The 72,089-nt window shown below is 44.0% G+C and overlaps 1 protein-coding gene across 1 annotated transcript; it reads right to left on the bottom strand.

The window, feature by feature from the left end:
* Positions 1–50,488: 50,488 nt before the first annotated feature.
* Positions 50,489–50,905, bottom strand: LOC132816148 (peptidyl-prolyl cis-trans isomerase FKBP1B-like). The gene has a single exon (XM_060825620.1). The coding sequence runs from the start codon at positions 50,818–50,820 to the stop codon at positions 50,590–50,592; it is 231 nt and encodes a 76-aa protein (XP_060681603.1). The 5' UTR covers positions 50,821–50,905; the 3' UTR covers positions 50,489–50,589.
* Between the last annotated feature and the right edge of the window lie 21,184 nt (positions 50,906–72,089).

The raw sequence follows: 72,089 nt of genomic DNA, 5'->3' as shown, positions 1-72,089 counted from the left end.
GGCGACTGACTGTGTGGAGTTTGCACATTCTCCCCGTGTCTGCGTGGGTTTCTTCCGGGTGCTCCGGTTTCCTCCCACAATCCAAAGATGTGCGGGTTAGGTGAATTGGCCATGCTAAATTGCCCGTAGTGTTAGGTAAGGGGTAAATGTAGGGGTATGGGTGGGTTGCGCTTCGGCGGGTTGGTGTGGACTTGTTGGGCCGAAGGGCCTGTTTTCACACTGTAATTAATCTAATCTAGTTTTGAGGAGACTTGTAGCTCAGGTTGATGCTCTGGATGTAGGCTTGCTCGCTGAGCTGGCAAGTTTGTTTTCAGATGTTTTGTCACCATACTAGGTAATATCATCAGTGAGCCTCTGAATGAAGCACTGGTGGTGTAACCCACTTTCTATTTATATGTTTGGGTTGGGGATGTCATTTCCTGTGTGACATTATTTCCTATGGTGACGTTATTTCCAGTTCTTTTTCCCTAAAACCACCCCTGAGAATAAAACAGGAAATTACATCACCGTAGGCAATTATGTCACCACAGGAAATGACATCACCAACCCAAACATAGAAAGTGGGCTACACCACCATTCTTCATCTGGAGACTCTCTGAGGATGTTACCTAGTATGGTGACGAAATGTCTGAAAACGAACTTTCCAGCTCATAGAGCAAACCTACATCCAGATTTATGGTGAAGGTTGCAGTGCATCTTGTAGATGGTACACACAGCTACTACTGAGCATCAGTGGTGGCTGGAGGTGACATTTCTAGATATGGTGTCAATCAAGTGGGATGTTTTGTCCTGGATGGTGTTGAGCCTCTTGAGTGTTGTTGGAGCAGCACTATTCCAGGCAAGTGGGGAATATTCCATCACAATCCTGACTTGTGCTTTGTAGAAGGTGAATAGGTATGTGGTATTCGAGAGATCAGTTATTCCCTGCAGAATTCTTAGCCTCTGACCTATGTTGTGGCATACTTATTTGGCAAGTTCAGATAAGTTTCTGATCAAAGGTAGTCCTTAGAATGTTGAAAATAAGAGATTCAACAATGGTAATTCCATCAAATGTCTTGTGTTAGTCATGTTTTAGTTTGTTGGAGATGGATATTGTCAGGCATTTGGGTAGCACAAATGTTACTTGCCAGTTGTTAGCACAAACTTAGATATCACCCAGGTCTTTCTGCTTTTAAAAATGGACTGCTTCAGTCTCTGAGGAGTTGTGAATGGTGCTAAACATTGTACAATCATCAGTGAACATGACCATTTCTGACCTTATGATGGAGGAAAGATCATTGATGAAGCAGGTGAAGATAGTTGGACACAGAACACTGCTCTGAGGATTTCCTGCAGAGATATTCTGGAGCTGTGATGACTGACATCCAACAATGTTTTTCCTATATGTCAGGTTTGAGTCTAACCAGTAGAGAGCTTACCCTCTGATTCCCATTGATCCCAGTTTGGAGAAGTCTCCTTGATTTTGCACAAAGCCAAAGGTGGCCTTGATGTCAAGGACAGTCACTTTGTCTCTGGAAAGTTCCTTAAGAGTTACCATGTTGGGGTACCTACCCTTTGAATGGCTATAACCAAGGCAAAAGCTTTTTAGAATTCACACCATGTACTATCTGTGGACTTACTCATTACCTGAGTCCAGAATCCATATCTCTCAGCTTAAAGTTTCACAAAAAAAGCTGTTCAGAAGCTAATTCATCATAAGTAAGTGTGAATAACACTTCCAGTATCCTTGCAATGTACTAAGGGATGTTCAAATCAATATGGTGGATAAGAAACATATGTATTGTGGAATTATCTAATCAAAAATGTCTTTAGATAACATTTGTCTTGTTAAAATGGAGCAACTTAGTCAGTCTGTGAATAGCAGCTGCAGAGTCAACAAAGACAGGATGGAAGACTGGAGACTGCAATATTTCTCAAGGTCTCCCAGATTTCACTGTTCAACTTCACCAGCACAGAATGTTCACCTCATAATAGTAAAAACGTAGACCATAAGAAGTTAGAGTAAAAGTAAGCCATTCAGCCTATCGAGTCTACTCTGCTGTTCAATGAGATCATGGCTGCTCTGATAATCCTCAACTTCACTTCCTGCCTTTTCCTTACAACCCTTGATTCCCTTCCTGATTAGACATCTGTCCATTGCAGCCTTTATACATAATCATCCAACCCCAACAGCCCTGTATGGTAAAGAATTCCAAGGATTCACAACCTTCTGAGGGAAGAAATTCCTCCTTGTCTCTGACTTAAATATGTGCCCCTTATTCTGAGATAAACCCCCCGATCATAGACTCTCCACAAGAGGAAACAATCTTTTGCATCTATTCTGTCGAATTCCTCTAAGAATTTTGTATGTTCCACTGATGTTTCCTCTTGTTCTTCTAAAGTCCAAAGAATACAGACTCAATCTGTTCAACCTCTCCTCATAAGACAGTCTCCTGCCCCCCATACCTGGTATAAGCCTTCTTGGGACTGCCTTCTTGCCAGGATAGCTTTCTTTAGGTAAAGGGGCCCAAAACTGTTCACAAAACTCCAGCTGTGGTCTGGCCAATGCCTTGAATGGCTTTAACAAAACCTTCCTACTTTAATACATCAAGCAACCCACATCCTGTGAATGAATAATAACAATAATGACAACTAACCTGCTGGAAATCAAACTCTTCAAGTCAACCCTGCAGTAGGGTGGCACGGTGGTTCAGTGGTTAGCACTGCTGCCTCACAGCACCAGGGCCCTGGGTTTGATTCCAGCCTTGTGGAGTTTGCACATTCTCCCCGTGTCTGCGTGGGTTTCCTCCCACAGTCCAAAGATGTACACGTCAGGTGAATTGCTATGATAAATTGCCCATAGTGTTAGGTGCATTAGTCAGAGGGAAATGGGTCTGGATGGGTTACTCCTTGGAGGATTGGTGTGGACTTGTTGGGCCGAAGGGCCTGTTTCCACACTGTAGGACTCTAAAAAAAATCTAATCTAATCCTGATAAATGCCTCCGGCTATTGAATCCAAATCTGTGAGGAGTGAAAACACTTCCTTTTTTCAGCCCTACAGTGTACACCTTTCCATAAGACAGGCCCAACATGTGATATATGAACTATGCACACCAGTTGTAAGCTCTTACAATGTCTTCAGTCAGTCAGAAGATACAAAACCTTAAAAATACAGATGAACAGGTATAAGAACAGTCTCTTCCCTGCTCTTATTCACCTTCTGGATGGTCCTCTCAAATTTGAAATCTAATGTTGATCTTGCTTTACGTACACCTTCTTTGCAGCTGTAACATTGTATTCCTGGCTCTGTGAAATGATCTTTATGTTTTTATACGTTATAATCTGCTTGTACTGTACACAAAAGAAAACATTTCACTGTACTTAGATGTGACAGCAATCTATCAAATCAAATCAAATCCAATATCTTTTTGTTTATGACTTACAAAGGTGGGTTATTCCCTTCAGCTGTGTTTTTATAAAAAGGTAAACGGTGAATGATGTGGCATTAGAGTTTTGGAGTGGATGTGTGAGTAAATATTCATCTTTATTTAAACTCACAAAAGCTTACTGCTGCTTTATCATATTGAACTCATGCTTGGAGATTAAGGAGTATGTACTTTTCCCCTTTTCAGAGACACACCGATTGGGACAATAATGGTAAGGAATTGAGAGCTTTGGTTATCTCTCATTCCTTTTCATAACAACCAAATGACACACATTTAGTGGCTTATTCCCATTGCCCAAATAATTCTTCCATGTGAATTTATAAGGAAAGTGTCTTTAGCATAAAACAATTAGCAAAATGTGTCAATGTAGTTTGGCAGAGAGGTAAGATTGTAATATAAAAGGTGAATTCATTGACAGGATCTGGTTGAGCTAGCGTTTATTACCCAGAGGGCAGTTAAGAGTCAGCCATATTGTTGTGGATTGGGAATCTCATGTCGACAAGAAGATGTCCTTCCCTAAAGGATGTTGTTGTATCGCCATAGCCTTACCAGACTATAGGGGCTGCTTTGTCATGAGAGAGAAGTGACTCGTGGTGATTTAATCTGAGGGTCACTAGACCTCAGACGAGGGAAGAGGTTGAGAAGGAGAACCTTCATGGTAATCTCAAACTGTGCTGTTCACTGCTTTGTAAACCAAGAATTCAGCCAACTGAGCTAAACCGATCCCCCCCAAAGCATATTAATGAATCAGGTGAGTGTTCTCCCCCACAACAGCAGCAGTTTCATAGTAATCTTTTATAAATGAATTATGAAGCCCACCATCTACCCTGGCAGGATTTGTACCTGTCATGCCAGAATTTAACCTGGATCTTGGGATTAATTGTTCACTGATAATATCATTAGGCTGTCAGCTCCTTGATGGTGCTTGTTAATATTTATGCTCAACAATATTCATTGCTGGTGAAAACATTAATAGTTAAGGTAGAAGTCAATCATTGCAGCAGGTCCTGGATTTGCTGTAACCATTTTTCTTTCTTACGAACAAAAAAGCAATGTTTGAATTGATTTAAAACAAGCCAGAAAGATTTAACTTAAACTGTACAGCACTTGGGAACATTGATGCCTGCAATTTCCCCTTCAAATCACGCACAATCATGATTTGAAAGTATTTTATCATTCCTTCATTGTGACCTGTTCCCCTAATGCAGTGCAGGTAACCGTACCACACAGAATGTGGTGGTTCAAGAAGGCAACTCACTGTCACCTCCTCATGAATAAAAAGCATCAGTGTGAGCTGTAAACCATTGGAAGAGAATGCTCTGGAGAAACTTTAGATTAATTTACACCCAGTCTCTACCCTGCAATTTAAATTGATACTCTTCCAAGCTACATTTTATTTTTCTTGAAAAGCAAGTTGTGCCTTTTACAGTGGCTTAAACCCCAGTCAAAATAAATTCACACTGGTATTTTTAACATAAAATGTAAAGCATCTTTTGTTTTGTTCCAGGCTTGGATCTTAAAAAGCATGTGACATTAATTTGAACTTTGTGCCATTAAGTCTTCTGTTAAAAATTCACAAAGTCAGGAACGGCCCTGACTGGGAGTAGCTGGTGTCTGTCCTCTGAGTGTCGGCGACTTACGGAGTTTCTTCCTTAATTAGCTGCAGAGTCGCGTCAGTGATGAGTTCACCCAATTGTGGTCCATCTATCTCTCAGCAGATGGAAAACTTGCTGAGGTGGAGGCTGTTGAAGAGTGAGATAGGTTGCCAGTTCATTCTCTGAAGGCTCAGTGGCTTTCTCCTCAGAGCTGGAGCTGAGGGACTCAGGCGCTGGCCTACTCCTTGTGGAAGTTTGATGGGTGTCGCTCGCAGCACAAGAGAGAGACCTAGTGACCAAAGAGGGATTAAAGGTTGTGCAGGTTGAGAATCAGCGAATAACAGCATTAAAGAGAGAGCACAGCAACAGCACAACAACACTTACTGGGTTCCATGGACTTGACATCTCCCTATTCCCACGTGAATTCTGACACTTTTCTTCAGCAGGATTGAGGATTGTGATGGGTCCCCCCCCCCTCCTCTCTTCAGTTGGTCTTGGAGTTCTCAGCCAGAGTGCTGACCAATGTCCCCCGCAGTGAGACAAGGGGTGGCTGGAAGAGTAGTTGGTAGTGATGCATGGGCAGGAGAGCTGCTGAAGTGCTTCCATTGGGTGAGTCGGAAGCACAAACGATGGCAAGGGAAAGTAGTCAGGGAGGATGGAAGGCATGGTGCTTGCAATACTAATGTGATAGTGTATGAGCTTGGATGAGAGGTGTATGCCTTGGCAGGGTTAGAGCGAATGGAGGGCATGTGATGGCAGAGGGAAGATAACGGCACTCACATTTGCAGATCATTAGCCTTCAGCTGACACAGATCGGTGTTCCTTTTAACCCAGGACATGGCACTGAACTCAGGTTGGCTTTGTGTGATGCTGAACAAAGGAAGGATTATAGCTTTCTCTAGAATCACTAAATCTTTCTTTTAGCCCTGCTGCGGTCAACAATCTGAACTTATAATTGGTTTTAATCCCATTTTCATTTTATTTTTTGGAATACCTGCTCCTCACTTGCTCTTATTTTCTCTTAACTGAGTGGAGTTGATTGGAACCGCCAGCAACGACATTATGTTCTGCTGCGAATTGTTAGTGTTTCATTTTACTGGTCTCCTCTGACAGTTAGCATGAAATAGGACTGGCCTCCCCATCAGGGAGAAAGTCAGGACTGCAGACGCTGGAGATCAGAGCTGAAAATGTGTTGCTGGAAAAGCGCAACCAAAGAAGGGCTCATGCCCGAAGCGTCGATTCTCCTGCTTCTTGGATGCTGCCTGACCTGCTGCGCTTTTCCAGCAACACATTTTCAGCTCTGACCTCCCCATCAGCCAGGACCTCAGGGTCCCTGCCGGTGAAGCAGGGAACAATTTTCTGGGGTTTTGTTTATTCATTCATGGGGTGTGGACATCTCTGACTAGGCCAACATTTATTACTCATCCCTAATTGCCCAGAGAGTAGTTAAAACTCAACCACGTTGCTGTGGGTCTGGAGTCACATGTAGTCCAGACCAGGTGAGGATGGCAGTTTCCTTCCCTAAAAAACTTTAGTGAACCAGATTAGCTTTTACCACTGTTGACAACGGTCAAAACTAGATTCTTAATTCCAGATTTGTTTCTATTGAATTCAAATTCTACCTTCTGCTATGGTGGGATTCAAACCCAGGTCCCCACAACATTACCTGGGCCTCTGAGTTAACAGCTCAGTGATAATACCACTAGGCCATTGGCTCCCCATGACATCAGCCTGAATGATTGGTCACAACAATGTGTGGAGACTGGCTCGGGCAGGAACAATGTCTGAAGCGGTGATCAGCTGGGTTTTAAATATGATGCCTGTAGTGTGAAGGCTGGAAGATTCTGTTGGTGAATCATACACCTGCCTTTGTGACCCACGCTCACGTGAACTGGGCACCAAACAGTGTGGTGGATAACTAATGAGGTGAAGAGCAGAAGATTGTAGGGGAAAGGATGCAAGTTCAGCCCTGTGAAACTCAATGGGCTTTGGCTGAGTTCAAACTTTATTAATCTCTAATGTTTAGAGACAGAGAAAAAGAAACATTGATTAGGATCCTCAAAGCACTCCCAACATTCAAGGCAAGAATACAGATGGTTAATTTGCTTTTGATTTTGTCAAATGTGAGGCTGACAGCAAAATTCATTGTCACGTTTTAAGGAGACACTTTTAAAGGCAGGGGATGTTGCAGCTTGTTAAACAGGGGAAGGCTAACACATTTACAACATTGTAAAAGGCATCGTTTGAAAAGGAAGGGTGTAGAGAGATATGAGCCAAGTGCTGGCAAATGGGAATAGATTCATTTAGGATATCTGGTCGGCATGGATGAGTTGGAATGAAGGATCTGTTTCCGTGCTGTACATCTCTATAACTCTATCTGCTTTAATACAAAGTGAACTGCTACACGAAATTTCAGCAGCTTCTTCCTTTTGAAACTTAAATAAAACAGAAATCTCTAGAATCATGAGCAGTTCAGGCAGTGCTCCTATTGCCTATTTCCCTTCACACATGGATTTAAATTCTTGCTGTGGGCTGTTTCTTTCACTAACCCTTTTGTTCGCCTTCAAGCGTCCAATGCAGAGGTTTAGTGTCTCCTGCACAAGATGTTTGGTGCTGAACAAAGGAAGGATTATAACCTCCTGATAGAAACGTCAAATCTCTTCTTATTTAAGCTCCTGCTGCGGTTAATAATTTGAACTTTAAATTGGAGTTAAATCCTATTTTCTTTCTTTTTCTTTAATCTGCTTCTAGTTTCTCATTATTTTCCCTCGACCAAGGACAATTGATGTAACAGCAAGCAAGCATATCGCATTCTGCTGCGAATCTATCTTGTAAATCTGTTACCTCAGAACCCACTCTACGGGTGCTAAATTGCATTAAATTGCAAGCGGATTTCTCCTTTACTATTTCGTTTGCGTAGTCCCAGCTCCTCTGCACTCAGAAGGGAGCCATGCATTTCGAAAATTGTTTCACTGGTTTCAACCTGTTTAAAGCACAATCAATTTATGTGTGTTTCCATCGTCCCATTTGCTTATTTTTTCTCTTTATCCTTTCATGGGATGTGGATCAGCAAGATCAGTGTTTATCAGCTGTCCCTATTTGTTCTTCTGTGATTGACTTGCTTAGCATTTCAAAGGGCAGTTACCGGTCAGCGACATTGCTGAAGGTTCAGAGTCATGTGTGGTGTAGACAACTTTTCCTTTTCCCTTGGAGAATTTATACTGTAGTATTAGAAACAGGGAAGGAATGTTACCTCTTTTCCACTTTGCATAAAGGTTGTAACCCTTGGATGACGTTCTGTCTTTAACATTCTAGTCTGGATTATGGAGAGGGTCAGTTGTTTAGGTAGATGGTTTGTAAAGCAAAATGATACCGACAGCAAAGGTCAATTCCTGGACCATAAGATATAGGAGCCGAGTTAGGCCATCGCGTCTGCTCCACCATCCAATCGTGTCTGATATGTTTCTCAACCGCATCTGGCAGCCTTCCCCCTATAATCCATGATCCATTTACTGATCAAGAACCTATCTATCTCTGTCTAAAATATACTAAATGACCTGGCCTCCACAGTCTTCTGCAGCAATGAGGTCCACAGAGTCACCACCTTCTGGCTGAAGAAATCCCTCCTCATCACAGTTCTAAAGGGTCATTCCTTCACACTGAGCCTGTGCCCTCAGGTCTTTGTCTCTCACACCAATGGAAGCATCTTCATAATGTCCACTGTTTCCAGGCCTCTCAGCCTTCTATACGTCTCAATGAGATCCCCCTTCATGCTTATAAACTCCATTGACTACAATACTCCTCATATTACAAACCCTTCACCCCAGGATCATTTTCGTAAACCCTTTTGGGACCCCTTCCTCGGCCAGCACATTCTTCCTTAGACAATGGGCCCAAAGCTGCCTATAATATCCAAAAAGTGCTCTGTTATGGACCAGACCAGACCACCTCAAGATATTTTAAAAGGTAGCCTAGACCCTAACTTTTCTTAATGTTACAGGTAGATGTGAAAATCTATGTTCCAGATATGATGCGACAGGCCAAACTACTCAACATTAAGTAAATTACAATTTATTTATTTAAACACTAATTTAAATAAAAACAAAAGAAAGAAGAATTTAGAATAACTGAACTATTGGAAAAACTTAGCCAAATAATAGATACAATACCTATTACTAATTAACTGTTCCAATATAGTATCATTCTATAAACACATCCTTTGGCAAAAAGGCAAATTCAGACTCGGATTCTCACATGCAGTTCTCCCATCCAGGAGGAAGAAACACCTGCTCGCACCAAACTACAGTCAGCTGTTTTCTCCTGAAATGAGAGAATGGGAAGGATTGGGTGAGATGAGACTAAGTGGCATGGCTGTTAGTACGGTTATAAATGAGGGAAATGAGTTGCCCTGAGTGAGAAAGTAGACAGTAGAGAGCTGATATGCAGTTAGTTCTGCGGGGGTGATTGGGTAGGTGAGCATGCTTATTGCACATGTTAATGAGATGGGTGGAACATGAGCTTTGGTGGGAGGTCTCTCTAGTGGCAGAGTTAGGTTGAGTGTGAGGGAGCAGTAAGGTGGCACTTGCCCTGGTTGAGTTGTGAAAGCCATTGGCCATCTTCCTGCATTGCAGCATGGAAACTGCAAAGAGCCAGATGACAAACTGAGACCAGGGACTGGTGTCATCATCTCCTCTGCCAGCCCTGGGGAAAGTGGACAGCACTCTACTGTATCACCCTATCCACCTGGACATCCAGATCCCTGCTGGCAATTGACTGACAGCACTTGAGCTGATACACAACTCCATTTTAAAAATGGCAGTGGTGCTGGAAATTCTGGGAGGTCCTAGCAGCAGCTAGTAGATCTACCTGTGATAAGTTGTCCTTCATTCACAAGATGAGGGCATCACTGGCATTTATTACACATTTCTAATTGCCCAGACAGCAGTTAAAAGTCAACCACAATGCTGTGGGTCTGGAGTCACATAAGGGCCAGACCATAACGATGGCAGATTTCCTTCCTGAAAAGTCATTAGTGAACCAGATGGGTTGTTTTTCCCAACAATCTATTAGACTCTTGCCTCCAAGTTGTTATTGAATGCAAATTCACCTTCTGCCATGTTGGGATTTAAACCCAGGTCCCCAGAACATTGTCTGGGTCTCTGGATTTACAGTCCGGTAATAATACCATGAGACTACCAACTCCTCCTAAAGTGGAAGAGAGAATACAATGAGCAGGGAAGCAAATAGGTTTGGGTAGATGCCCAAGCAACCACAGTGGGCAGCACAGAAAGAAACCCTTCATCAGCCTCACCAAAATTGATATTTAACTGATTCAAAGAACAAAGAACAAAGAAAATTACAGCACAGGAACAGGCCCTTTGGCCTTCCAAGCCTGTGCCAATCTAAATCCTGTATCTAACCCAGTCAGCTAATTTCTCAGGATCAGTTTCTCACAAACATGATTGAGCTTTTTGAAGAGTAACAAAAAGGATTGATGAGGGCAGAGTGGTGGATGTGATCTATGTGGAGTCAAGAGCGTGGTGCTGGAAAAGCACAGCAGGTCAGGCAGCATCTGAGGAGCAAGCGAATCAATGTTTCAGGCAAGAGCCCTTTATCAGGAAATCTATATCAGTGATCTATATGTAAGGGGTTCAACAATGTTCCCCATGGGAGACTGGTTAGCAAGGTTAGATCTCATGGAATACGGGGAGAACTAGCCATTTGGATACAGAACTGCCTCAAAGATAAAAGTCAGAGGGTGGTGGTGGAGGGTTGCTTTCCAGACTGGAGGCCTCTGACCAGTGGTGTGCCACAAGGATTGGTGCTGGATCCACTACTTTTCGTCATTTATATCAATGATTTGGATATGACATAGAAGGTATATTTTGTAAGTTTGCAGATGACACTAAAATTGGAGATGTAGTGGACAGCAAAGAAGGTTACCTCAGATTACAAAGGGATCGTGATCAAATGGGTCAATGGGCTGAGGAGCGGCAGATGGAGTTTAATTTAGATAAATGTGAGGTGCTGCATTTTGGGAAAGCAAATCTTAGCAGGATTTATACACTTAATGGTAGGGTCCTAGGGAGTGTTGGTGAACAAAGAGACCCTGGAGTACAGTTTCATAGTTCTTTGAAAGTAGAGTCGCAGGTAGATAGGATAGTGAAGAAATTGTTTGGTATGCTTTGTCGGTCAGAGCATTGAGTACAGGAGTTAGGAGGTCATGTTGCAGCTGTACAGGACATTGTTTAGGCCACTTTTGGAATATTGTGTTCAATTCTGGTCTCATTCCTACAGAAAGGATGTTGTGAAACTTGAAAGGGTTCTGAAAGATTTACAAGGATGTTGCCAGGGCTGGAGGTTTTGAGCTGTAGGGAGAGGGCGAATAGGCTGGGGTTGTTTTCCCTGGAGGGTCGGAGGCTGAGGGGTGACTTTATAGAGGTTTACAAAACCATGAGGGCATGGATAGGGTAAATAGACAAAGTCTCTTCCTTGTGGTGGGGAGTCCAGAACTAGAGGGCATAGGTTTAGGGTGAGAGGGAAAAAAAATATAAAAGGGACCTAAGGGGCAACTTTTTCACGCAGCGGGTGGTGCATGTCTTGAATGAGCTGCCAGAGGAAGTGGTGGAAGCTGATACAATTACGATATTTAAAAAGCATCTGGATGGGTATATGAATAGGAAGGGTTTGGAGGGATATGGGCTAGGTACTGGCAGGTGGGACTAGATTGGGTTGGGATATCTGGTCGGCATGGACAGGTTGGACTGAAGGGTGGGTTTTCATGCTGTACATCTCTATGACTATGACTCTGCTCCCTGACCATTTATATATCTGTCTAGATACATCTTAAATAATGCTATTGTGCCCAACTCTACCAACGCGTTGGCAACACTTTCCAGGCACTCACCACCCTCTGTGTAAAGAACTTTCTATACATACCTCCCTTAAACTTTTCCACTCTCACCTTGAACTCATGACCCCTAGTAATTGAGTCCCAAAAGCTTCTTGCTATCCACCCTGTCGAAACCTGTCATGATTTTGTTGACCTCAATCATGTCCCCCCTCAAGCCCCATGATTCTAATGAAAATATCTTAATCTAATCAACCTCTCTTCATATCTAGCATCCTCTATACCAGGCAACATCCTGGTGAACCTCCTCTGCACCCTCTCCAAAGCATCCACATCTTTTTGGTAACGTGGCCACCACTGTGTGCAATATTCCAAATGTGGCCAAACCAAAGTCGAATACAACTGCAACATGACCTGCCAACTCTTGTCCTCAATACCCCGTCCGATGAAGGAAAGCATGCCGTATGCCTTGTTGACCACTCTATCGACCTGCATTGCCACCTTCAGGGTATAATGGACCTGAACACCTAGACCTCTCAGTACATCAATTATAGGGCGGCACGGTGGCACAGTGGTTAGCACTGCTGCCTCACAGCGCCAGGGACCTGGGTTCAATTCCCGCCTCAGGTGACTGACTGTGTGGAGTTTGCACGTTCTCCCCGTGTCTGCGTGGGTTTCCTCCGGGTGCTCCGGTTTCCTCCCACAGTCCAAAGATGTGCGGGTCAGGTGAATTGGCCATGCTAAATTGCCCGTAATGTTAGGTTAGGGGTATGGGTGGGTTGCGCTTCGGTGTGGACTTGTTGGGCTGAAGGGCCTGTTTCCACACTGTAAGTAATCTAATTTCCCCAGGATGTTTCCATTTACCGCATAGTTTGCTCTGGAATTGGATCTTCCAAAATGCATCACCTCACATTTGCCCGCATTGAACTGCATCTGCCATTTCTCCTCCCAACTCTCCAATCTATATTCTGCTGTATTCTCTGACACTATCTGCTATTCCAGCAATCTTAGTGTCATCTGCAAACTGACCACCTATACCTTCCTCCAAATCATTTATGTATATCAGAAACAACAGTGGTCCCAGCATGGATCCCTGTGGAACACCACTGGTCACAGTTCTCCATTTTGAGAAACTGCCTTCCGCTACTACTCTCTGTCTCCTGTTACCCAGTGAGTTCTTTATCCATCTAGTTCATTTACCCTGGACCCCATGCGACTTCACTTTCTTCATCAGCCTACTATGGGGAACTTAATCAAATGCTTTACTGAAATCCATATATATGACATTTGCAAACCTTCCCACAACAATCAACTTTTTCACTTGCTCAAAGATTCCCAGTAGAAACATGGCAAACGGTATTTATTTGTCATCCCTTGAGAAAGTGGCACAAGTCTTTTTCTGCAAATGCTACACACTGTGTGCTACAGCGACTCCCTCGATGCTATTGTTTCAACATGGGCTAAACCCTTCTGTTAATTTAAACCTGAATCACAGAGAAGCTCACCTCGTGCTATAATCGGTTAAATTTCGAAAGTCAAAGAACCATCCTAGATCTCACTATATAAAGTAAAATTTAGCAATTTTATTCTGTAAGTCCAAATGAGAACATTAAAACAACAACGCTTTGCAACTCCTTTCTCTTAACACTATCTTTTACCTTTCACTCCACAATGCCGGTTTGATCAATTCCCTCTTAAATTTACAGCAAATCACTTTCAAACCCAGTTGTCATCTTCGGATGTTGAACTTTCTCTGTAGATTTCTCTGGGTTGGCTTTGGTGCTCTGCTGCATAAATTTCTTCTGGATAGTTGCCTTTCAGACAGCTATTCAGCTGACAGTCTACACTTGTTGGTTTTCTTGGCAGTTCTCCCCCTAACTGTTCAAAATGTCTAGTTTTATACCCTTAAACATCAGATCACTTCATTGGTTTGACGTCATCAAAACACTAAATTCAAATTCCATTGAAGTTTGGTTTCTGGGGCATAATTTAATCTGATTGGCCAAATTTGAATTTATTTTTGTACCATGGCAACACATCACCAGTTATTTGTGTCAACCAAATGTTACACTTTTAAATTGTTCAGCACACTGTGCTTTCAATCCTTGCCAATGTCCTCTCTCTCTTAAAGATACAATACACAACTACACCTTCATAACACCTCCCCCACTTAAGAAAAAAATGAATTATCATAATGAAAAGATGGCTTCATTTCTTTTCTCTATTTCTGAACCGCAATATTATGACATACATATGATATTAATCTAAGTTCATATGAACTTCTTCCCGCATATATATAACATTGAATAGATACCAATCTCATCTATACTTTTATCAGTTAATTCCGCCATTATGCACCTGTGATTACATTCTTATGACCCGCAGCATGTACGATTTGTAAATTAAAAGTCTGTAACATAAGACTCCAATGGAATAGTCTCATATTCACGTCTTTAAGGTGTTCCAATACTGTAAGAGGATTGTGATCCGTGTACACAACCGTCTCTGATACATTGTTCGTGACATACACATTAAAGTGTTGTAAGGCCAGTACCAAACTCAATCATTTTTTTTATCGTGGCGTATTTCCTCTGGTGGATGTTGAGTTTTTTCGAAAAGTAACCAACTGGCAGTTCAATCCCATCATCATCTTCCTGTGGCAGTAGAGTGCCAACCCCTATGTCACTAGAATGGATGACAACTTTAAAGTGTTTCGAAAAGTTTGGTGTAGTTAAATATTTTTGCGGTGGTTAATATTGCTTTTAAATTGTTGAATGTCCCCTTACATTGTTCTGTCCACTGACTTTGTCAGCAAATTGGTTAATTGTGCCAATGCACTGCTAAAGTTTGGAACAAACTTCCAATAGTACCTACTTAGTCCCAAGAATCAAAACACATCTTGTTCAAGAAGGGGAGTAGGGATAACCCTAGTAACTATAGGCCAGTGAGTTTCACTTCTGTTGTGGGCAAAGTCTTAGAGAGAATTGTAAGGGATAGGATTTATGAACATTTGGATAGGAATAATGTGATCAAGGACAGTCAGCATGGTTTTGTGAAGGGCAGGTCGTGCCTCACAAACCTTATTGAATTATTTGAGAAGGTGAGTAAGGAGGTGGACAAGGGTAATGTGGTGTATTTGAATTTTAGTAAGGCGTTTGATAAGGTTCCCCATGCAGAAAATATGGAGATATGGCATTGAGGGTGCGTTAGAGGTTTAGATTAGGACTTGTCTGGCTGGAAGAAGACAGAAGGTAGTAGTTGATGGTAAAGGTTCATCTTGGAGTGCAGTTATTAGCGGTGTTCTGCAAGGAGCTGTTTTGGGGCCATTGCTGTTAGTCATTTTTATAAATGACCTGGAGGAGGGGCTAGATGATTGGGTGAGCAAGTTTGCGGATGATACGAAAGTCGGTGGAGTTGTTGACAGTGAGGAAGGATGTGGCAGGTTACATGGGATATAGATAAGTTACAGAGCTGGGCAGAAAGGTGGCAAACGGAGTTCAATGTAGTTAAGTGTGAAGTGATTCACTTTGGTAAGAGTAACAAGAAGGTGGAGTACTGGGCTAAGGGTCGGATACTTGGTAGTGTGGATGAGCAGAGGGATCTTGGTGTCCATGTCCACAGATCTCTGAAAGTTGTCACCCAGGTAAATAGTGCTGGGAAGAAGGCATATGGCGTACTGGCTTTTATTGGTAGAGGAATTGAGTTCTAGAGTCCTGAGGTCATGTTGCAGTTGTATAAGACTCTGGTGCTGCCGCATCTGGAGTATTGTGTGCAGTTTTGGTCGCCATACTATAGGAAGGATGTGGAGGCACTGGAACGGGTGCAGAGGAGGTTTACCAGGATGTTGCCTGGTATGGTAGGAAGATCATATGAGGAAAGGCTGAGGCACTTGGGGCTGTTTTCATTGGAGAAAAGAAGGTTTAGGGGTGACTTCTTAGAGGTGTACAAGATGATTAGGGGTTTAGATAGGGTTGACAATGAGAGTCTGCTATTAAGAGGGGGCATAGCTTTAAATTAAGGGGTAGTAGGTATAGGACAGATGTTAAGAGTAGATTCTCTACTCAGCGAGTCGTGAGTTCATGGAATGCCCTGCCAGTAGCAGTGGTGGACTTTCCCTCTTTATGGGCATTTAAATGGGCACTGGATAGGCATTTGGAGGAAAGTGGGCTAGTGTAGGTTAGGTGGGCTTGGATCGGTGCAACATCGAGGGCCAAAGGGCCTGTACTGCGCTGCATTTTTCTATGTTCTATCTTTCTTTGAGGTTGGTTGTGGATGGCCTTCATCTTTGCGTTTCGTTTTTTTTTGGAACAGTATTCTCTACGTCTACTTCATGTACAATAGCCTTAATCCTCCCCATCTGATTCCTACATATGTCCTTATACTGCAGTAACAAACCTTTAACTGTTATGACATAGGGTAAACGTCTCTGCTAATTTAAACCTTACACACAGAGAAGCTCACCTCACACCATAATCTGTTTAATTTCGAAAGGAAAAGAATGATCCCTGATCTCACTATTTAAATAAAAATTAGCAATTTTATTCTTTAAGTCCAAAAAAGAACATTAAAAGAAAAACTCTTCACAACTCTTAATGCTATCTTTTACCTCCCACTCTACAGTACTGGTCTCATAAATTCCCTCTTAAATTTGCAGCAAATCACTTGCAAACCCTTCCGATGTCAAACTTTCTCTGTAGATTTCTCTAGGGTGTTCTGCTGACAAATTTGTTATGGACAGGTACCTTTCAGGGGGCTTGGTTTTCTTGGCAGTTCTCCCCCTAACTGTTCAAAATGTCCAGTTTTATATTCCAAAATATCAAATCGTTTCATTGGTTTGATGTCATCAAAGCATTAAATTCAAATTTGACTGGAATTTGGTCTCTGGGGCATAATTTAAACTGATTGGCCGAATTTGAATTTGATTTTGTGCCCTGGCAACACAGCACCAACTATTTATGTCAATGAAGTGTTACATTTTTAAATTATTCAGCACACCCTGTGCTTTCAGTCCTTGCCAGCTCCCTCTCTCTCTTAAAAGTACCGTATACCACTATACCTTCATAACACCATTCACTAGAGAGATTGACAGGCCTGCTATGTTAGCCCTTATTCTGAATGGCTCTTTTTTCTGCATTGTTCCTCTGTCCTTAAACTTGCCCATCATCACCACACCTCGCAAAATACTACTCTTAACCCCATCATCTTTGAAAATATCTACTCCATCATGATCCTTCCTTTCCTCTCCAAGGATGTATTGTTGCTTTCCAAATACAATCTTATCTTTCCCAGAATTCTGTGTTGGAATCTCGCCCATCAGCACCCATTCTTATCAAAGCCACAAGGACTTCTGATCTGATCTGAGCTGATCTGGCAAAGATAGTCTTTCCCTATTTATCATTCTTGACCTGTTTCCATCCTTTGACATTGGAGGACCAGAGGTGCTGCATTTTGGGAAAACAAATCTTAGCAGGACTTATACACTTAATGGAAAGGTCCTAGGGAGTGCTGATGAACAAAGAGACCTTGGAGTGCAGGTTCATAGCTCCTTGAAAGTGGAGTCACAGGTAAATAGGATATTGAAGAAGGTGTTTGGTATTCCTTCATTTATTGGTCAGAGTATTAAGTACAGGAGTTGGGAGGTCATGTTGCGGCTGTAAAGGACATTGGTCAGGCCACTGTTGAAATATTGCATGGAATTCTGGTCTCCTTCCTATCGGAAAGATGTTGTGAAACCTGAAAGGGTTCAGAAAAGATTTACAAGGATGGAAGATTTAAGCTATAAGGAGAGGCTGAACAGGCTGGGGCTGTTTTCCCTGGAGCGTCGGAGGATGAGGGGTGACCTTATAGAGGTTTACAAAATATGAGGGGCATGGATAGGATAAATAGGTAAAGTCTTTTCCCTGGGGTCGGGGGGAGTCCAGAACTAGAGGGCATAGGTTCAGGGTGAGAGGGGAAAGATTTAAAAGAGACCTAAGGGGCAACTTTTTCACGCAGAGGGTGGTATGTGTATGGAATGAGCTGCCAGAGGAAGTGGTGGAGGCTGGTACAATTGCAACATTTAAGTGGCGTTTGGATGGGTATATGAATAGGAAGGGTTTGGAGGGATATGGGCCGGGTGCTGGCAGGTGGGACTTGATTGGGTTGGGATATCTGGACGGCATGGACTGGTTGGACCGAAGGGTCTGTTTCTGTGCTGTACATCTCTATGACTCTATGACTCTAAGTCTCCCCTCAGGATCCAGAGAAAACAACACAAGTATTTTTTAGCTTCTCCTTGTAGCTCATACCCTCTAATCCAGGCAGCATCTTAGTAAATCTCACCTACACCCTTTCCAATGCTTCCACATCCTTCCTGTAATGTGGCAAAGAGAATTGAACACAGTACTCTAAGTGTGGCCTCATGCAAGTCTTATAAAGTTGCAACTTGGCATACTGTCTCTTCTACTCAACATCCCAACCAACAAAGGCCAGCATGCTATATGCCTTCTTCACCACTGTACCTACTTATATGGCCATTTTCAGAGAGCTATGGACTTGAATCCCAAGATTCCTCTGTACATCAATACTGTTTAGGTCCTGCCATTAACTGTATACTTCTCCTTAATCTCCCTAAGTGCAGCACCTCACACTTACCTGGATTAAACTCTGTCATTTCTCACCCACATCTGCAACTGATCTACATCTGGTTGTAAAGTAGTGGAGGAGGCTCTAGTATAGTTTAACAGTTCTGAAGGAATTAGTTTTGATCTTGCATTGACTCTATCCGTTCTCTAACATCACACACTGTTGTTGGGTGGAGTCAAGGATTTCTACTGTAGATTTCAGGAGGAGCAGATTTATCTATACGAGATCTCCAAGGTGCTAGTAATTATGCCCGTTCATATGTAGTTTCACTTATCGCTAGCATGTAAAGGTAGGTCACATGGAATTCAGGGTGAGCTTACTAATTGGATAATGGCAAGAGACAGAGAGTGGTGATGGAGGGCTGCTTTTCGGACTGGAGGCCTGTCATCAGGGGTGGTCCACAAGGATCAATTCTGGATCCTCTTTTGTTTGTCATTTATGTAAATGATTTGGATGAGAAGATAGAAGGCATGGTCAGTAAGTTAGTGGACAACACCAAAGTTGGTAGTGTAGTGGAGTGAAGAACGTTTTCTCACATTACATAGGGATCTTGATCAAATGGGTCAATGGGCTGAAAAATTGATCTGGATAAATGTGAGGTATGGCATTTTGGTACAACAGACAAGGGTCAGATTTATATAATCATTGGTAGGGTCTTGGGTAGTGTTCAAGAGTGAAAGAACCGAGGGGCAGAATTCTTTGAAGTTTGCATCACATATGGGCAGGGTGGTTAAAATTTAGCACACTTGCCTTCATTGCTCAGGCCTTTGAATATAGGAGTCGGGAAGTCATGTTGAGGTTGCACTGGACGTTGGTGAGGCCTCTTCTGGAATACTGCGTGCAGTGCTGGTCACCCAGTTACAGGGAGGATATTATTAAGCTTGAGAGGGCTCAGAAGAGATTTACCAGGATATTGCCGGATATGGAGAGTTTGAATTATAAAGAAAGGCTGGATAATCTGGGAGTTTTCTCACTGGAGTGTAGGAGGTCAAGAGATGACCTTCTAGAAGTGTATATAATCATGAGGGGTATTGTTAAGGTTAATGACAGTTGTCTTTCCCTTAAGATGGGGGATTTCAAGATTGAGGGTACATTTTTAAGGTGAAAGGACAAAGATTCCAAAAGGGTATGAGGGGCATTTTTTTTATGCAAAGGGTTGCTCACATGTGAAATGAACTTTTCGAGGAAATGGTAGGTGAGAATGTAATTACAGTGTTTAAAAGACATTTGGATAAGCACATGACGAGGAAAGGTGTTTGGATGGATACTGGCCTGGAGCTGGCATTTGAGACTAGTTTAGTTTAAGATTATCTTCAGCATGGACTGGTTGGACTGAACAGTCTGTTTCTGTGCTGTATGACTCTATGACTATGCAGTAAACCTTCTTATAACCTAGAACAGTGTCTTTTCTGTAGATACTCCACATTAGGGAATCCTTTACCACTAATCACACGATAAGACAAAACAAAGAAATAGGAAAATCGGTGGCTGTGAACTATTTCAAACAATACTTACCCAGTCTCATGAACTAGTGAAGTTAGTAAATACACAGGGGTCACCCCATAAAATACCAAAGAATCTCATGGGACTAGTTTAGTTTGGGATTACGTTCAGCCCAACGGGTCTGCTTCCGTGCTGTATGACTTTATGACTCAATGACTCTCTGAGGTTTCTCCTCTTCCAGCTCCAATGCTTCTGTGATAGTACTCATAACGACAAGATCTTTCTGAAGTTGACACTATGTCACTACTGTGTGGGGAGGTGATGACCTGGTGGTATTATCATTAGATGATTAATCCAGACATCGAAAGTGTGGTGCTGGAAAAGCACACCAGGTCTGGCAGCATCCGAGGAGCAGGTGAATTGACATTTCGGGCCTAAGCCCTTCATTAGAAATCCAGATTAATCCAGACACCCCGGTAATGTTTTGGGGATCCAGGTGTGAATCCTGCCATGGCAGATGGTGGAATTTGAAGTCAGTAAATATCTGGGAATTAAGAATCTAACGATGATTATACCATTTCTGATTGTCAGAAATCTTGTTCATTAACGCTCTTCAGGGAAGGAAATTTCCATCCTTCCTGGTCTGACCTACATGTGACTCCAGACCCAAGGCAATGTGGTTGATTCTGAACTGTCCTCTGGGCAGTTAGTGCTGGCCCAGCCTGTAATGCCCTCAGCCTGTGAATGAATAAAATAATTTTTACAAAGAAGGCTTTTTACATCTTTAATGCCACTACTGTACACTCATTTCAACTTTTCGCATTGCTATTGCTGGCAAACATAAGAATTTTGGCAATATTGAGTTTTACAGAAATGGCAAGGTTGCCAAAGAATATAAAGATGATCGAGGCTGGATATTGTTCTGATATTTCCCTGCATCCATCAAAACACACTTTCCATTTGCGTTTTAACAAAGTCTTCTTTGGAAATCCTTCTGTAAGAAAAGTGGGGAGAGGAATTTGAGCTGGTTTTGTGTTCAAACCATGATATTTACTGGAATGTCTAAACTAAACAAGATTTAAAACAATTCTGACATATTAATTGGAACACTCAATTTCTCATACAAAGTGGAGGTGAACTGCCAGTTACATGACCCAGCTTTAATTCTTGACACTTTATGGGTGTTGAGTGTTCCTGGATACAGAGACCAACTCTCACTGCTGTGAAGTCAAGAAGTGTGCCTTCCTTATCCCAGTCCACAGGCACATTGGACTGTGCTCTGGAATGGCATAGAGCAACAGAAGTATTGAATGTTGGTTATAATGTGTCTCACAGAGCAAATGAAAAATATGTTAGAAGTGAGACCAGATGAAACATCCTTCAAGCCTGCTCTTCCATATAATAAGATCATGAAATACTCACCTTGACAGACCTCTTTTGCCTGATTTACATATCCCTCAATATCCTCAGAGACTGAAATTCTCAGGATTGAGCTGTGAATATAACCAATAACTGAATGTTCATAACCTCTGAGTGAAAATGTCTCTCCCTCCATCATTATTAGCTGGCTCTTTATCCTGTGTTCTATATTCCCCAGCCAAGGAATCTATGCACAAGAGAACATGTATTCACTGTCTTCTCTTTGGTTAACTCGAGCTTCCCAGGTACCAGTCCAGTGAACTTTGCTGGAATTTTTTTTAAGACAATTCTATCCTTTCTTAGGAATTTCTAGGTCTTCATAGACTGAACCTGTAATCAATACTCCAAATAAAATCTCAACAAAGTCTTTCAGCAAATCTTCTGTTCTGTTACACTCCAACCCTCTTGCAACAAAATGTCAACATTTGATTCATATTGTTTGATGTTAACTCTGTCCTTATAAAAGGATTTCCAAGTTTCTATGAATACCAATGTATATGAATTTCTCATATTTTAGTTAATTCTCTGTTTCCCTAACTGCCATACAAAAATGAAGACTTCATATTTCACAAAGTCATTGTCAAATTGGACATCCTCCCTATTTCATCAATCTGCTATCTTTTTGTCTAAATCCCTCTGCAGTTTCTTTGTGACTGCCTCACGCGTATTTCCTGAACTAGCTTTGCCCTATACCGAACTGGACATTTTATACTTACTCCCTTTTTGGAAGGTATGAATATAAGTTGTAAAATAGCTGCTACCTGGACATGTATCAATGCAGCACCCCACTAATAGCAGCTTGTCAACTTGAAAATGACTCATTTTTACCTATTCCATGAACCCTGCTGCAACAACCTTTTGTGTGGCACCTTACTGAATGCCTTTTCAAAATGCAAATAAACCCCACTTACCTTTTTATGTATTCTATTTGTTACCTCATCAAAAAGCTCGTTGACCTTTGTCAAACATAACTACCCTTCCACAAAACCATCTTGACTCCACCTGCTAATTAGATTAGATTCCCTACCGTGTGGAAACAGGCCCTTCGGCCCAACCAGTCCACACCGGCCCTCCGACGTGCAATTCAACCAAACTCTCTGACTGATGCACCTAACACTATGGACAATTCAGCATGAACAATTCGCCTAACCTGTACATCTTTGGGCTGTGGGAGGAAACCCACGTAGACATGGGAAGAGTGTGCAAACTCCACACAGACAGTTGACCAATGCTGGAATCGAACCTGATGTTGTGAGGCAGCAGTGCTAACCACTGAGCCACCGTGGCTCAATATTATTGACCTTTGCTTAATAAGGAATTATAACATTTTTCCTGACCTTCAATCATGGTGATCATGGGGTCCCTGTGTTCTCTTTCCTACTTCTCTTGAATAGTTTTACTTCATCATGGGATGCGAGCATCATTGATCATTTATTGCCTTGCCTTACTTGCCTGGACAAGATTGTGGTGAACTGCATTCTTGAACTGCAGCAGTCCTTGAGAGGGAGGTACACACACAAATGCTGTTAGGAAGTGAGTTCCAGGACTTTTACATAGTAAAGGTGGACAAACATAGGTATAGTTCCAAGTCAGGATGGTGCACAATTTGAAGAAGAACTTGCAGGTTGTAGTGCTCTTATGCGCTTTCTGCCCTTGCCCTTCCAGGTTTTAGATGTTTGGAAGTTTTTTACATCTTAAACTTGCCTCGATCCTGCTTTATTCTGGAATTTAATGTCCCGAGTTCGATGCTGCCCAGATTTGCTCAGGCTCTCAGAACTTACTTCTCCATCATTGGCAGTTGGTTTGAATATGACTGCCTGAAATGATCATTTCTGACTAAAATAAAGCTGGAAATAATGGAGGAGTTTGGGATGTTATGGAACAGCTGTCTCCTGGACATGCCTTAATTTTCAGTCCCGAAAAATGAGAAAACAGGGCGGCACGGTGGCTCAGTGGTTAGCACTGCTGCCTCACAGTACCAGGGACCTGAGTTCAATTCCACCGTCAGGTAGCTGTCTGTGTGGCAGCTACATGCACATGTTCCTGGTGTCTGCATGGGTTTCCTCTGGGTCCTCCAGTTTCCTCCGACAGTCCGACGATGTGCAGGTTTGGCGGATGAGCTATGGGAATTGCAGGGTTATGGCGATAGGATAGAGGGGTGGGATACTGCTTGGAGGGTTGGTGCAGACCCAATAGGCCGAATGGCCTGCTTCTGCACTGAAGGGATTCTGGGCAACTGTAGAGAAATCCAGCATCACATTGCCCATGTTTGGTTGACCTTGTCTTTGTGTCTTTTCTGTGATCAAAGCAGCTTTTAGAAAGCTTGATATTCAGCAAACTTAGAGAGTTGCCACAATCAATATATCTGAATGCGCTAGCAGCCATACTGGAATGAGTGATCCGAGGGTGTTAACATCTCTCAATGAAATGTGAGAGTGAAATCCCACCTGCCTTCTTGGGTGGACACTACAGACTTATTATGGAGGAGAGCAGAAGGCCTCTTGATAGGCATCCTGAGCAACAATAATTGCTGAGCCAACATCATTAATGACAATTAGCTGACTGCTCTCTCACCGATATTTCTGACACGGCACAAATTGGCTGTTGTGTTTTATACATCACAACAGTGATTATACTTCCAAGTTACTTACTGTAATTGGCTCTGAATCAATCGGGGAGGTCCTGAGGTCATGAATTGTGATGTAGAAGTCAGAGATCTTACTTTCCGTTGTATGGCAAAGATAATGTTAGGCAGTCATTGGGTTGAAGGTCTCGCTGTGGGTACTCACACAGTCCTGCAGGCACACTGGGATGGACTAACTCTACAAAGGAAAGCTGGATATAGGTGAATGAATTCCAGTGACTCAGGCTTTGGTCTGTTGAAACCTTGCCCAGTCCTTCCATTTTCTAAAGGACACCATTGCTCCTCAGGCAAAGGCATAGTCTTCAAATTCCAAAGGAGAATGGATCAATCAGGATTAATGTTTAAAACATGTTTCATTCTTGATTTTAGCTGTTTTAGATTCTTTGTTGGTGTACTGCCTGATCGAACCCACTTGCTGCTCAGATCTGAGCAATCTATACTCCGGCATTGATTTCCAAGGGGGAAGAGGGCCTCTGATGTTTCAATTTGCATATTTATTTCAGCTTTCAGCAGAATGATTTATGGACCTGCCTTGAATTATGCATGATCGATTTGTGAGCGGGCTGTGTTCAGCCACGGAAATGGTCACTGTATCGCGTTTGCAATTTTAGGTGAATCGGAATGATCCGGCATGTGACTCCAACAGCAGCGGTGCAGGTCCCATTGTTCTGTCATGACGTGAAATGGGAGTGAACAGGTTCACCCAAACTCACTGGCCACCGTCCACCGGTGATAGGACTGGGAATGCTGGAGAGTCGGAGTTGAAAAGTTTGCCGCCTGGAAAAGCACAGCAAGTCAGGCAGCATCTGAGGAGCAGGAGAGTCGATGTTTCAGGCATTAGTCCTTCATCAGGAATGTGGAGGTGGCCCACGGGGGCTGCAAGATAAATGGGATAGGAGTGGGGCTGGGGGGTAAGGTAACTGGGTATGGGATAGATAGATGCAGATGGGGGTGATGGTGAGAGGTAAGAAGGAAGGGTGGAATGGATAGGTGTGAAGGAAGATGGACAGGTAGGATAGTTCAGGAGGGCAGTGCCAACTTGGAGGGCTGGATCTGGGACCAGGCAGGGGAAGGGGAAATGAGGAAACTGGTGAAATTGACGTTGATGCTGTATGGTTGGAGTGTCCCAAGGTGGAAGATAAGGCATTCTTCCTCCACTCGTTGGGTGGCCAGGATTTGGTGGTGTAGAAGGCCCAGGACTTTCATATATTTGGTGGAGTGGGATGGGGGGATTGAAGCGGTCAGCCACAGGGCAATGGGGTTGTTTAGTGCGTGTGTCCCAGAAATACTCTCTGAAATGTTCATCAAGTTGGCGTCCTGTCTCCCCAGTGTGGAAGAGACCACATTGAGAGCAAAGGACACAGTAGATGGTGTGTTTGGAGGTGCAGGAAAATCTCTGCTGGATGTGGAAGGATCCTTTGGGGCCTTGGATGGAGGTGAGAAGGGAAGTGTGGGCGCAGGTTTTACACATCTTGCAGTGGCAAGGGGAGGTACCAGGAGTGGTGGGTGGGTTGGTAGGGGGAGCATGGTCTTAACATGGGAATGGTGGAGGGAATGGTCTCTGTGGAATGCTGATAGGAGTGGCGAGGGAAATATATCTCTGGTGGTGGGGTCTGACTGTAGGTGGTGAAAATGGCAGAGGATGATGCACTGTATTCGGAGATTGGTAGGATGGAAAGTGAGGACTGGGGTGGTGGGGTGGTGGTAGTGGCGGTGGAGAGGGGTTTCTATCCTTGTTGTGGTTGGCACATTCAACACATCCGGCAGATATTTTCCTACACATCCAAAAACCTTATCTACTGTGTCCATTGCTCTCAATGTAGTCTCCTCAACATTGGTGAGACAGAATGCCAACTTGTGGAACATTTCAAAGAACATCTCTGGGACACACGTACCAAACAACTCCACCGCCCTGTGGTCGACCACTTCAATTCCTCCTCTTACTCTGCCAAGGACCAGGGACATGCAAACCTGGGCCACCTCCACTGCCAAATCCTAGCCACAACATCTGGAGGAAGAACGTGTCCACTTCTGCCTGGGACCCTCCAATCACATGGCATCAATGCCAATTTCACCAGTTTCCTCATCTCCCCTCTCCCCACCTTATCCCAGATCCGACCTTCCAACTTGGCACCGCCTCTTGAACTGTCCGACCTGTCTGTCTTCCTTCCCACCTACCCGCTCCACCCTCCACTCCGACCTATCACCATCACCCCCCACTCATCACCTTCCCAGCTACCTTCCCCCTCGAGCCCCACCCCTCCTACTATCTCTCAGCCCCCTTGGGCCCCTCCCACATTCCAAATGAAGGACTGAAGCCTGAAGTGTCAACTCTCCTGCTCCTCAGATGCTGCCTGAGCTGCTGCGCTTTTCCAGCGCCACAGTTTTTGACTTCTCAGGAACTTGACAAGGGAAATACTGAGAGGATTGGGATAGTCTAAGACCATAGTCAATGGTCTCAGAATAAAGGTGTAGCAATTTAATACTGAGAAAAGGAGGAATTTCTTCCCTTGGAGGGTTGTGTGTCTTTGGAACTCCTCGCAACAGAGAACTGTGGGAACGGAGATCTTGTATATATTTACGGTTCCGATAGATGGATTCTTTATTAGTAGGAGAATGAAGGAAAATGCAGGAAAGTGGATATAAGGAATGTTGGATCATCCATTATCTTATTGAATGGTGGATCAGGCCTTGGGGTCAAATGGTCTACTCCTGTTTCTATTACTTATGTTGTTGTGGGATGTAATGATATGTTTGGGCAGAGTCAACAAGGATTTAGGACTGAAATGAGCAAGAATTTCTTCACTCAAAGGAACCGTTGGAATTCTCCACCCCAGGGAGTTGTGGAAGCTCAGTCTTGGAGTAAGTTTAAGATGGAGATTGATAGATACCTAGATACTAATGGCATCAAAGATGAAGGGGACAGCGCAGGGAAATAATGGAAGGGTAAATGATCAGCCATGATCTAGATTATCAGAACCAAGTTCCAAGATCACTCCTATTCCTATGTTCCTCTAGCTCTTACAATAATATTTTTAATAGCTGGGGTAATGGGTTGAGTAAACAAGCTGCCTTGCATTGTTGGGACAAACAAACAGCAGCATAATTAAGGAACTGGTAGAGGCTGAGATCTTTTCGCCTGCAGGAACTAAATGAAATTACATTGATTTGAAAAAGCCCTCTGTCCCGATGGCATAAACCTTTAGCAATCAGCTTTCCATCATTGAATTACCCATCATGTTCAACGGAGTGTGATTTGGAATGATGAGAGGAAGTCACATGATAAGGAAGTCATGTGATAGTCGTCACAAAAGGAAGCCAACAGGTTTGACAAAGATAGAATGATTTGTGGAAACGAGTGCTTAGTCTGTTTGCAGAGGTTGGCTCACTTGTTCAAATATGAATATGATGAAGATTCCAGGCATAACCTGAGCTGGTTGTGTATTCCAGCCTTAAGAAGCCAGGCAGTACGAGCTGCTATATGTAACCTGTGAGTTCTTTTCCAGCATTGCTTGTTGGTTAAATGGAACTGGATTGTTTCTCCCTCCCGATCGGTTCACCAAACGTATTTGCTTCCATGTCTGAGAATGGACACCTTCCTGCAATTTGGTTATCCCACTGGCATTTAATTCACTTGCCGCTGTTGGGCACTTTGAACAGTTAATGTATTAAAAACACTTTTCCCAAATGTTTTTGTCAATGAGGTGGACAATGGCACAGAAAATTCAATTTGTGGTTCAACTGGATTTTATTAACAAAGTATTCCTTATTAAAAACACAGTGAGAGCATTTCACAAATTCCCATAATATTTACTCATTATCTAGCTCTATCAATGTGAGAAAGGATATTAGTGATCCATGTGTTTGAGCTGGGCCATTGCACTCTCCATCCTCTCTGACGTAGGGCTGGCTCTCTACTATAAAGGTGGCTCTTGGAGGTCATGGTGGATCTTCTCCTGGGTTTTCTTGGGTGGGCCCATGGCTGTAATTCTTCACTAAGGGAGTGACTTCCAGGTGTATGCTTTCATCCCCCTCATCCCAGAACTTCCCAAATATTTTGTGGCCTTTGGCCAATGGGATCATGAGAGGGGTTCTCAGTATCGGTGGGGAGGGGGGGGGGGGTGGTGGTGGTGGTGGTGGTGGTAGCACAACACCGTCCACTGTTGCCTTGCCAGGGAGATGCAATTTGCATGTCCTCAGACATTAGCTGGAAGTTAAGGTACTAGAAACTCTGATCTATACTTCTCCAACACACAACCTTCAGGCTTATTATAATGGGTTCTCCCGAACCTTTTTAACAGCTTTAGCCTTGGTTTCCACTGTTGTTTGTAGCTGATAGATGTGGGTTATTTTCTTTAGAGCAGAGAAGACTGAGGGGGAATTTGATTGAGGTGAGCAAGGTGGGCAAAGTGAACAGGAAGAAGCTGTTCCCTTTAGGTGAAAGGTCAATAATGAGGAGGACATAAGATAAGATGAAAGCAAGAGGCTTTGAGGGAATTTGAGGGTGACAGGTATCTGGAAAGCACTACCTGGAAGGAGAGCAGAGGCAGGAACCTCACAACCTTTCTTCAAATGCGTGGATGAGCAATTAAGTGTCATAACATTGAAGGCTGTGGGCCTAGTGCTGGAAAGTGGGAGCAGTATAGATAATTAGCCCAGCCTTGATTGGCCGAAGCATCTCTCTTGTGCTATTTGACACTATGACTCGATGATATGATGACTTTCTAAGATCAGTACCTCTGCTGTCCGAAACTATTTATCAACAACTCTCATCCATGTACGTCACATGGAAAGAAAAACAAAAGTGAGCTGATGTTGAATTGAAATGATATTCAGTTATGGATTACACAGAATTACATAACAGAGAAACAGGCCATTCGGTCCGACTTGTTCCTGATGCTGTTTATGTTGGACAGGAACATTCAACATATCCTTTATTTCCTTCCCCCTTATCTTGTTACCTAGCTCTGGCTATGCTGGTAGACTATGCCTCATCTAACTTTGTAAATTTTGGCTTAGGATTTCACTCCAAGTCTTGAGCATAAAAATCCATCCCTTCCCCCTAACCAACCTCCCGTTTGGTATTCACATTCCCTCCTTAACCTTCTGCTCTCTGATGCTGAGCATTCTGTATTCAGCAAAGATCTCAGAGTTATCCCTCTGCGCCCCCACCTTACTGAATGTTGGACATGACATCATGTCACCTCTTCTTCCATTGTCTTCGCCTGTGTGCCCATTTCTTTGGACAAGAGTCCTCTCCATGTCCCACAGAGCCCTTTGCCCAGCTCTAACACTCTCCCTCCACCTGGACCCCTCCCTCGAGCCTTTTCCCTGCACTCAATCTGTTCATTGAGAACAGTTGGCGTGACATTGGTTGCTTCAATTTCTCTGCACCCCTCACTCAATCCAAGCTGTCTCCCTCTGAACTAACTGCACTCTGTTTGCTTAGATCCAAGCCCAACTTTGTTATTGAGCCTACCGTAAGGGTGGTGCAGTTGTAGTCTGGCGGACTGACCTCTACATTGCAGAAGCTTGGCACTAGCTCTCAGATACTTCCTCCTATCTTCCCCTGAACCATGATACCACCATGGTACATCAGGCCCTTGAAACAACTATAGTAACTGACCTCATTTCATCTGACAATCTCTACCCTCACTGATAATCCCTCAGCCCCGCACAACCCGCTTCTACCTCCTTCTGAAAATCCACAAACAGGACTGACTGAGCAGACCCATTGTTTCAGCCTGCTCCTGCCTCACAGAACTCATTTCTTTCTACCTTGACTCAGTCTTTTCTCCCCGAGTCCAGTCCCTGCCCACATACATCTATTTACGTCTATTTACACCAGTTTCCAAATTTCCAGTTTGCAGGCTCCAGCCGCCTCCTCTTTACCGTGGACATACAATCCTTGTACACATCCATCTCCCACCAGGATGGTCTCAGGGCTCTCTGCTTCCTGGAGCAAAGGCCTGACCTGTTCCCACCCACCATCACCCTCCTCCACTTGGCCAAGCTCGTCCTTACCCTCAACAAGTTCTCTTTTAACTCATCTCATTGTCTTCAGGTCAGAGGGACGGCCATGGCTACTCACATGGGACCCAAGTTATGCCTCTTCATGAGGCACGTAGAACATTCCTGGTTCCAGTTCTATTTTGGCCCCCAACCACAACTCTTTCTCTGATATATCGATAATGTCATCAGTGCTACTTCCCCTTCTCATCTGGAATTGGAAAAGTTCAGCAATTTCGCTTCCAATTTCCACACCACCTTCACTTTCACCTGGTCTATCTCTTCTCTTCCTCAATATCTCTGTTTCCAATTCTGGGGATAGAGTGGCCACTAATATCCACTATAAACTCACCGACTCCCACAGCTACCTGGACTATACATCCTCGCAACCCTTTTCCTGTAAAGACTCCACTCTATTCTCCCAGTCTCCATTGCAAATGTTCCGATGCGGTCAACTTCGAAAAGGGAGCATCTGAAGTGTCCACCTTCTTTCTGAACCACGGATTTCCCCAGCACTGTTGTCAACAGAACCCTCAACTGGGTTTGACCCATCTCTGGCATTTCTGCTTTCACTCCCTTTCTTCCCTCCTGCAACAACGATAGGGTTCCCCTTGACCTTACCTACTATCCCACATCCAGAAAATCATCAGCTGCTATTTCTGCCACCTCCAGATACATATTTTTCTCCCCTCCCTTGTCCACCTTCCACAGGGACTGTCCCTCTTCACTCCCAAAACCCCCCCGCGGCTCCACGGCACCTTACCCTGCAACAGCCAAAGGTGTAACACCTGCCCATTTACTTCCTCCCTCCTCAGTATCCAAGGGCCAAAACACACCTTCCAGGTGAAGCAGCACTTTACCTGTACTTCTGACAATCTAATCTACTGCATTCACTGCTCACAATGTGGTCTCCTCTACTTTGGAGAAACAAAGGATAGACTGGGTGACCGCTCCCAAAACATCTCTATTTGGCTGCAAAAAAGACCCTGAACTTCCAGATGCCTGTCACTTTAACATACCACCCCCCTGTTCCCTGGCCAACATCTCTGTCTCAGGCTTGCTGCAGTGCTCCAGCAAGGCTCAGTACAAGCTGGGAGAACCAATATTGCATTTTCTGCTTGGCAACTCTACAGCTTTCTGGATTCACTTTCCCATGTTCTCGCGCCCTACCCCACACACCAGGCCTTGTCATCACATTGTCTGCCAATACACGCTACCTATTGTTAGTCACTAACAGTCCCCATTAAAAGCTATTCACCCTCCTAGACAGATAGCTATTCACTTCTTTGCCTGTCCATGTGTCTGAGTCTATGTTGAGATCAAGAGTTGGAGTCCACGCTGAGGTTGGGAGTTGGAATTCACGTTGAGGCTGGGAGTTCTGGACATTGCTGAGAAGAAAGAAAGAAAAAAAAGAGAAGAGGAAAGAGGAAAAGAAAAGAAATGGCCGAGTGCTCGGGTATCCACTGGGAAATCTTCTCTGCCGCCATCTTGGTTCTAAATAATTCCCGACTATATTTATTGTTGGGAAAACCCATCTGGTTCACTATTGTCCTTTAGGGAAGGAAACTGCCATCCTTATCTGGTCTGGCCTATATGTGGCCTCAGACCCACAGCAATGTGGTTGACTCTTTATTGCCCTCTGGGTAATTAGGAATGGGCAATAAATGCTGGCCCAACCATTGATGTCCATGTTGTGCAAGTGAATTGGGCCAGATCAATGTGTGGTAAGAATGATCACATGATGCTTCAGTACTAGGAAGACCTGGGTGTCACTGGGAAGTGAGGAGGGTGTAGGTTAACAGCCAAAGAACATGGTAAGACTGTGGATGGAGATGTTCCGCTGTTCAGTTTGTCATGACGCCATGAGAATCCTCTTGGCCTGTTACACAGCCTGCAGTGACCCACTGTGGCTGCCTGTTGGATAGTACTGTCTGGTTGGAGGCTGCAGCCAGGGGCAGTCCTCAGCAATATGGTGAGGAGAGGATTAGTGATCAGGGCTGGCTGTATGCAGGAAGCAGCGCTCAATAATGGGATACTCACAGCAACGATTCTCTACATCGGGGAGACCAAATGTAAATTCAGGCCACGTTTCGCCGAGCACCTCAGCCAGGCCTGCAGGGGGCGACCTGACCTCCCAGTTACTGCTGGTTTTAATTCCCCTTTCCCTGACTTGACCATCCTTGGCCTCCTCCATTGCCACAGCGAATCAGATCACAAATTGGAGGAACAACACCTCATTGTCCACCTGGGCAGCCTACAGCCCGGAGGACTCAACATTGAGTTCTCCAATTTCAAATAACCTCCCATGCCATCCCCCGGCTGCCTTCCCAGCCCCTCCCCCTCCCTTCGACTGCTCCCTGCCACCAACCGATTCATTCCTCCCATTGGCCAACCAGGTCATATCCTCTACTTGTCTTCATCTATCCCCACCTCACCACCCTGACCCTGCCTCCCCGCTTTATCTGCAGCTCCCTCTCCACCCAACCCCAGTCCTAAAGAAGGGTTACACCCAAAACATTGATTTCTCCACCTCCTGATGCCGTCTGGCTTGTTGAGTTCTTCCAGCCTCCTGCTTGTCTACCATGGAAATTACTCAGCCCGTGTGTAATGGGGAGGGGGGGTAGTTGATACTTGGGGGCAATTGAGTTTGGACGATAATATGAAACTGATGCACCCTTTTCCATCCTGCATGCCAGCAAGAACCTTTCTGCAGTCTATCGCAAACGCTCCATTCCCTCCAGTTTCCTTGTAGTCTGTCACTCCACCGGCCAGAGACCCATGATCTGGCCTGAAACCATTGAGGGACTGTTGGAGACACTGTCTATTGGATGATACCTGAAACCAAGGTTAAAGTGAAGGATCATTTGACATTATCGATAAAGGCTGTGGGGAATTCTCACTGGTGGCACACTTACCTCAACTCTCAACAAAAGGAAAAATAAAGATTATCTGAGCACGCGCCTCAGTTGTTTGTGGGATCTTGCTGTGTAATAACTGGTCTCTTCAGCTGACAGCGGTGTCTTTATTATCACAGTAATTTATTGATGGTGAAGTTATTTGGGATGTTCTGGAAGGTGTTTTGTAAATCCTATTTCCTCCTTGTCTTCAGTCAGTGAATAATTCGGAGCTGAAAATGTCCGTCTCTTCTGCTGACTATCGTGCCACGCCCAGATTAAAGGGAAACCAAAAATACTCTCAGCCCTCATCCAGCTCATGGAGACTTGGACAACATTGCTGTGTTCCAATGAGCTGCTGCTGTTGTCTGCATATCAGCAGCTATTTCACTTCAGAATACATTAATATGAATTTGAAGAGAGAAATAATAAGGTGATTTATTTTTTCACTTTCGAGGTCTCTCCCTGCCTTATTAACCTTTCCATATGCTGTTCCAGCACAGAAACTCCGGTAACTCTTATTGTGGTACAACTTGACAACCACTGACAGACTCAGATACAGACAGCAATTGCTTTTTTAATGTATATTTGGAGATCCAACCTTAAGCAATCTAAGGCTAAAATCTGGAAAAACCATACATTCACATCTATTATGTCACACCTTAGGTCACATGCTCAATATTTCATCTGGTCAATTTACAATTGTAGGTTAAATTATATCCCTCATGTTATGATCCCTGCCAATGTTATTAGTAGACACCTCTTATTCCAGGAGGTAGTTGGCTTGATAGATCATATTTTTATTTGTTTTGATTTTATCAAAGTGATCTCTCATCGAAACATAAGCATACAACTCTTCCATTGTTGTTTGAACAATAAAACTGAAGTTTATTGCAAAAGAAATGAAGATAAAATAGTATAAAGTGAGGTCTGCAGATGCTGGAGATCAGAGCTGAAAATGTGTTGCTGGTTAAAGCACAGCAGGTCAGGCAGCATCCAAGGAACAGGAAATTCGACGTTTCGGGCCAGAGCCTGATGAAGGGCTCTGCCCGAAACGTCGAATTTCCTGTTCCTTGGATGCTGCCTGACCTGCTGTGCTTTAACCAGCAACACATTTTCAGCTCAGATAAAATAGTATAATCCAAACTGTCCACCAGTAATACAAATTCAAAAATTTTTATCATCCTATTAATTCCAAAACACACTTTTATTAATTGAAAAGAAACAAAAAAAACTTTTATACAGTCCCAAAACACACTCTTGGTGCATCATTTGGATAATATCATTTGTGGTCAACAAGGTTTTGGAAAGAATTCTGAGGGATAGGATTTATGGCTACTTGGCAAAGTATAGTGTGATTAAAGGCAGTCAGCATGGCTTTGTGAGGGGCAGGTCATGCCTCACAAACCTTATTGAATTCTTTGAGGAAGTGTCAAGACAGGTCAACGTAGGTCGAGCAGTGGATGTGGTGTATTTGGACTTCAGCAAGACTGTACATAAGTTTTTTTGTTCCTTCTCAATTAATAAAAGTGTGTTTTGGAATTAATAGGATGATAAACATTTTTGAATTTGTATTACTGGTGGATAGTTTGGATTATACTATTTTATCTTCATTTCTTTTGCAATAAACTTCAGTTTATTGCAAAAGAATGGTAGGTTCATTCATAAAGTCAGGAAGTATGGCATACAGGGAGATTTGGCTACCTGGATTCAGGATTGGTTCGCTGACAGAAGGCAGAGAATGGTTGTAGATGGAAAGTATTCTGCCTGGAGGTCAATGTTGAGTGGGGTCCCACAAGGTTCTGTTCTTGAGCCTCTGCACTTTGTAGTTTTTATAAATGATTTGGATGAGGAGGTTGAGGGGTGGGTTAGTAAATTTGCAGATGACACAAAGGTTGGAGGTGTTGTCGATAGTATAGAGGGCTACTGCAGGCTGCAGCGTGACATAGACAGGATGCAGAGCTGGGCTGAGAAATAGATAAATGCGAAGTGATGCATTTTGGAAGGTTGAACTCGAATGCTGAAAAAAGGATTAAAGACAGGATTCTTGGCAATTTGGAGGAACAGAGGGATCTGGGTGTGCAAGTACATAGATCCCTCAAAGTTGCCACCCAAGTGGATATGGTTGTTAAGAAAGCATGTGGTGTTTTGCTGCAGCCCTACAAGTCCCTGGTGAGACTACACTTCGAATACTGTGTCCAGTTCTGGTCACCCGACTATAGGAAATATACAGAGGCTTTGGAGAGGGTGCAAGGAAGGTTTACCAGGATGCTGCCTGGACTGGAGGGCTTGCCTTATGAAGAAAGTTTGACTGAGCTCGGACTTTTCTCTCTGGACAGAAGGAAGAAGAGAGGAGGACATGATCGAGGTATACAAGATAATGAGAGACTTGGAGAGAGTCAATAGCCAGAAACCTTTCCCCAGGGCAGGATTGATGGGTACGAGGGGTCATAGTTTGAAGATATTAGCAGAAAGGTATAGAGGAGACGTCAGAGGTAGGTTCTTTATGCAGAGAATTGTGAATGCATGGAATGTGTTGCCAGCAGTGGTGGTGGAAACAGAGCCATTGGGGACATTTATGCAACTGCTGGACATGGATAGCAGTGAGTTGAGGGGTGTGTAGGTTAAGTTATTTTGTTTTAAATTAGGATTAACCCTTGGCACAACATCGTGGGTCAAAGGGCCTGCTCTGTGCTGTACTTTTCTACATTCAATGTTCTATGTAATATACAGCAATGTCTGTATCTAACACCTTGGTAGGTTCAATTCACTTATGAGCTGCAAATGTGTTGCTGGTCAAAGCACAGCAGGTTAGGCAGCATCTCAGGAATAGAGAATTCGACGTTTCGAGCATAAGCCCTTCATCAGGAATGGCTTATGCTCGAAACGTCGAATTCTCTATTCCTGAGATGCTGCCTAACCTGCTGTGCTTTGACCAGCAACACATTTGCAGCTGTGATCTCCAGCATCTGCAGACCTCATTTTTTACTCAATTCACTTATGACTTGAACATTGACAATGAAAGTGCAGGTAGCTTCTTCCTGGAGCTATCATACACCTGAGTTTTAACATACTCAGCTTCAAATAACACACTCAGTGTTTTAACCAACACTTCTGGTCTGGAACTACTGCTAACTCTTCGTCCTAACTTAATTCACTGTCTGTCCTTTCCTTGTCAGGAGCACGTTCCCACACCGCTATGTATTCCAAGAACTTCCCAGACTGGCCTGCTCAAGGTCAAATGTGAAATACAGTGCCTTTCTCTCTCAGGCATGGGTATTTCCCTTCAGTTTCAGGAACAGTTCTCAAACTCAGTAACAATCCAAGAGATCTCATTATTTAACATGCTGGACTGTCAAGCAATCTAAATAAACAAAAATCCATTAATACTGCACGAAATCATACATTTCCCATATTTGTAATTACTTGTGAAGTGCTATAAATCATTTGTAAAGAATATGATGGTTTCCTCTGACTTGTGACTGCACTGATTAGATTTGGCCCAGTCACAAATGGGGTTTCATTATCAAATTGATAGAGGTGTTGAGGCTTTTAATTATATTTTTGCACATTGTGATTTTTCTGCTATGCCTTGTCTGATAAGAACAGTGTGAGCACTGTCACGGGTTCTATACAACAATTCATTGAACCTGGTTTTGGTCTGGATTTAATTGAGGCCTGAAGCAGTATAGTCCCTGCTGAGCTATTGGCACCATTATACCCAAGATGCAGCCTGGCTCACTCATTCTCTAGAAAGCTTGGTAAAAACAATGTTTTGTTTCCCAGTTTCGGCATACTTGCCCTGGGGGCTATGACAACTCAAATGCTACTTTGGTCCCTTGCGCTTTATTAGCTTTCTATCTTCCTGTTCAGCACATCCCATCTATGGCACACTGACACCTGTCTGCTTTTGGGTCAACAGGAAATTATGACCCACTGAGTCTGATTGTATTTTTCTTGTTGGTTTCCCATTCCCCGCTGTGAGTTTTCTTGTTTCACTTTTTCAGCTTTAGTGTGAGTTTCTCTGGCCACTGTCTGGTACTTGGGTAGTGCTTGACATCTATTGCTAGCACTTCATTTCACCTCAGTATCCCTAGCATTATTAATCCGGGCATAGAGTATCAAGGCAAGGAGGTTATGTGGAACTCATAAAAGGTGTTGGCTTCTGTCTCATGGTGTTTAGTTCTGACCACCACATTTTAGTACAAAAGTGGTGGCATTAGGGAGAAGGTGGAGGTATTAGGGAGGAAGTTAAGGTATTAGGGAGGATGTCAAGGTATTATGGAGGAGGTGGAGGTGTTATGGAGGAGGTGGAAGCATTAGGGAGGAGGTGGACGTATTTGGGATAAGATGGAGGTATTAGGATGGAGGTGGAGGTATTAGAGTGGAGGTGGATGTATTAGGGATAAGATGGCGGTATTAGGCGGGAGGTGGAGCTATTAGGGAGGAGATGGAGGTATTATAGAGGGGGTGGAGATATTAGGGAAGAGGTGGAGGTATTAGGGAAAAGATGGAGGTATTATGGAGGAGGTGGAGTTATTAGGGAGAAGGTGGAAGTATTATGAAGGATGTGGAGGTATTAGGGAGGAGGTGGAGGTATTAGGGAGGAGGTGGAGGTATTACAGATAAGATGGAGGAATTAGGGTGGAGGTGGAAGTATTAGGGAGAAGGTGGAGGCATTAGGGAGGAGGTGGAGGTATTAGGGAGAAGATGGAGGTATTCAACAGGAGGTGAAGGTATTAGGGAGGAAGTGGAGATATTAAGGAGAAGGTGGAGGTATTAGGGAGGAGGGGGAGGTATTAGGGCAGAGGTGGAGGCATTAGGGAGGAGGGGGAGGTATTAGGCAGGAGGTGGAGGTGTTATGGAGGAGTTGGAGGTATTATGGAGGAGGTGGAGGTATTAGGGAGAAGGTGGAGGTATTATGCAGGAGGGGTGTATTAGCGTGGAGGTGGAGGTGTTATGGAGGAGGTGGAGGTATAATGGAGGAGATGGAGGTATTAGGCAGGAGTTGGAGGTGTTATGGGGAGGTGGAGGTATTATGGAGGAGGTGGAAGCATTAGGGAGAAGGTGGAGGCATTAGGGAGGAGGTGGAGGTATTAGGGAGGTGAAGGAATTAGGGAGAAGGTAGAGGAATTAGGGAGAAGGTGGAGCTATTAGGGAGGAGGTGGAGGTATTAGGGATAAGATTAAGGTATTAGGGAGGAGGTGGAGGTACTATGGAGGAGGCGGAGGTATTACGGAGAAGGTGGAGGTATTACATAGAAGGTGGAGGTGTTAGGGAGCAGGTAGAGGTGTTAGGGAGGGGTTGGAGGTATTAGGGAAGAGGTGGAGTAATTAGGGAAGAGGTGAAAGTATTAGGGAGGATGTGGAGGTATTTGGAATAAGATGGAGGTATTAGGCAGGAGGTGGAAGAATTAGGGAGTAGATGGAGGTATTATGGAGGGGGTGGAGGTATTAGGGAAGAGGTGGAGGCATTAGGGAGAAGGTGGAGGTATTGTGGAGGAGGTGGAGGTAATAGGGAGCAGGTGGAGGTATTATGGAGGAAGTTTAGGTATTGGGGAGAAGGTGGAGGCATTATGGAGGAGGCGGAGGCATTCGGGAGGAGGTATTAGGAAGGAGGTGGAGGTATTATGGTGGAAGTTAAGGTATTAGGGAAGATGTCGAGGTATTATGGAGGAGGTGGAGGTGTTATAGAGGAGGTGGAAGTATTAGGGTGGAGGTGGAGGTATTAGGGATAAGATGGTGGTATTAGGCAGGAGGTGGAGCTATTAGGGAGGAGATGGAGGTATTATAGAGGGGGTGGAGATATTAGGGAAGAGGTGGAGGTATTAGGGAGAAGGTGGAGGTAGTATGGAGGAGGTGGAGGAATTAGGGAGGAGATGGAGGTATTAGGGAGAAGGTGGAGGTATTAGGGTGGAGGTGGATGTATTAGGGATAAGATGGCAGTATTAGGCAGGAGGTGGAGCTATTAGGGAGGAGATGGAGGTATTATGGAGGGGATGGAGGTATTAGTGAAGGAGTGGAGGTATTAGGGAGAAGGTGGAGGTATTATGGAGGAGGTTGAGTTATTAGGGAGGTGGAGGTATTATGAAGGATGTGGAGGTATTAGGGAGGAGGTGGAGGTATTATGAGGAGGTGGAGATATTAGGGTGGAGGTGGAGGTATTATGGTGGAAGTGGAGGTATTAGGGAGGAGGTGGAGGTATTAGGGACAGGTTGGCCGTATTGGGGAGGAGGTGGATGTATTAGTGAGGAGGCGGTGGTATTAGGGAGGAGGTGGAGGTTTTAGGGAGGAGGCGGTGGTGTTGGGGAGGAGGTGGAGGTATTGGGGAGGAGGTGGAGGTATTAGGGAGAAGATGGAGGTATTAGACATGAAGTGGAGGTGTTATGAGGAGGTCGAGGTATTTCGGAGGAGGTGGAGGTATTTCAGAGGTATTACGGAGGAGGTGGAGGTATTGGGGCGGAGGTGGAGGTATTAGGGATAAGGTGGTGGTATTAGGCAGGAAGTGGAGGTATTAGGGAGGAGATGGAGGGATTATGGAGGGGTTGGAGGTGTTAGGGTAGAGGTGGAGGTATTAGGGAGAAGATGGAGGTATTATGTGGAGATGGAGATATTAGGCTGGAGGTGGAGGTATTATGGTGGAAGTTAAGGTATTAGAGAGAAGGTGGAGGTATTAGGGAGGAGGTAGAGGTATTATGGAGGAGGTGGAGGTTATAGGGAGGAGGTGGAGGTTATAGGGAGGAGGTGGAGGTATTAGGGATAAGATGGTGGTATTAGGCAGGAGGTGGAGGTATTAGGGAGGAGATGGAGGTATTATGGAGGGAGTGGAGGTATTAGGGAAGACATGGAGGTATTAGGGAGAAGGTGGAGGTATTATGGAGGAGGTGGAGGTATTAGGGAGGAGGTGGAGGTATTTTGGAGGAGGTGGACGTATTAGGGAGGAGCTGAGGTATTAGGGTGAAGGTGGAGGTATTAGAGAGAAGTTGAAGTTATTATGGAGGAGGTGGAGGTATTAGGGAGGAGATGGAGTTATTTGGGAGAAGTTGGAGGTATTATGGAGGAAATGGAGTTGAAAGGGAGGAGGTGGAGGTATTAGGGAGGTGGTGGAGGTATTATGGAGGTTGTGGAGGTATTATGGAGGGGATGGAGGCTTTAGAGAGAAGGTGAAGTTATTATGGAGGAGGTGGAAGTATTATGGAGGAGGTGCAGGTTATAGGGAGGAGGTGGAGATTATAGGGAGGAGGTGGAGGTATTAGGGATAAGATGGTGGTATTAGGCAGGAGGTGGAGGTATTAGGGAGGAGATGGAGGTATTATGGAGGGTGTGGAGGTATTAGGGAAGAGATGGAGGTATTTGGGTGGAGGTGGAGGTAATGGGGAGAAAGTGGAGGTATTAGGGTAGAGGTGGAGGTGTTATGGAGAGGCTGGCCGTATTAGGGAGGAGGTAGAGGTATTAGTGAGAAGGTGGAGGTATTACGGAGGAGGTGGAGGTATTAGGGTGCTGGTGGAGGTATTAGGGAGGAGGCGGAGGTATTTTGTAGGAAGTGGAGGTATTAGGGAGGGTGTGGAGGTATTATGGAGGGGATGGAGGTTTTAGGGAGAAGGTAGAGGTATTATGGAGGAGGTGAGGTATTAGGGAGGTAGTTAAGGTATTAGGGTAAAAGTAGAGGTATTATGGAGGAGGTGAAGGTATTATGGAGGGGGTGGAGGTATTAAGGAAGAGGTGGAGGTATTAGGGAGAAGGTGGAGGTATTATGGAGAGGTTGGACGTATTAGGGAGGAGGTGGAGGTATTAGTGAGAAGGTGGAGATATTAGGGAGGAGGCTGTGGTGTTAGGGTATTGGGGAGAAGGTAGAGGTATCGGGGAGAAGGTGGAAGTATTAGGGAGGAAGTGGAGGTATTCTGGAGGAGGTGGAGGTATTCTGGAGGAGGTGGAGGTATTCGGGAGGAGGTGGAAGTATTCTGGAGGAAGTGGAGGTATTCTGGAGGAGGTGGAGGTATTCGGGAGGAGGTGGAGGTATTCGGGAGGAGGTGGAGGTATTCGGGAGGAGGTGGAGGTATTAGGGAGGAAGTGCAGAAAAAAAGATTCAGGAAGAATGGTCCAGGGATGAAAAATTTCAGTTACTTAGAATGATTGGAGAAGTTGGGATATTTTTCTTGGGGAAAAGAAAGTGGAAAGGAGATTTGATCCAGATTATATAATATCATCCAGGGTTGTGGACAGCTGAAAAGGAGAAAATGTTTCCATTGGTGGTTGGATTGAGAATCAGAGGGAACAGATTCAAGATAATTGACAAATGAAGCAATGGAGATACGAGGATGAACCTTTTCACCCAGAAAGTGGTCAGGATCTGGGATGCACTAACACTTTTAAAATGGAAAGACACCATTATCTCAAAAGGAAGAATTCACAGGGCTATGGAGAAAAGGCTGGAGGAGTGTCTCTGTGTAAATTGCTATCATAGACAGTCATCACAAATAAGATTGGCTGAATGGGCTTTATTCTGTAACCATTCTGACCTCCTCAGGAGATAGACACAGGAATGCAACCGATAGGATGCCTTCATTGTCCAGTACTTCCTGGGAGTTGAGAAACTATGCCACGTTCTTCGCAGCCTGCAATGCATTATCGAGGAGAATGAGCACCTCACCAACACCTTCCCTAAGCCTCCTTTTCTTGCCTTTAAACAACTGCTAAATATTAAGCAGATTATTGTTCACAGCAAACTGCCCAGCCTTCAGGAAAACATCAACCACAACGCCATATAACCCTGTCATGGTAACCACTGCAGATGTGTCAGAGTGTTGACATAGATACCACCATCACATGTGGGGACACCACCCACCATGTACGTGGCAGGTACTCATGTGACTCGGCCAACATTGTCTATCTGATACGCTGCAGGCAAGGATGCCCTGAGGCATGGTACATTGGTAAGACTGAGCAGACACCACGACAATCGATGAATGGACACCGTGCAATGATTGCAAGGATGTTCCGTCCCAGTTGGGGAACACCTCAGGGGTCAGGGGCATTCAGCCTCAGATCCTCAGGTGACCATCTTCCAAGGCGGGCTTTGGGGCAGGCAACAATGCAAAGTGGCCAAGCAGAGGCTGATAGCCAAGTTCGGTACTCATGAGGATGACCTTTAGTTCATGTCACACTCCAGGTGACCCCACCACACTATATACTCTCAAACACATATACACATGTTCTTATATACTCAAGCACTCATGCACCCTATGTCATACACGTGCTCTCTCTCATCCACACACATACACCCCGCACACTCAACTGACGTATACACCTTCTCATAGGCCTATACTTTGTCACACTCACACACACCCTCTACCAAGCATGTACACATGCAAACTCTCTCATGCGCTCTCAGATTCACACACACACACAATCTCTCGATCATACACACACACACACACACACACACGTCTATGGGGTGTGTGTTTGTGTTTGCAGAATTGTATTTGCAGATACATTCTATTTTGCTCAAAAAGCCCACAATCTGCAGGCAGTCAATCCATATAATATTTTCCTACTTTGGAAATAGAACCAGTCTGACTCAAGAGTGGGATACAGACTCTAACCTCACATCTTTAATGGATTGTCTGAGCTGAGAGGTCACTTTTTTAAATAAAACCTTAAGTTATCTTGAGAATGTGAAATAAAAGACATTCTGGGATTTACATATTAATGAACTGAAACCTGCAACCCATTCTAAAAGCTAAACAACTTAACAACAATCTTGGTTTGTTCAATGTATTATTTCAGTTGCATGAAAATGTAATGTTTTGCTATAATTTTTTGTCTTATGATCCTGGTTCACTGCTACCTGATCAAGGAGTTGCACGTTGAAAGCTATGACTTCCAAATAAACCACCAACACTATAACCTGGTGTTGTGTGATTTTTAACTCTGTACACCCCAGTCCAACACTGGCACTTTCACATCATGTCCATTTTTTTGTTAAACCAGCCACTTGTACTGGCTGCTGTGTTCACCCGTTCATTGATCACTAGTCCTCAGATCTTAACCACTAGCCCTATCCATTCCAATTTCCTACACTAGAACAAGGACTACACTCCAGAAGCACTTCATTAATTGTAAAGGGGTATCGGTAGTCCTGAGTTTATGAAAGGTGCTATATGAATGCACCTTTACCAGCTCCCTGTTATACCAAGCCAATAGCACCATTGATTCAAATTTCCTACATTAGAGGTTACATTTCAAAAGCACTTCATGGCTTTAAAAAAATCTGGGATTTCATGAGATGTTGAAAGATGACACAAGCCAATTGTTTCTGTGTGTATAGACCTCCTGTTATTTGTTCCATTTGCTCTTGCTGTTTGTTGAATAAACAGTTGCATTTGTTATAAATGGTTTGTCTGAGTACACAGCACCATGCTAAACATCTCTTCATTCTTTCAGTCAACAACACTGAGAGATAAAGTTGTAACTCTTGTAAATTGCATTCAACTTGTGTGTCCCAAAGCCAAAGTTCTAATCTTCTCTCTTCACTATTCCTATCCACCAGACCTGATAAGCCCCCAGGCTAAACCGGTTTATTTAATTCATTCTTTTTTCAGTAGTGACTGATTTAGCTCACATGACCTGCTCATCAACCTTTTGCGAAATAAATAATTCACAAATTACTCCAGTTAATTAGAATCCTCCTGTGTTATTGCTGCCGTGAGGCATGTTAGGAGATTGCAGACTTTACACTGGCTTACAAGGACAAATGGATTCCAATACAGGCAGGAAGTGAACCTACAGCATCGTTCAAAAGAAAATGAATCTCTAATTTAATGCAAAATGTTCACAGCTACAGAGAAAAAGAATGTAACTTTTAGAGAGATGTCATGGGGGTGATGGTTGGAATGGCCTTTTTTCTTTATTGCATAGTTCTATTATAGCATGGGATTATCTCACGATTGCTGGCTAAACCATGACATAAATTTTCAATATATATTTTCACTCTTCGTAAGATTAATTGTCACCTAAGGCAATAAGAAATAGGTACAGGAGTGGATTATTCAGCCCCTTGACCCTGCTGCATCATTCAATAAGACCATGGTGGATCTGATTGTGGCTTCAACTATAAGTATTTGTTATTCCATGAAAATTAATAATTGGTAACATATGCTCCTCAGTTTGCTAATGGTGTGACTGCAGTGAGGCCTACCAAAATATTACTTACCTCTATTTCATGCTGACATCAGTAAATGAAAAAAGTGCTCCGTTACTACAAACAATCAGAATTGTGCATGTCCCAGGGATTAGGAATTTACCCCTTTTAATATATGCACTTGGAATATCCCTCTTACTAAATCTTCCACAAAGTACTTGGAATTCCTTGAGGCTGTTCTTTGTATTTTTTACTTTACTCTGATGTAGAAAGAATCAGTCGATTATTATTGTTAAAAAAAACTCTGTCAGGCACATTGACTGCAGTAAAGTTTAACACAATTGTGGGCTAATTCAGTTTCCTTGGTCTTTATTCAAGGCCGGGTAAAAACAATGACTGCAGATGCTGGAAACCAGATTCTGGATCAGTGGTGCTGGAAGAGCACAGCAGTTCAGGCAAGCATCCGAGGAGCAGTAAAATCGACGTTTCGGGCAAAAGCCCTTCAAGGCCAGCAAGTCAATATTATTCTGGAGTGTCATGTTGAACCTTGAGAATGTCAAATAAAGATCACAGCGGCTATGGGAAGCAGGTTTCCTTTCTTGGAAAACTTCAAAGGTAATTCTGACTTTTGATGATGCCAACCTTCCAGCTCAAGCACATGTTCCAATCAGCAATTATGAGCCCAGCCTTCTGGATTGCAATCCTGTAATGTACTGTTGTGCTCACATGTCCACTTCTAAAGTGGAACATTATCACTTTGATTTGTAATGGCATTGGAACTGAATTATTAACCATCACTGACAGAAATGGAATAATTGTTCCACCAGTCAATAAATGATGCAGAATTACAATCATGAGTTAGTGCTTCATGAATTAATATTGTACCTTTGAATTGAATAAATGCAATATAAAATCTTCCAAAGTGCTTGCCTCTCTAAAGATTTCTGCTTCAGCGAACTAAACAGCTATATTTCCTGATTGCAATTGATAAGCACTGTGTTATGATGGGATAATTAAGGCAATTAATAGAATGATCAGTAGAATAGGCGCAGGGTCACTAGGGAGCTCTCAAGCTTAATTGTTGATTGAATAAAATAAATTCAATGCATTTTTTTTTTCAAAGGACTACTAAGACCAGGCCCAAATGGTCCAGGTTCAGGTTCCAACTGTTCCAGAGGTGTGTCATAACAAATCTGAGCAGGTATATTAAAACTATCTATGAAGGCTGTGTTATCTGGTTTTTATTTCTGTGTGGCTGTCCTTCTAATGTGCTAGCTTTCTGTCATTTAAAATAGACAGGCAGAAGGCTGGAAGAACACAGCGAGCCAGACAGCATCAGGAAGTGGAGATGTCAACTTTTCAGGTGTAACGCTTCTTTAGGACTGGGAGTGGATGTAGAGGAACTGAAGATACAAGGGGGTGGTGGGGGCTGGGTGGTGAGGTGAAGACAGGTAGAGGGTACCTGGGATTGCTCTATGGGAGAAATGAATCCGGTAGGTGGCAGGGAGCAGTGCAAGGGAGGGGGAGGGCATAGGAAGGGAGTCAGGGGATGGGATGGGAGGTGATTTGAAATTGGAGAACTCAATGTTGAGATCTCTAGGCCATAGGTTGCCTAGGCAGATGCTGAGGCATTTTTCCTCCAATTTGTAGTTGAGTTTGTTGTGGCAATGGAAGATGCCAAGGATGGTTATTTTGGAAAGGGAGTGGGAAGAGGAATTAAAATGGGCGATGACTGGGAGGTCTGATCAGCCCCTGCGGGCCCATCTGAGATGCTCAGTGAATCGATCCCTAAGTTTACGTTTTGACCCAACAGGTTGTACCCTCTACCTGTCTTCACCTATCCCCATTCACATCCCTGCCCCAACCACCCCCTTTATCTGCAGCTCTCTCTACACCCAGTCCTGGTCCTGAAAAAGTGGTACACCTGAAATTTTGGCTTCTGCACCTCCTGATGCTGTCTGGCTTGCTGTGTTCTTCCAGCCTCCAGCCTGTCCCTCCTGATGCTGCCTGGCTTGCTGTGTTCTCCCAGCCTCCTGCCTGACTACTTTAGATTCCAGCATCAGCAGTTTTTTTTGTCTCTTTTGTCATTTAAAGGAATTTTACCAGGAAGTAAATAAGGAGAGAGTGCTGAAACTGGAAGAAAGGTCAGAAACCAGTTGACACAGAATTGAGGTGATGAGCAAAAGGACCACAGTGATAAGGGGAAGTTTATTCTGTTATGATCTAGAATGCATTAACTGAATGGGAGTTGGGAGCAGACTGAGAAGCAAGATTCAAAAGGAATATGTTAACTAATTGAAAAGGAATGGTTTGCAGGGCTATGGGGAAAGACCAGAGGAATTAGTGTAGGTGAGGAGTTCTTTCAAAGAACTGGTGGAGACCCAATGGGAATAATGCTGAAAGGCCTTCCTCTGTTCTACAAGTATCTAAGTTGCAATGAACAAGGAAAGCGTGGCACTAACTAAAACCTGATCAAAGAGCAAAAATAATCCTTTGTCTTGCTTCTGCAATATTCCATTTGTATATTTACTTGTAAGGAATACTGGTAGTGATTGAACATGTTTTCTGTAATACAAAGATGATCTCCTACTGAGAAGTGATTGTGAGAAATATAAAGTTTTTTTTTAAAGAAATACCTTAAAAAATTAAGGCTGTTAACAAAATTTATGGTGTGCGCGCGTGAGATAGAGAAGGACAGGGGGCGAGAGAGAGCTTTGTCAATATGCAATAAAAGAACGATGTCTGGTAAGATTGACAGGAAGTGGAGAGAAGATGGGCAAGTAACGAGGTGGAGCAATGTATGAAGAACCTAAAGGGAAGTTAAACATCAATAAAAGCAGGAAGTGTTGGAGAAACTCAGCAGGTCTGGCAGTTTCGAAGAGCGTTAGTGTCACACAGTGCCAGGAAGTGGCCATCATCGGCTAGAGGAAATCGAACGATCACCCCTTGATGTTCAGCAGTATTACTTTCATCAAACCCTCCAATACTAACATCCTGGATATTCCTGTTAACCAGAAACTGAACTGGACAAGCCATATCTCTCTCCTGGGTGTTTGTGTTCTGGAATGGGATGGTCTTGGGAATAGGTGGGACATTTTTGCTTTTCAGCGGCAGCAGCAACTCAAAGGTCGGGAGTTTGCACCAGCGGCCTGCTGGGAGGAGTGAGTCACTGATTTGTGCTTTTAAATTTGAAGTCAGAGGGCAGAGATTTCTGAGAAATAGGGACTTTTTCTTTTTATTTCCGTCCTGCAATATAAGTCATTGTCTTCTCAACCCGAGACCCTACCTTTGTAGGGCCTCCCACCCAACCACCTCCTCGAACCTTAAAGACCAGGGACATATCAGGTAAGCGTCTCTTTTTTTACTTTGTGACCAGGGATGACAGTGCAGGGAGAGCAATGTTCCTCCTGCATGATGTTTGAGGTCAGGGACGCCATTACTGTCCCATCCAAGTACATCTGCAGGAAGTGCACCCAACTTTCGCTCCTCCAAGACTGTGTTAGGGAACTGGAGCGGGAGCTGGATGAATTCGGATCATTCAGGAGGCAGAGGCTGTGATAGATAGGAGTTACAGGGAAGTAGTTACTCCCAGGCATGAAGAAAGCTGGGTGACTGTTCGAAAGGGGAAAAAATAATCAGTGGAGGGATCCCCTGTGGTCGTTCCCCTGAAAAACATATATACCATTTCGGATACTGTTGAGGGGAACGACTTACCAGGGGTATGCTGTGGGGCCCAGGTGTCTGGCACAGACCCTGTCCCTATTGCATAGAAGGGAAGGAGGGAAAGGAGGAGAGTGTTAGTCATTGGGGACTCAATAGTTAGAGGCTCAGATAGAAGGTTTGTTGGGAACAAACGAGACTCGCGGTTGGTGTGTTGCCTCCCAGGTGCCAGGGTCCATGATATCTCGGTTCGTATCTTTGGGGTCCTGAAGGGAGAGGGTGACCAGCCTCAAGTCATTGTCCATGTAGGTACCAACAACATGGCTAATAGCATGCTGGCCTTCATAACAAGAGGGATTGAGTATAGAAGCAAAGAGGTTCTTCTGCAGCTGTACAGGGCCCTGGGGTGAGACCACGCCTGGAGTACTGTGTGCAGTTCTGGTCTCCAAATTTGAGGAAAGACATTCTGGCTATTGAGGGAGTGCAGCGTAGGTTCACAAGGTCAATTCCTGGAATGGCGGGATTACCTTACACTGAAAGACTGAAGCGACTGGGCTTGTATACCCTTGAGTTTAGAAGACTGAGGGGGATCTGATTGAGACAGATAAGACTATTAAAGGATTGGACACTCTGGAGGCAGGAAACATGTTTCCGTTGATGGGTGAGTGCCGAACCAGAGGACACAGCTTAAAAATACAGGGTAGACCATTTAGGACAGAGATGAAGAGAAACGTCTTCACCCAGAAGGCAGTGGAGGCCCAGTCTCTGGATTCGTTTAAGAAAGAATTGGATAGACCGCTCAAAGATAGTGGAATCAAGGGTTATGGAGATAAGGCAGGAACAGGATACTGATTAAGGATGATCAGCCATGATCGTATTGAATGGTGGTGCAGGCTCGAAGGGCAGAATGGCCTACTCCTACACCTATTACCTATTGTCTACCTATTGTCTAACATAGGTAGAAAGAGGGACAGGGATGTAAGGCAGGATTTCAGGGGGCTAAGGTGGAAGCTGAGAGGTAGAACAAACAGAGTTGTTATCTCTGGATTGTTATCCGTGCCACGTGATAGCGAGGCAAGGAATAGGGAGAGACATCAGCTAAACACGTGGCTGCAAGGATGGTGCAGGAGGGAGGGTTTCAAGTTCTTGGATAATTGGGGCTCATTCTGGGGAAGGTGGGACTTGTACAAACAGGATGGTCTTCACATGAACCAATAGGGTATTAATATCCTGGGTGGGAAATTTGCTGGTGCTATTCGGGTGGGTTTAAATTAGCTCAGCAGGGGGATAGGGACGTGAGGTGTAGTTACAGTGCACAGGAAGATGAGAGTAGGGAGGATAGGGACAGGATTTCAGGGTCATAGGGATGTGCTGCAGACAGCCAAGTGGTTTGAAGTGTGTCTACTCTAACACCAGAGTATCCGAAATAAGGTAGGTGAGCTTGCAGCATGGATAGGTAACTGGGACTTTGATGTAGTGGCCATTTCGGAGACATGGATAGAGCAGGGTGAGGATTGGATGTTGCAGGTTCCAGCATTTAGATCTTTCATTAAAAACAGGCAAGGTGGTAAAAGAGGGGGAGGTGTGGCCTTGTTAGTCAAGGATATTATAATGGCGGCTGAGAGAACTTTTGATGAGGACTCATCTACTGAAGTAGTGTGGACTGAGGTTAGAAACAGGAGAGGAGAGGTCACACTGCTTGGAGTTTTTTACAGCCCTCCGCAGAGTTCCAGGGAGATGGAAGAGAGGATTAGCAAAATTATTCTGAGTAGGAGTGAAAGGAACAGGGTGATCATTATGGGGGACTCTAACTTCCCCAACATTGACTGAAAATGTTATAGCTGTAATACGTCAGATGGATCAGTTTTTGTCCAATGTGTACAGGAGGGTTTCCTGACACAGTATGTCGAAGGGCTGACAAGAGGGGAGGCCACATTGGATCTGGTGCTTGGTAATGAACCAGGCCAGGTGTTTGATTTAGTTGTAGGTGAGCACTTCGGAGAGAGTGACCATAATTCAGTTACGTTTAGTTTAGCGAAGGAAAGGGATAGGTACATGCCACAGGTCAAGAGTTATCGATGGGGCAAGGGCAATTATAATGCGATGAGGCAAGAATTAGGATGCATAGAATGGGGTAGCAAAATGTGGGGGATGCAGACAATGGAAATGTGGAGCTGGTTTAAGGAACAGATATTGCGTGTCCTTGATAGGTATGTCCCTGTCAGGCAGGGAGGAAGTGACAAGGTAAGGGAACCTTGGTTTACAACAGAAATTGCATCTCTTGTTATGAAGAAGAAGGAGGCTTTTTTTAAAAAGGATCTACAAATTAACAACATTGGTAGTCAAAACTAACAATTCCAAGTAGCAAGAGCAAAATAAACAGGATGCAGGTAGCTAGGCAGGATTTTTTTTTGTTTAAAATTCAAATCATAGAAAGGTCATTTAGTGGGCGACACGGTGGCACAGTGGTTAGCACTGCTGCCTCACAGCGCCTGAGACCCGGGTTCAATTCCCGACTCAGGCGACTGACTGTGTGGAGTTTGCACATTCTCCCCGTGTCTGCGTGGGTTTCCTCTGGGTGCTCCGGTTTCCTCCCACAGTCCAAAGATGTGCAGGTCAGATGAATTGGCCATGCTAAATTGCCCGTAGTGTTAGGTAAGGGGTAAATGTAGGGGTGTGGGTGGGTTGCGCTTCGGCGGGTCGGTGTGGACTTGTTGGGCCGAAGGGCCTGTTTCCACACTGTAAGTAATCTAATCTAAAAAAAAATTCTCACTGTGTCTCGGTCTTCAGTGGCTCACAGAAGTCAGTTTGAAGATCGATTCCACTGTATTGATACCCAGGACTCCCTATGGCATCCCTTGAAACCAAATATCAACGAAGGAATTCTTCACTCCAACTTCAGCAGCTCGATAAGGGTGGCATTGGCTGCGATGACTCCTGGGTGACCTGTTACACCGTATGCCACATCGGGAGTACAGGTCAGTTTTGCCCTTTGCCCCAAACTCATCTGTGCTACGCCTTCTTTCCAACCTTTAATTACTTCCTGCTTGCCAAACTTGATTTTGAAAGGCTTGCCTCGGTCTCTGGAAGAATCAAACTTCTTTCCATTCTGCAACATTCCAATATAGTGAACAACACATGTCTAGCCCTTTTTTGGAAATGTCCCGCCGTCTCCTGGCGATATGGTCTCGATTTCAACGCCCATTCTTTTTTTATATTAGATTAGATTAGATTACTTACAGTGTGGAAACAGGCCCTTCGGCCCAACAAGTCCACACCGACCCGTCGAAGCGCAACCCACCCATACCCCTACATTTACCCCTTACCTAACTCTAGGGGCAATTTAGCATGGCCAATTCACCTGACCTGCACATCTTTGGACTATGGGAGGAAACCGGAGCACCCGGAGGAAACCCACGCAGACACGGGGAGAATGTGCAAACTCCACACAGTCAGTCGCCTGAGTCGGGATCTGAACCCAGGTCTCTGGCGCTGTGAGACAGCAGTGCTAACCACTGTGCCACCGTGCCGCCCTTTTCTCTAGCAATGCTGACGAAGGAGGCTTACGTGTTGATGAGACAAGCTGGTTCAGATGTGGTGATGGAGAGTTACAGATCAGCTAGGAAGGATTTAAAGAGAGACTTAAGAAGAGCAAAGAGAGGACACGAGCAGTCTTTAGCAAATAGAATAAAGAAGAACCCTAAAGCTTTCTATAGGTATGTGAGGAATAAAAGGCCAATTAGGGTAGGAATTGGGCCAATCAAAGACAGAAGTGGGAAGTTGAGTGTGGACCCTGCGGAGATTGGAGAGGTGCTAAATGAACATTTCTGATCAGTTTTCACTCAGGAAAAGGAGAATATTATAGAGGAGAAGAATGAGGTATGAGATATTAGACTAGAAAGGATCGAGGTTAGTTCCACACAGGTGTTTATCAATTCTAGAAGAAGTGAAAGTAGACAAGTCCACTGGGTCTGATGGGATTTATTCGAGTATTCTCTGGGAAAATAGGGAGGAGATAAAAGAGCCGTTGGCTTCGATATTTCAGTCATCATTGTTTACAGGTTTAGTACCAGAGGACTGGAGGATTGCAAATGTTGTGCCCTTGTTCAGGAAGGGCAGCAGAGATGATCCAGGTAATTATAGACCAGTGAGCCTTACTTCTGTTGTAGGAAATGTTTTGGAAAGAATTATAAGAGATAAGATTTATAATCATCTAGCAAGCGACAATTTGATTTCAGATAGTCAACATGGTTTCATCAAGGGCAGAATTGTGTCTCACAAACCTCATTGAGTTTTTTGAGAAGGTGACCAAGCATGTAGATGAGGGTAGAGCAGTTGACGTGGTATTCATGGACTTCAGTAAAGTCTTTGAAAAGGTTCCACATGGTAGGCTGATGGAGAATATCCAGAGGCATGGGATTGAGGGTGATTCAGCAGTTTGGATTAGAAACTGGCTTTCTGAAAGAAGGCAGCGAGTGGTGGTTGCTGGAAAATATTCAGCCTGGAGTCTGGTTATTAGTGGTGTGCCACAAGGATCTGTTTTGGGACCACTGCTGTTTGTCATTTTTATAAATGACTTAGACGCAGGCATAGGTGGATGGATTAGTAAATTTGCAGATGACACTAAAGTCGGTGGAGTAGTGGACAGTGTGGAAGAATGTCACAGATTTCAAGGGGACTTGGATAAACTGCAGAATTGGGCTGAGAGGTGGCAAATGGAGTTCAATACAGCTAAATGTGAGGTGATGCACTTTGGGAAGAATAACAGGAAGGCAGAGTACTGGGTCAATTGAGGATATGCAGAGGGATCTTGGAGTCCATGTACATAGGTCCCTGAAATTGCCACCCAGGTGGATAGTGCTGTTAAGAAGGCATACAGTGTGTTAGGCTTCGTTGGTAGAGGAATTGAGTTCCGGAGCCACAATATCATGCTGCAACTATACAAAATGCTGGTGTGGCCATACTTGGAATATTGTGTACAGTTCTGTTCGCCATATTTTGGGAAGGATGTGGAAGCATTGGAAAAGATGCAGAGGAGATTTACCAGGATGTTGCCTGGTCTGGAGGGAAGGTCTTATGTGAAAAGACTGAGAGACTTGGGCCTGTTCTCATTGGAAAGAAGAAGGCTAAGGGGGGATTTGATAGAGACATACAAGATGATCAGAGGATTAGATAGGGTAGACAATGAAAGTCTTTTTCCTAGGACGATGACATCAGCGTGTATGAGGAGACATAACTACTACTTGAGGTGTGATAGATTTAAGACCGGTGTCAGAGACAGGTTCTTTATGCAGAGAGTGGTAAGGGTGTGGAATGCCCTACCTGCTAATGTAGTCAACTCAGCCACATTAGAGAGATTTAAACAATCCTTAGATAAGCACATGGATGATTTTGGGATAGTGTAGGGGGATGAGCTGAGAATAGTTCACAGGTTGGTGCAACATCGCAGGCCGAAGGGCCTGTTCTACCCTGTATTGTTCTGTGTTCTATTATTTTGCTGTGTATTTTGAAATCCTTTAACTCGTGTTCTGAATGTTTTGGTTCATTCTATTTCATCTTCATTTATTTTGTAAAATTGTTAAAGCAAATTCTGCAGCAATTGCATATTTAAGTTTCTGTAAAAGACAACTGGATCAAATTATAAAGAAATGATCTGCCATGCCAGATTTCAGTCTGGGATTTTGTTTGTCTTATAGCACTATTGGATGGGATCATAACAATGTGGAATCTGGGGCTAGGCTGGCAGAGACTGGAGACAGTTGGTTCTAGGCCTTGATTCTCTGCTGTAGGGCAGGAGTTCAGTATGTGGGCAGTGGTCTGACTTGAATGGCCATTTGCATGGAACATGTAATGACATCTTCCCTGGGGTTTTCTCAAGTGGATGAAGATTAGAGTCTTGCTGGAAAGTGACACTCAAGGTGGGTAGGGAGGTATCTTGGCAAAGTGTACAGTGCATTCCAGTGTGGGATCCGGACTTTCAGACAGGTTTGTGGAATTTTTTCTGAGGTTCTGTGTAGGAATGCTTTGTCCGCTGTCAACTGCAGTGATGTTTGAGGAGGATGTTTTCCAGACAGACAACAGGAAGTTTAAGATTTGCAGGATTAGGAATCCTCTTGAGCTGTGTTGGCCTCCATGTCCGAGAGGAGAATGTGTTTTGAATAAAAAATAGATATAGCAGTAGTAGCTTATGGTAGGAAGCTGACTTGTGAGAATTGTTGAGAGTTGTCAGGATTTAAGCTGACAGCATCAAAGACAGATTGGAGTGACCATATTCTCTGAGTCACTGTGTGGAACACCATGGGAGCTTCAGAAAGATTTTAATGAAAACACCTCAACAAATCATCAAAACTAATCTCCTTTAACTCCTAAGAGATGCACTTCATCTGCTATTTCGCTGTAGGTTAACAGTTTGAACATGGAATTCACAGTGGGCATGGTGTCTTCAGTAATTAAAAGTGCACAAAAGGAAATTGCTGTATCCTAGATAAACCCAAAAGCTATTGGCTTTAAGCTGGCTTTATAAGATTGCTACAAGCAGCAGTACAGCTGTTACATGACTGAGATTGAATACTTAGCAACTGCAAATGAGTTTCAGTGAGGTTTTGCAAGCCCATAATAAATTCAAAAGGATGGTGCTTGAGTTTTATCCTGGGTGATCAGTCTGAATATATGGGATTATTTTATCAACGTAAATGGAAACATACTTCTGCCATTTCACACTGGATTAAGTTGCACTGAAATCTAACTGCTTCTGAGGGATTTAAAAAGTTAAATATCAATGCTTCGAAGCTGTTGACAAAGACTCAATTGTAAATGTAACAACTGTAATTTCTGAAGGAAGGCTTGGATCAGAAGTCTTTCAGGGAATCCCCTCTTCTAGAGAGGCATGGAAGTTGAGGTCTCTAAAATTATCTATTCAGCCTATTCAAACTTTGCCAGATCTTTGCGAACATAGAATCATAGCGCCAGACAGTCATAGAGTTATACAGCATGGAAACAGACCCTTTGGTCCAACCCATCCATGTCGACCAGATATCCCAGCCCAATCTAGTCCCATCTGCCAGCACCCAGCCCATATCCCTCCAAACCCTTCCTATTCATATACCCATCCAAATGCTTCTCAAATGTTGCAATTGTACCAGCCTCCACCACATCCTCTGGCAGCTTATTCCATACACGTACCACCCTCTGCGTGAAAAGGTTGACCCTTAGGTCTCTTTTATATCTTTCCCCTCTCACCCAAAACCTATGCCCTCTAGTTCTGGACTGCCCAACCCCAGGGAAAAGACTTCGTCCATTTACCCTATCCATTCCCCTCATAATTTTGTGAACCTCTATAAGGTCACCCCTCAGCCTCCGATACTCCAGGGAAAACAGCCCCAGCCTGTTCAGCCTCTCCCTATAACTCAAATCCTCCAATCCTGGCAACATTCTTGTAAATCTTTTCTGAACCCTTTCAAGTTACACAATATTTTTCCTGTAGGAAGGAGACCAGAATTGCATGCAGTATTCTAACAGTGGGCCTGACCAATGTCCTGTACAGCCGCAGCATGACCTCCCAACTCCTGTACTCAATACTCTGACCAATGAAGGAAAGCATACCAAACACCTTCTTCACTATCCCATCTACCTGTGACTCCACTTTCAAGAGCATAGAACATAGAACAATACAGCGCAGAACAGGCCCTTCGGCCCACAATGTGCTGAACATTTGTCCTAGCTTAAGCACCTATCCATGTACCTATCTCATTGCCGCTTAAAAGTCACCAATAATTCTGACTCTGTCACTCCCACAGGAAGCGCATTCCATGCCCCCACCACTCTCTGGGTAAAGAACCTACCCCTGACATCCCCCCTATACCTTCCACCCTTCACCTTAGATTTATGTCCCCTTGTAACACTCTGTTGTACCCGGTGAAAAAGTCTCTGACTGTCTACTCTATCTATTCCCCTGATCATCTTATAAACCTCTATCAAGTCACCCCTCATCCTTTGCCGTTCCAATGAGAAAAGGCCTAGCACTCTCAACCTATCCTTGTACGACCTATTCTCCATTCCAGGCAACAACCCAGTAAATCTCCTCTGTACCCTCTCCAAAGCTTCCACATCTTTCCTAAAGTGAGGCGACCAGAACTGCACACAGTACTCCAAATGTGGCCTTACCCAAGGTCCTGTACAGCTGCAACATCACCTCACAACTCTTGAATTCAATCCCTCTCCTAATGAACGCTAATACACCATAGGCCTTCTTACAAGCTCTATCCAGCTGAGTGGCAACTTTCAAAGAGCTATGAACATAGACCCCAAGATCCCTCTGCTCCTTCACCTAACTAAGAACCCTACCGTTAACCCTGTATTCCGCATTCTTATTTGTCCTTCCAAAATGGACAACCTCACACTTTACAGGGTTGAACTCCATCTGCCACTCCTCAGCCCAGCTCTGCATCATATCTAAGTCCCTTTGCAGCTGACAACAGCCCTCCTCACTATCCACAACTCCACCAATCTTCGTATCATCTGCAAATTTACTGACCTACCCTTTGACTTCCTCTTCCAAGTCATTAATAAAATTACAAACAGCAGAGGACCCAAAACTGATCCCTGCGGAACCCCACTTGTAACTGGGCTCCAGGCTAAATATTTACCATCTACCACCATTCTCTGACTTTGACCGGTTAGCCAGTTCTCTATCCAACTGGCCAAATTTCCCACTATCCCATGCCTCTTGACTTTCCGCATAAGCCTACCATGGGGAACCTTATCAAAGGCCTTACTAAAATCCATGTACACAACATCCACTGCTATCCTCATCCACATGCTTGGTCACCTCCTCAAAGAATTCAATAAGACTTGTAAGGCAAGACCTACCCCTCACAAATCCGTGCTGGCTGTCCCTAATCAAGCAGTGTCTTTCCAGATATTCATAAATCCTATCCCTCAGTACCCTTTCCATTACTTTGTCGACCACGGAAGTAAGATAATCTGGCTTGTAATTCCTGGGATTATCCCTATTCCCTATTTTTGAACAGAGGCACAACATTTGCCATTCTCCAGTCCCCTGGCACCACCCCTCTTGACAGTGACGACGAAAAGATCATTGCCAAAGGCTCTGCAATTTCCTCTCTTGCTTCCCACATAATCCTAGGATATATCCCATCAGGCCTGGGGACTTGTCTATCCTCAAGTTTTTCAAAATGCCCAACACATCTTCCTTCCTAACAAGTATCTCCTCTGCTTACCAGTCTGTTTCATACTCTCCTCTTCAACAGTACGGTCCCTTTCATTTGTAAATACTGAAGAAAAGTACTCATTCAAGACCTCTGCTATCTCTTCCAACTCAATACACAGTCTCCCACTACTGTCCTTGATCGGACCTACCCTCGTTCTCGTCATTCTCATGTTTCTCACATACGCATAAAAGGCCTTGGGGTTATCCTTGATCCTACCCGCCAAAGATTTTTCATGCCTTCTCTTAGCTCTCCTAATCCCTTTCTTCAGCTCCCTCCTGGCTATCCTGTATCCCTCCAACGCTCTGTCTGAACCTTGTTTCCTCAACATTATGTAAGCCTCCTTCTTCCTCTTTACTAGACATTCAACCTCCCTCGTCAACCAACATTCCCTCACATGACCATTTCTTTCCTGCCTGACAGGTACATACATATCAAGGACACGTCGTATCTGTTCCTTGAAAAAGTTCCACACTTCATGACATCCTTCCGGCAGCCTATGCTCCCAACTTATGCTCCTCAGATCCTGTCTTGCAGCATTGTATTTACCCTTCCCCCAATTGTAAAACCTACCCTGTTGCATGCACCTATCTCTCTCCATAACCAAGGTGAAAGTCACAGAATTATGGTCACCATTACCAAAATGCTCACCCACTAACAAGCCCACCACTTGTCCCAGTTCGTTACCAAGTACCAAATCCAATATGGCCTCCCCTCTGGTCGGACAATCTGCATACGGAGTTAGAAAAGCTTCCTGGACACACTGCACAAACACCACCCCGTCCAATCTACTTGATCTAAAGAGCTTCCAATCAATATTTGGGAAGTTGAAATCGCCCATGACTACTACCCTGTGGCTTCTGCACCTTTCCAAAATCTGTTTCCCAATCTGTTTCTCCACATCTCTGCTGCTATTGGGGGGCCTATAGTAAGCACCCAACGAGGTGACTGCTCCTTTCCTATTTCTGACTTCAGCCCATACTACCTCCATAGGCAGATCCCCCTCGAAGTGCCTTTCTGCAGCCATTATACCATTTCTAATTAGCAATGCCACCCCCCCTCCTTTTTTACCACCCTCCCTATTCTTACTGAAACATCTGTAACCAGGAACCTCCAACAACCATTCCTATCCCTCTTCTATTCTTGTTTCCGTGATGGCCACAACATCGTAGTCCCAGGTACCAATCCACGCCTTAAGTTCACCCACCTTATTTCTGATACTCCTTGTGTTGAAGTATACACACTTGAACCCATCTCTGTGTCCACAAGTATTCCCGGTCAGTGCTATCTTCTCCACAGCCTCTCTACATTCTTGGACATCCTGAAAAACAACTAACCTACTTGTCCGGATCCCATCCCCCTGCCAAATTAGTTTAAACCCCCCCGAAGAGTACTAGCAAACCTACCCCCCAGGATATTGGTGCCCTTCTGGTTCAGGTGCAACCCGTCCTGCTTGTACAGGTCCCACCTTCCCCAGAATGCAGTCCAATTGTCCAAATACCTGAAGTCCTCCCTCCTACACCATCCTTGCAGCCACGTATTCAACTGCACTCTCTCCCTATTCCTTGCCTCACTGTCACGTGGCACCGGCAACAATCCAGAGATGACGACTCTGTCCGTCCTAGCTTTTAGCTTCCAGCCTAACGCTGAGCTCCTGAATGACCTCCCCACGCCTCTTCCTACCTGTGCCATTGGTGCCAATGTGGCTGCACACCCTCCCTCTTAAGGATTCTGAAGACACGGTCCGAGATGTCTCAGACCCTGGCACCCGGGAAGCAACAAACCAACCGAGAGTCTCGCCAATGTCCACAGAACCGCCTGTCTGTCCCTCTAACTAAAGAGTCTCCTATAACTAGTGCTCTCCTCCTCTCCCCCTTTCCCTTCTGAACCTCCGAGCCAGACCTCGTGCCTGAGACCTGGTCACTGCAGCTTACCCCTGCTAGGCCGTCCCCCCCCAACAGTATCCAAAGCGGTATACTATTTGTTGAGAGGAACGACCACAGGGGATCCCTGCACTGCCTGCTTCTTCCCCTTCCCACCTCTAACTGTTACCCAGCTACCTCTGCTCTCTGGCGTAACTGTGTCCCTGTAGCTTCTACCTATCACCCTCTCAGCCTCTCGAATAATTCTCGGTTCATCCAACTCCAGCTCCAGTTCCCTAACGCGGTCTGTGAGGAGCTGGAGCTGGCTGCACTTCCCGCAGGTGAAGTCGGCAGGAGCGTCGGTGGTCACCCCTACCTCAAACATCCTGCAGGAGGAACATTCCACTGCCTGCACTGCCATAACTCTACGCTTAGTCTCCAAAACAAGAACACTAAGTAGCTTACCTGTTCAGCCGACTGAGTCCTTTTTTTAGGTTAGAGGCGGAGGGAGAGTGGGAGACACTACACGTGTAGTGTCTCAGGTTCCTTCTCCACTCAAATAACAATCACTTACCTTCCCGACCAGCTCTGCGCTCCGACTTCACTTCCGCCCAGCTCCCGCCGCTCTCTGCTGCAAAAAGCTAAGAACCTGCACTCCAAGGTCTCTTTGTTCAGCAACACTCCCGAGGACCTTACCATTAAGTGTATACCTCCTGCTAAGATTTGCTTTCCCAAAATGCAGCATCTCGCATTTATTTGAATTAAACTCCATCTGCCACTTTTCAACCCATTGGCCCATCTAGTCAAGATCCTGTTGTAATCTGAGGAAACCCTCTTCGCTATCCACGGCACCTCCAAATTTACTAACTGTACCTCCTTTGCTTGCATCCAAATCATTTATATAAATGACAAAAAGTAGAGGACCCAGCACAGATCCTTGTGGCATTCCACTGGTCACAGGCCTCTAGTCTGAAAATCAACCCTCCACCACCACTCTGTCTTCTACCTTTGAGCCAGGTCTGTATCCAAATGGCTAGTTCTCCCTATATTTCATGAGATCTAACCTTGCTAATCAGTCTCCCATGGGGAACCTTGTCAAATACCTTACTGAAGTCTATATAGATCACATCCACTGCTCTGCCCTCATCAATCTTCTTTGTTACTTACTCAAAAAACTCAATCAAGTTTGTGAGACATGATTTCCCACACACAAAGCCATGTTGAATATCCCTAATCAGTCCTTGCCTTTCCAAATACATGTACATCCTGTCCCTCAGGATTCCCTCCACCAACTTGCCCACCACTGAGGTCAGGCTCACTGGTCTATAGTTCCCTGGCATGTCCTTACCACCTTTCTTAAACAGTGGCACTACGTTTGCCAACCTCCAGTCTTCCGGCACCTCACCTGTGACTATCGATGATACAAATATCTAAGCAAGAGGCCTAGCTACCACTTTTCTAGCTTCCCACAGAGTTCTCGGGTACATCTTAGATTAGATTACTTACAGTGTGGAAACAGGCCCTTCGGCCCAACAAGTCCACACCGACCCGCTGAAGCGCAACCCACCCATACCCCTACATTTACCCCTTACCTAACACTACGGGCAATTTAGCATGGCCAATTCACCTGACCCGCACATCTTTGGACTGTGGGAGGAAACCGGAGCACCCGGAGGAAACCCGCGCAGACACGGGGAGAACGTGCAAACTCCACACAGTCAGTCGCCTGAGTCAGGAATTGAACCCGGGTCTCAGGCGCTGTGAGGCAGCAGTGCTAACCTGATTAGGTCCTGGGGATTTATCAGCTTTTATACGTTTCAAGACATCCAGCACTTCCTCCTCTGTAATCTGGACATTTTGCAAGATGTCACCATCTATTTCCCTACAGTCTATATCTTCCATATCCTATTCCACAGTAAATACTGATGCAAAATATTCATTTAGTATCTCCCCCATTTTCTGCGACTTCACACAAAGGCTGCCTTGCTGATCTTTGAGGGGCTCTATTCTCTCCCTAGTTACCCTTTTGTCCTTAATGTATTTGTAAAAACTCTTTGGATTCTCCTTAATTCTATTTGCCAAAGTGACCTCATGTCCCCGTTTTGACCTCCTGATTTCCCTCTTAAGTATACTCTTACTTCCTTTATACTCTTCTAAGGATTCACTCGATCTATCTTGTCTATACCTTACATATGCTTCCTTCTTTTTCTTAACCAAATCCTCAATTTCTTTAGTCATCCAGCATTCCCTACACCTACCAGCCTTCCCTTTCACCCTAACAGGAATATACTCTCTCTGGATTCTTGTTATCTCATTTCTGAAGGCTTCCCATTTTCCAGCCATCCTTTTGCTTGTAAACATCTGCCCCAATCAGCTTTTGAAAGTTCTTGCCTAATACCATCAAAATTGGCCTTTTTCCAATTTAGAACTTCAACTTTTGTATCTGGTCTATCCTTTTCCATCATTATTTTAAATCTAATAGAACTATGGCTGCTGGCCCCAAAGTGCTCCCCCACTGACACCTCAGTCACCTGCCCTGCCTTATTTCCCAAGAGTAGGTCAAGTTTTGCACCTTCTCTCTATAGGTACATCCACATACTGAATCAGAAAATTTTCTTGTACACACTTAACAAATTCCTCTCCATCTAAACCCTTAACACTATGGCAATCCCAGTCTATGTTTGGAAAGTTAAAATCCCCTACCATAACCACCCTGTTATTCTTACAGATAGCTGAGATCTCCTTACAAGTTTGTTTCTCAATTTCCCTCTGACTATGAGGGGGTCTATAATACAATCCCAATAAGGTGATCATCCCTTTCTTATTTCTCGGTTCCACCCAAATAACTTCTCTGGATGTATTTCGGGAATATCCTCCCTCAGTGCAGCTGTCATGCTATCCCTTATCAAAAATGCCACTCCCCCTCCTCTCTTGCCTCCTTTTCTATCCTTCCTGTAGCATTTGTATCCTGGAACATTAAGCTGCCAGTCCTGGCCATCCCTGAGCCATGTTTCCGTAATTGCTATGATATTCCCAGTCCCATGTTCCTAACCATGCCCTGAGTTCATCTGCCTTCCCTGTTCGACCCCTTGCATTGAAATAAATGCAGTTTAATTTATTAGTCCTACCTTGTCCCTGCCTGCCCTGACTGACTCGCTTCTATTCTCAACTGTATGAGTTTCAGATTGATCTCTTTCCTCACTATCTCCCTGGGTCACCTCCCCCTCTCCACCACGACCTTACTAGTGTAAATCCTTCTGAGCAGCTCTAGCAAATTTCCCTGCCAGTACATTAGTCCCCTTCCAATTTAGATGCAATCCATCCTTCTTGTACAGGTTACTTCTACCCCAAAAGAGATTCCAATGATCCAAAAATGTGAATCCTTCTCCAATACACCAGCTCCTCAGCCATGCATTCATTTGCTCTATCCTCCTATTCCTGCCCTCTGGCTCGTAGCACTGGGAGTAATCCAGATATTACTATCCTCAAGGACCTCCTTTATAAATTTCTGCCTAACTCTCTGTAATCTCCCTTCAGAATCTCAACCTTTTCCATTCCAATGTCACTGGTTTCAATGTGGACAATGACCTCTTGCTGGCCCCTCTCCCCCGTGAGAACATTCTGCACTCTCTCTGAGACATCATTGATCTTGGCACCAGGGAAGCAACACACCATTCTGCTTTCTCTCTGCTGGCCATAGAAACATCTGTCTGTACCTCGAATAAGAGAATCCCCTAACATAATTGATCTCTCGGAAGCTGACATACCCCTTGTTGCATTAGAGCCAGTCTCAATACCTGAAACTTGTTTGTTCGTGCTACATTCCCCTGAGAATCCATCACCCCCTACATTTTCCAAAACAGCATACCTGTTTGAAATGGGTGTATCCAGAAAAGATTCCTGCACTGGCTGCCTACTTCTCTTACCTTTCCTAGAATTAACCCATTTACGTGATTGTATCTGAGACTTCCCCCCTTCCTATAACTGCCATCCATCACATTCTTTAGCTGTTGCATATTACTCATTGCTTCTAACTGTCTCTCCAACCAACCAATTGGTTTTATAAGATTCGCAGTCAGCAGCGTTTATGGCAGATATAATCTGCAGTAACCCTTAAACTCTCTTTAAAGTCCCACATCTGACAAGAAGTTCTGTATTAGTCTATTAAAGGCCATTTCTTGTTCATTCACAATCTCCAGACCCAAAAAATAACATCATCTTAATCCTCTACAAACACTGCCCTCTCTCTGTCTCTGTCTCTGTCTCTGTCTCTGTCTGTCTGTCTCTCTCTCTCTCAGAGAGAGAATCATAACCTGATACAAAGAAAGGTGATTGTAATTGTTGGAGGTCAGTCATCTCAGCTCCAGGACATCTCTGCAGGAGTTCCTCAAGCCAAGGCCCAAGCATCTTCAGCTGCTTCCTCAGTGACCTTCCCTCCATCAGAAGGTCAGAAATAGGAATGTTCACCAATAACTGTGCAATGTTCAGTTCCATTCACAGCTTCTCAGATACTGAAGCAGTTCAGTTTCAAATGTAAAAAGATCTGGACAATAATCCAGGCTTGGACTGACAAGTGACAAGTAACATCCAATGACCGCCTCCAATAAGAGATAATCTAACCACCACTCCTTGACATTCAATGATGTTACCATCACTGAATCCCCTTTTAGCAATACCCTCAGGGTTACCATTGACCAGAAACGCAGCTGGACTCACTGCATAAACGCAATGGCTACAAGAGCAGGTAAGATGCTAAGGATACTGAGGCAAGTAACTCACCACCTGACTCCCCAAAGCCTGTCCACCATCTACAAGGCACAAGTCAGGACTGTGATCGAATACTCCCCACTTCCCTGGATGAGTGCAGTTCCAACAGCACTCAAGAAGCTTGATACTATCCAGGACAAAACAGCCTGCTGGGTTGGCACCACTTCCACAAGAGTCTACTCACTCTAGTTATGAGGAGAGACTGGATAGGCTGGGTTTGTTTCCTCTGGAGTAGAGGAGGCTGGGGCTGGGGTGGAGAGTGGGGGAGTGGAGATGGAGAACAGGGCAGGGAGATGGATCTGATTGATGTATAAAAAAATTGAGAGGCATTGATGGGGTAACTCATGAGAATCTTTCCCTGTGGCAGGCATGTCTAATACCAGAAGGCATATGTTTAAGGTGAAGACAGATTTAGAGGAGGTCTGAGGAAGAATATTTTCACCCAGAGGGTGGTAAAATTTGGAAATGTTGGTAATAAGTCAATTTTGTTTCTCTCAAACCTTGCCTGCTGAATGCATACAGCATATGAAGGGAGTTATTTGGGTTGGTTATAGTTGACATGGGGATGCAGCAGGAACTGTTGACTATCATTCTGGAATTCTTGACTAAATTCAAGCTGGTAGACTCTGGTCAGAGTGTTTCCACGGGGAATGCAATAGTGATTGGCAGTCTCCTCAATGAAAAATGGACACCACCTGGACAAATTCCTTTTGCCCACAAAGGACATGGTCCTGTGTGTGAATATCTAGCTTCTAGCAAGCACAATGAATCACACTGCAATCCCCAATTAATAATCTTAAATTGGTTTCTGGTGTAATTCAGGAAGTAGTTGGGAAACTTTGTTAATAGCACTTTTGCATCTAATGTTGAACATGATGTTCTGCAAGCATGGTCGGTATAGGTAAAGTCACCACAGTCCTATTGGACCATTGGACTGCTCTCTCATTAGATAGAAATGACTTGCGGTAATTCAACCTGAGAGTCACCACACTTCAGGTGATGGGAGAGGCTGAGGAGAGTTCTTCATCATAACCTCAGCCTGTGGGGGAATTGAACCCCCACTGTTGTTACTCGCCATTCCAAACTGGCCAATCCAGCAAACAGACCTAAACAACCCTTGGTGAGAGCATTGTTCGCTACATTGCTGCTGTTCACAGTCAAAGAGATATGTCATTTAATATAGTCCACAAGCTACTGGGATCCAAAGCCTGCTAACCTGGCATCATATACACACTGAAACTTATATACCACATTCATTATTTGTGTGGTAGGTAAACTATCTCTTTGGCTTAACAGTATTTTCCTGTTAGCAGCATTTGTGGATATCTAGCTTCTGAGCTGAAAATGTGTTGCTGGTTAAAGCACAGCAGGTCAGGCAGCATCCAAGGAACAGGAAATTCGACGTTTCGGGCCGGAGCCCTTCATCAGGAATGAGGAGAGAGAGCCCTCTCCTCATTCCTGATGAAGGGCTCTGGCCCGAAACGTCAAATTTCCTGTTCCTTGGATGCTGCCTGACCTGCTGTGCTTTAACCAGCAACACATTTTCAGCTCTGATCTCCAGCATCTGCAGACCTCATTTTTTACTTGGATATCTAGCTTCACCTGTTATGCATACTTCTGAGACATTTTCCCTTTCCAATGTAATTTGAGGTAATGTGGGCCTGTCAGGACTTACTGGGCTGGCCATAAGCTCTTTCTTGTTTTATAGTTAATATAAAGGTGAGTGGTGATTTAATTAGAGTAGCCATCATCACACAGAATAGTTTTGATACACCCTATTTCAATTTCCAGCTTGCACAGGTCCAGATGGCTAATGCTCTGCTCATGAGTTTGCCGATAGAGTGGAACTGCAGGAACTCCAACGTGTATGTCAACCAGTGAATGCAGCAGGAGACAACAGTAGAGACCATTGGTAGATGTCTCAACTAACACACTGAGGACATAGAGCAGATTAATCTCAAGGTTTAAATTGATTGTAAAGTCTGAGCCCAACTTAGAATTCTTCAATGGAATCATAGATTCAAACACCACAAACCACTCGTCTATGTTGGAGTCTTACTAGGGGTAGGAAGAAAATAGTTTTTTTAGATTAGGTTTCCTACAGTATGGAAACAGGACCTTCAGCCCAACAAATCGACACCCACCCTCCAAAGAGTAACTCACCCAGACCCATTTCCCTACCCTATATTTACCCCTGACTAATGCATCTAATACGATGGGCAATTAAGCATGGCCAATTCACCTGAACCACACATCTTTGGAACGGGGGAGGAAACCAGAATACCTAATTAGACACAGGGAGAATGCACAAATAGTCACCTGAGGTGGTAATTGAACCCAGATCCCCAGCTGTGTGAGGTAGCAGTGCTAGCCACTTAGCCACCATTGAAGGCACATGTACCACTGTCTACCTGTATTCACACAGCATTCTCTTCTTAGGCCAGAGGAATTTGTCCAAACATTGACATTCTTCATTGAGGAAAGGTTAAAGACTACCAATCCCTGTGCATTCCCCATGGCAACATACTGACTAGTTAGCATCTACTTGCCTCTCTGTTGTAATCAGTCAACCAAGATTGACAGTTCACGGCTGCATCTCATTGGCAACTGTGTCCCAATGAATTGATGTTCCCTTTCTAAGTGTTATTTTTCATATCCCTGCCCTGATAAATGTAAGATGAATAGTTTCAACTTTGTATCTCTTCTGAGCAATGTTTAAGTTATGTATCTCAGAGCAATTATTTATATACCTGAGGCAAAGATACAAAATGACAAAATTAGGGATGTCAACAACTCAGTTAGATCCATGTTTGCTAGCTATTAACTTTCCTGTCAATTTTCTTTGTAAATTACACTCAAAGACTTTCCTGTGTTCATTTCCAAATGTATTGAGAGAACTAAAGTGAGACACAGTGCCATGGTTAAACATGCCTTTCCATACAATAAGGAAGAACAGATTGGTGACATTGTGCTTTATATTATACTTGGTTTGAAGCACACACATTTCTTTCATTCTCCCATTTGCTTTGATTGTGCTATTATATTGCCTCGATAGATAACTGCACCATAAACACTACTGTCAATATGCTTAAACATAAATAGTCTGGCAGTGTGATTATTGATGATTGTGTTATATCTCTGAAATCATCTACTCTCTCAAAGTGAGGAGACTTGCTTTTTTGTTCATACTTTCAACTTTGGCATGCTCTCATCCTGCAATAAATGGGAAGCGGTAGTGGCTGAATTCAAACTCCTACATTCAACTGACAACCATGAAACCATTGCTTGTGGGGAGAAGATAGTCTGGTCCACTAATGTCCTGATCTAGCCTATATGTGGTTTCACACCCATATTAATGTGGTTAACCCATAACTGCCTGCTTGGCAATAAGGAGCGAACAATAAATGATTGTCTATCTCGGCACGACTGCATCTTATAAATAAATTGTTTTAAAAAAATGATCAGTTATCACAAATCGGCATCCACATGGATGGTGAGGACCTAAAGTTACAGCTGGGAACATGGTTTTCATATACAAGAAAAATATCTGGTAGCACCACATAAAGATTAAGACAACTCCAAAATACATGTGTGTAAACCATTGGGACTGGAGGTGGCTTAATCAACAAACATTGACAGAATGTATGCCATGTTTAATGATAGAGCCAAAGGATTGATTTGACATGTTGATGACAATGGGTGAGTTATTGTGAGCTTTCTGCAGCAGACCTTATTCTTAATCAAATTCATATCTATCGGGATCTGCTGCTATACATGACCAGATGTATGTGAGGGCAAGTTGCAGAGCTATTTGTTGGACTTATGCAGGAATGGTGACTTATGTCTGAAACGTTGACTCTCCTGTTCCTTGGATGCTGCCTGACCTGCTGTGGTTTTCCAGCACCATACTTTTCGACTCTGACCCTCCAACATCTGCAGTCCTCACTTTCTCCTAGAAATACTGACCTGCCTGGCAATACATAATCTATGAGAGGAATTGTCCTCATGTCCTACTCCATCTAAGGATATGTGGGCTTCCCAAGTCACACTCAAAAACAATCGCCCTTTACACCGTTTCTAATCAATGACTGATTCTGCACAGCACAAATTGCACATGTGGTTGAGTGAGCTTGCAATCCTTTTTAATTGAATTTTCCACATATGCTGTGAAGGATTCCTGCACCTTTCGCAAAATACCATACAATACCTACATATCAATAGCAATGCAGAACCCTTGTGGTTGCTCTTCAGAAATTTTACAAATGTAACACTCAAGGAAGCCATTGACATTTGTACAGTCATTCTATCTCAGCAAATTAGCTGAGACACCAGAGTCTGAATCTTCACTGAAGTCAGTAACTTAGCAATTTATGTTATGCAGTTCAGTTTCAGTAACACCACATCTGTCCAAATGAATGGTGTTGTTATGGAATCCCCTCAGGGCATTACTGTTGCTAACATTTCACCATGAGAAGTGGAATGACTACAAACATTTTACTTGATATATAGATCATGCATTTATGATATTTGAGTCCACAGATGCTAAACAATTCTTCACACAGCTCAGTAAACTCATCTTCAAGCCTTTATTGCTTTGACTCAGCTTTTAGTCTTTTACTGTGGCGCAGCAATGAGTTTATTTTTCATACTTACAAATTATTTGAAGCACCTCGGGCAGTTTCTTTATGTTCAAGGTGCTGTACAAGTGCAAACTTGATATTGGAAGTGACATAGAATTAGATTTAAGAATAGACACTCAGGTAGGCGTGGAGATGTTACAATGCAACAAAGGCAAAACAGTGAAGTTCAGATGAAAAGTCTCAGTCTGAAACTTTGTGCCCTCCACAATTGCTGCCCTTTTTCCTGGGAGTAGTCTTTGATTAAACGTGTCTGATCATAAATTCCTGTACAGTGCTGCATTGCTTTAGCCTGTGAATTGAGCAAGTGAGTCAAGTAGCAGATTCCTCATTTTCAAGACAGTAAAATTTTCCAGAGGCTAGACACTTTGACCCTAGCTGGGATTATGTACAGGTAGTTCCTCTGTAATGCGATGGTTGCATTGTTGTGCAACCCCATGTTATAGAAAAATCACGCTAAAGGAACAGCACATAAAGTGTTGACAAAGTAATTGTGTTACAGCCAACACACATTTTAAACATTAGCGCTTCAAAAACAGTGTCCCCAATTCGTCAATCGCATTACAACAAATTCACAATAATGACGCTCGTGTCAGAGCAGAACTACCCGTACATTGAAAGTTGTTGGAAGTTGGAAGGTATTTTATTTGTATAAATGAACAGTTTAAATACAGAACCATACCTGTATCACTCAGAAATAAAATTTACAGCAACTATAATTGAAATTTAACACTAATGTTTTCAGTATTTCAGATTTCGCAGCATCTGCATTGTTGTACATTTGTGAAACTGAAATAACTGCACAGAGGCAGGTATTCTTCACCAAGTCACACTTTATTTACTTATGTAGTACACAGCTCAGATTCAGTTGCCTGAACTGAGGAGATTCTGAATCTCCTGTTTATATATAAATATTTTTTTCTGAATCCTCTATATATACATTTATTTTAACCCCGACACAACCGGCACCCATGTTGTGTGAGTGCAGGTGTAGGACACAGTCCCCTGTTTATATCTGTCAACCAGGGTTTACAGCACCAATCAAAGATCTGATAGTCAACGAGATCTGCCTGGTTCCAATCACCACAGAAACAAAGTACTCTCTTGATAGCTGTAAAACATGAAAGCAGTTCAGAGTCTAAATCCTAAAAGAGTTCAATCTCTGTTCTAACATAAGTATCCAACTGAAATGCCAACATTTATTTCCCATCCTGCTTTGTCCCTAAGGAGGTGGTGGTGAGCTGCCTTCTTAAATGGCTTCAGCCCATGTGCTTTAGATAGACCCACGATGCCTTTTGGGAGTGAATTCCAGCATTATGACCCAGTGACAGGGATGGAACGACAATATATTCCCAAGTCAGGATGGTGAGTGGATTGGAGGGGAACTTGGTGGTGTGCCCAAGTATCTACTTCCCTTGTCCTTCTAGATGGAAGGGGCTGTGGGTATGTAAAGAGTTGCCTAAGGATGTTTGGTCAATTTTTGCACTGCATCTTGTAGATGGTACACACTGCTGTGACTGAGCAGGTCGAAGTCGTGGATATTTTGGATGTGGTGCTAATCAAGCAGGCTGCTTTGTCTTGGATGGTGCCAAGCTTCTTGACTGTTGTTGGAGCTGCACCCATTCGGGACTTTGGGGAATATTCAATCACACTCCTGACATAGAACATAGAACATTACAGCACAGTACAGGCCCTTCGGCTGTCGATGTTCCGCCGACCTGTGAAATCAACCTGAAGCCCACCTATCCTACACTATTCCATTCTCATTCATGTGCCTATCCAATGACCATTTAAATGCCCTTAAAGTTGGCAAGTCTATTATTGTTGCAGGCAGTGTGTTCCTCAGCCCTACTACTCTCTGAGTAAAGAAACTATCTCTGACATCTATCATCCCTCAATTCAAAGCTATGTCCCCTCATGCTAGCCATCACCATTCGATAGGCTCTCCCTGTCCACCCTATCTAGCCCTCTGATTATCTTATATGTCTCAATTAAGTCACCTCTCAACCTTCTTCTCTCGAATAAAAACAGCCTCAGGTCCTTCAGTCTTTCCTCCTAAGACCTTCCCTCCATACCAGGCAACATCTTAGTAAATCGCCTTTGCACCCTTTCCAAAGTTCCACACCCTTCCAATAATGCAGTGAGCAGAACTGTACGCAGTACTCCAAGTGCGGCCGCACCAGAGTTTTGTACATCTGCAGCATGAGGTATGTCTTGTCTATGATAGACAGGTTCTGGGAATCAGGAGGTGAGTTACTTGCCACAGTATTCCTTGCCTCTGACCTGCTCTTATAGCTACTGTGTTTATGTGGTGAGTACAGTGAATTCTAGTAGAGGGTGACCCCCAGGACATTGATAGTGGGGGATGCATAGAATTTATTGCAATTGATTTGAAGGAATGGTGGTTAGATAGTCTCTTATTGAAGATATTCACTGCCTGGTATTTATGTGGCACAAATATTACTTGTCAGCCCAAGCCTGAATATTGTCCAGATCTTGTTACATTTGAACATGGACTGTTTCAGTATCTGAATTGCGCTGAACATTGTGTAATCATCAGCAAACATCCCCACTGCTGACCTTATGATGGAGGGAAGGTCATTGATGAAACAGCTAAGGTTGGGCAGAGGACAGTACTTTGAAGAACTCCTCCAGAGATGTCCTGGAGCTGAGATGACTGACCTCTAACAATCACATCTATCTTCCCATTTGCCACTCAGGATTTCAACCAGCAGGAAGTTTTCCCTGTGATTCCAGTTTCACTTGAGGTCTTTGATGCTACACTCGGTCATATATAGACTTGATGTCAAAGGCTGTCAGTCTCTCCTCACCTCTGGAATTCAGCTCTTTTGCTTGGACTGAGGCAGTAATGTGGTTAGGAGCTGAGTAGCCCTGGCATCAATGAGGTTTGGTGATGGTGTTGTTTGAGATATTGGCTGTAATGTATGATTCTGTGAGTATAACGATGTTGGCTGTTGCTTGACCAGCCTGTGTGACAGTTCTCCCAATTTTGACACTAGATCCTAGATTTAGTGAGGAGGATTTTGCAAAGTCGACAGGATGGTGTTTACCACCGATATTTTCCTTCCTAACAGTTGATATAATTGATGCGCTAGGCCATTTCAGATGGTAATAAAGAGTCAAATACATTGTATCTGCAGTCACCAGACCAGCTAACGAAAGTAGTTCACTTCCCTAAAGAGTATCAGTGAACCAGATAAGTGAATGTAATAACTGACAGTGGTTTCATGGTCATCATTAGCCTTTTATTGAGTTCTAACACCACCACATAACATGGTGGAATTTGAACCCAGACCTCCCCAGGAGCAATATTCTAGATTACTAGTCCAGTGACAATACCACTGGGGCATCAACACTCCAGCTCCATTCCAGCTCTGATTTAACCAGTCTATTAGTGCAGCTTATACAAAGCAATTAGAAGGTTCTTGTCATGTGTACTTATTGTCTCTCATCCAGAATCCACCTGTCCTACTCCCTTATCCAAGTTACACATATTCTATCCATCCTCCCCTAAAACAAGCCAATAGAATGTTTGTGCCAAGGGGATTTTTCAACATTTGTGATTATTCCAAATGAGTCATAGAATCATAGAGATGTACAGCATGGAAACTGACCCTTTAATCCAAACCGTCCATGCCGACCAGATATCCTAAATTAATCTAGTCCTATTTGTCAGAAGTTGGCCCACATCCCTCTAAACTCTTCCAATTCATGTAACCATCCAGATGTCCTTTAAATGTTGTAATTATACCAGCCTCCACCACCTCCTCTGGCAGCTTGTTCCATAGATGCACCACGCTTTGTTTGAAAAAGTTGTCCCTTAGCTACCTTTTTAAATCTTTCCCCTCTTCTCTTAAACCTATGCCCTCTAGT

This window comes from Hemiscyllium ocellatum, chromosome 5, assembly GCF_020745735.1.
Source record: "Hemiscyllium ocellatum isolate sHemOce1 chromosome 5, sHemOce1.pat.X.cur, whole genome shotgun sequence".
Taxonomy (NCBI): Eukaryota; Metazoa; Chordata; class Chondrichthyes; order Orectolobiformes; family Hemiscylliidae; genus Hemiscyllium; species Hemiscyllium ocellatum.
Note: the sequence above shows the minus strand (reverse complement) of the source record. Positions and strands in the feature narration are given on the sequence as shown.

What these genes read in the sequence shown, in the direction of transcription:
- LOC132816148 (XM_060825620.1), bottom strand. Translation starts at nt 50,820, where the DNA reads ATGTTGCAGAATGGAAAGAAGTTTGATTCTTCCAGAGACCGAGGCAAG.